The 56,874-nt window shown below is 43.7% G+C and overlaps 1 protein-coding gene across 1 annotated transcript; it reads right to left on the bottom strand.

The window, feature by feature from the left end:
- Window positions 1–8,098: 8,098 nt before the first annotated feature.
- Window positions 8,099–32,196, bottom strand: LOC104544186 (oxysterol-binding protein-related protein 5-like; the record flags this gene model as incomplete). Its single annotated transcript, XM_010188989.1, has 6 exons — window positions 8,099–8,183; window positions 14,331–14,534; window positions 15,564–15,665; window positions 16,333–16,413; window positions 26,027–26,100; window positions 32,040–32,196. Coding segments are annotated over 6 exons (703 nt in total), but the record flags the coding sequence as incomplete, so codon positions are not given.
- Window positions 32,197–56,874: the final 24,678 nt, after the last annotated feature.

Below are 56,874 nucleotides of genomic sequence, written 5' to 3' on the forward strand. Positions count from 1 at the left end.
ATTTGTAAAGGGCGAGTGTCAGGAGCCAGGCTCTTCTCAGTGATGTACGATGACAGGACAAGGGGCAATGGGAGCAAGCTGGAGCATAGGAGGTGCCATGTGGACATGAGGAAGACCTTCTTTACTGTGAGGGTGCCAGAGCACTGAACAGGCTGCCCAGAGAGGCTGTGGAGTCTCCTTCTCTGCAGACATTCAAAACCTCCTGGTCTGGTGATCCTGCTCTGGCAGGGGTTGGACTGGATGATCTTTCGAGATCCCTTCCAACTCCTAATACTCTGTGATTCTGTGAGTTGGGGCTGTTCAGCCTGGAGAAGAGAAGGCTGTGAGGAGACCTTATTGCAGTTTTCCAGTACCTGAAGGGGTCCTACAGGAAAGCCAGGGAGGGATGGTTTACAAGGGCAGGTAGCGATAGGATGAGGGGGAATGGCTTTAAACTGGAACAGGGCAAATTTAGACTGGATATTAGGAAGAAATTCTTTACTGTGAGGGTGGTGAGACACTGGCACAGGTTGCCCAGGGAAGTTGTGGATACCCCCTCCCTGGCAGGGTTCAAGGGCAGGTTGGACCGGGCTTTGGGCAACCTGGTCTGGTGGGAGGTGTCCCTGCCCATGGCAGGGGGGTCGGACTGGATGAGCTTTAAGGTCCCTTCCAACCCAAACCATCCTATGATTCTGTGATTAAGAACCCCAACTCTGATGTGCAAAGGCAAGTCCAGCTAGATCACTCATACTGGGAGCCAGCATAAGGAGGACATTTCACATCACCCATCTTCTGGTGGGTAGGTTGCCCAGACACCTTTGGCTCCCTCCAGGAGCAAAGTGAGAGTCTTTGACAAGGCTGTTCCTAAGGTGCAAGAAGTGGATGCTCCACCAGAGTGCTAGTGCTAGCTTCGGTTCTTGCTCTCTTTTATAGCAGCCTCTCTCCTAGCACTGATCATTGGTCTCAATATCAATTCCCTACATCACCTTAGCAAATGATGATCACAGCATTTGGCATGTGACAGTGTCCCAGGAAAGTGGGATGTCAGAGGAACACATCTGCACATCACTCAGCTGTGCTCACTCCCCACTTCCAGAAAGAAAAGGCAACAGAAGTGTCCCTGTAACTCTTTTTCTCTGTTATATGTAACTCTGTAAGAGTTATATGTTACAGTAAAATTACAACAGTTATCAATGACAATTTGAAAAAGGAAACTCTTTGAGAAATCAGTAAAACACAGCTGGGTTCCCAGCTTCCTTCCTTCTTAAAAGGTCTGGGGGAAGAAAAAAAAAAGCTAATAAAGGACATGTGTTGTCTTGTCTTCACAAAAACAAAGCCAAAAGTGCATCCCACATATGGTTTGAAACCTTCTACAGGCTTTCTTCAGGCCTTTTGGCTCAGCAGGCTGGAAAATCACCTTGTGGTCCTTTGTGATGACTCCCACAATGCAGCTGTGCAACTGGGAGTCACTACAGCTCCTTGCAGGATGCTTCCCGGGTCCACAGGGCACTGCTGGCAACATGTGGAAACCTGGAGGCTGCAAGGCTGAACAGGAGCAGGCATTTACTTGCACCAACTCTTTTTTTTCACAGACAGACGGAACTACTAAAACCAAGTGACAAAAACTATTTTTCTTACTCTTGAAAAAACAACCTGAGCCTGTGAACCTAGGCTCAGCTCAAAGAACAACTTGAGTCTGTCCTAGTCTTTGAACCAATCTAAAATTACAACATCCCACAGAAAAAAATCGAAACAGGCAGTTTTGAAAACACTAAACTATTCAGCTCTGAAATTCTTTACAGTCACCATCACTCACCTAGAACAACTCGTAATTTGACGTGTCAAGTCAATCTGCCACATTTTGGAACAGCTGGTCACAGAGGAGCCAGCCAACGTTCTTTCAGCACTCACCAATAACAAAAACCTGCTTGAGATGGAATCACATCACGGCACACCAAAATCTCAGTCTGGGACTACACTTTTTTGTCATTGCATTCCTGTAACTACAGAACAGCTGGGATGAATCTCTTGCCAATTAAGACCTCAATAGCCTCGCACCCAGTAACCATACATTGCTCCAGAGAGGCATCACTAAGGGAATATTATTATTCTTGAATTATTAAAGTCATCCAGCTTTTGGCCTCGTGCCGCACACTTACAAGATAGATGCTTTTAAAAATCAACCTGAAGTAGACTGTCACCTGGAAACGATGAATTCTTGCTCAAGTGCACACAAATCAGGAATGATGAGGAGGAGGCTGATTTGGTTCAGTCAGTGAACATTAAGGTCATCGTATTCAGCTGACTGCTTATTTTGCTGTACCACTTGGGTGCCTGCATGCCTGATTTCTTACACTTTGGCTGTCAGATGCAAGGATGTGATCTCTCAATTAGCTGCAGGTGCAATTTATGCACCAAGCTAAAGGAAGTCTGGTTGCAAATGCCTGAATTTTAAACTGCTGTGAAATGTCTAAGGAATATGAAAGGCAGACATAAAGCAAAGAAGATAAATTTTATTTTTTCCAGCACTGCCAGGATCCAGTGATATATTTCATTCCGGACTTAGTTTCAAATTGCAATCTTCCTCCTGGTGCATTGCTTCTGTGCGTGACCCTTATTTCAATAATCTAATTTCCTTCCCAGATCACAGCATCAATTCTGGGGGAAGGGCCAGACGCCTAGCAGAGAAACAACAACACTGTAAGCCAGACCATCAGGATTTCCACACAACTCCATCCACATCAGACAATGGAGACTACTCAGAGCACATCTGGAGAGGACAGACATAAGGAATAAAATGTGTGGTTTACAATTAAATATAATTAAAGGTTAAGCCTTTAACCCCTGGTAATCTGCCACTTTGAGTTCCCCTAGTAACCCCTTCAGTTGCAGCCCCCATGCCAAGGTAGAGATCTGCATGAGATTTAAACAGGTGACTCAAAATGCTTAGGAGGCCTGGGGCACTGCTTTTGAGATCTCAGGGGCAGCCCCAGAATGGTCCAGGCAGGAAGCTTGGGACAGGTTTAAACTACTAATTCTAAGCCACTCATCAGCATAAATCTGAAATGCATACACAGTCACCGGTTTGGAAAAAACAGTTTTCTATTCTGAAACTAGTGAGAAAGAAAGACCCTGTGTTTGTATAGGTTGAACCCTGCAGAATGATATGACCTTCCAGATGTCTTTAAAACACATCACGAAGCAGACTGCTGCTGCAGTCCATGAATGTGAAATGTACTGTGGCTTGGAGGTGGTTCTGCAAGCTGTCCAGCAGTCAGGACCTTAAATCCTACCAACAGTCTGTCACAGATGGTACAGCAGAGGAGAAAAAAGGGATTCTGAAATGCTGAGAGAAGTAGTAGGCCAAGTAGCTGCTGATCATGATATAGCTGCCTGGATAGCAGCACTGTACATCTAACATATGCTGCAACTCAATATTCTCCAGCAAGTCAGAGGCCTCCACAAATTACTGTTAAATTTGCCAAATGCTCTGTGGTTCATTTTCCACTACTAACATGGGAGACTGCGTTAAGAAGAATATGGCCAGGACACCTCCTTAGAGATGCTGTGATTCACACAATATTGCATCTACTGAGGAGACATGAACATACTGCAGATACATGCTAACATTATGCAATGCAACAGATTCCACCTGCCCCATTTGTGTCAGCTACCTTAACTCATTTCACCCTGATCTCCTGTCTCTCTTGACTAACTGCATCCTCTATGTCTGTCCAGTGCGTTAAAGAAATGAATCAAACACAGGTACACCCTCTTGGAGATGCCTTTTTACAACAGGTAAAGCTGTAGAACAGTCTACAGCCATTTCAGTAGTGTCTTCTGGGCTTAAAATCAAAGTGTATTAATTGCAAGTACAAGTCTTAATTTGCTGCAGTTCATACAGATTTCTTTAAATATAACAATTTCTATTCCTTGTGTCCTTGTCTGCATATCTGGAGAGCTGCCATGCAGAAAAGGACCTGGGGGTGTTGATGGACAGCAGGATGACCATGAGCCAGCAATGTGCCCTTGCGGCCAAGAAGGCCAATGGCATCCTGGGGTGTATCAGAAGGGCTGTGGTTGTAGGTCAGAGAGGTTCTCCTTCCCCTCTACTCTGCCCTGGTGAGACCGCATCTGCAATATTGTGTTCAGTTCTGGGCCCTCAGTTCAAGAAGGACAGGGAATTGCTTGAAAGAGTCCAGCGCAGAGCCACAAAGATGATGGAGGGAGTGGAGCATCTCCCTTACGAGGAGCGGCTGAGGGAGCTGGGTCTCTTTAGCTTGGAGCAGAGGAGACTGAGGGGAGACCTCATTAATGTTTATAAATTTGTAAAGGGCGAGTGTCAGGAGGAAGGAGCCAGGCTCTTCTCAGTGATGTCCAATGACAGGACAAGTGGCAATGGGAGCAAGCTGGAGCATAGGAGGTGCCATGTGGACATGAGGAAAACCTTCTTTACTGTGAGGGTGCCAGAGCACTGAACAGGCTGCCCAGAGAGGTTGTGGAGTCTCCTTCTCTGCAGACATTCAAAACCCGCCTGGACGTGTTCCTGTGTGACCTGGTCTGGGTGATCCTGCTCTGGCAGGGGTTGGACTGGATGATCTTTCGAGGTCCCTTCCAACTCCAACTTCTGTGATTCTATGGTAAGTTTTACACCATCTACTGATGTTAATAGCGTTTCCAAGTCACTCATCTCTGAGTGTGACATCCTTGTGTTTGGCCATTTGTCAGCACATCTACACCACTCAAGGGAGCAGATACCCCCAGGCAGCCCCCCAGAAGGCTAACTAACAAACAAAAGGAGCAGAGCACAGTCGCCATGCCAGGGCAGGTCTGGTGTCTGGGAAGGAGGTTACCCTAAGTGTATGAGCTGCTCTTCCCTCTTGTCTGCAGATTCACATCCTTCCTTTCCTGAACAAGGTACAGCCACTTCTCACAGCACACTGACCTCAGCTGTGAAGTCAAATACTCTAATTCAGCTGAAAATTACACAGTTTCTCATGCTAGTATTTCTGGTGCAATACTGTATCTTTTTTTTTTTTTTTTGTGAAGTCCAGCACTAAACAGACACATGGCAAAGCTTCACTTCACATCAGCTGTCACACTCGCCTCCTCAGTCTCTCAGGATCTACCAGGCACGATGTGGGCACTCCAAACCTGTGCAGGTCGCTCTATGACATTGCTAATGCTGTTCAAGAGCATATATTATTTAATCCTTAACCACGGTCCCTAGTTATTTTCTACGTACACATCGACAATATTTGAGAGATATCTCAGTACCTCCTCCTTCCTTTGATCACATTAACTTTCCATCTAACCTTAAGGCTCTACTATAGAAAGGCAGCAAAGTAAAGGAAAATAATACTAAATCCTAAAGTAACTCTGCTTTGATCTGCCTGGCTTGTGTGTGCTTCCCAAGAATCTTGGCCAATATCTTGGCTTTAAAACTACATTCCAGTAAATCATTATTTTAGGCTTTTATGATACCAGAGACATGTAATAATTCACTGAGCAGAAAAACTTCCCACAGCCATTTAAATATTGAAAATTCTCATGTACCAGATACAGTCCCTTTTGTGCTTTTTCAGCATGTGGTGTATAACCCAGAGAGAGAGATCACAGCTAGAAAAGCCTTACCTCTGATGATCTTTTGGGAGCTATCACTAACTTGGGAGCCTTTATGGGTAAGGTTAGTTAAAACAAATCTAAAGCTATTCTACTTCACATAACTGGCCTATGGCAGCCACTGTAAAAATAGAGTAGAAGTTCAGCCACAGGTCTCTTTGCCAGGCTGGCTTTAAGATTTAATCATTACGTTTCCACAAGAATGAAAGTTTTCATTTAGAAGATAGCTGAAATGCCAAAAAAAGAAGTACTTTATGAGATAGCAATTTGTCCTGAACACATACAATGACCACTTTGGTCCCTTTGCATATTTTCTCATTCAGTTAATGGAAAGACAAGTTATATATAAGGAAATAATAATTTAGGAAATCTGGATTGACAGTTGTTGAAGCTATTTGGTTGCCTAGGAACTCTGTGGGACTGTTCCGTATATCTATTCTGTGGGCTGTGGGTATAACCAGGGTTTGAAATGACTGTAATTTAGCAGCTCTACCCCAACAACATTTTTGTCCCTAGAGGCTACTGTGTCAATCTATCCCTTTCCAGACAGGCGATACTTGGAGCCACTTTGGAATCCTGTATTCCTTTAGACAAATAAGTTGTACTGTTCCATAAACTACAGAAGCATAATATTCAAAGAAATAGATGTGTTTCTATGGCTCTATACAAGTTCCACCTATTTTCATATCATTTCACTACACTGGCATCTTCAAGCAGCTTTCAGTGTCGAGATGGTATCCCTCATTATGAACAGTAATAGGAAGAACGGCACACAAGCCTGCAATGAAGGTTTCCTCCTACTCTGAGTTCCATGTCAAAGGTGCATTTGGCATTTTCCCATTCCCAGCCTTCAGGAATACATCAAACCTAACCACTGGACCAGAAGGACACTGCTTTCAAAGCCCACTGCACTCCATAAAAAAATCCTTGTGTCTTTAAAAGTTACTTCAGATGAGACCCAAAGCAGCACATGGGCTACATGAGCACCCTTAGTGGGGTAGTGGAAAATATCCATAAAATGAACAGCCTGGGTTAATTTGCTATGGCAAAAATAAATAAATAAATAAATACAGTAGTCTGAAGGTCAAATGGAATGAAAACATGTTTTTAATCTTCTTATCTACTTATAAATCACTGATATTTTAGGTATGTGAAAGTCATTTATAGAGATTTTCACATAGCAAGCTGGCATGCCTGTTATATATTGACCTAAATTTACCTTCCATAATTTTGTGAAATCCCGGAATGGTATTTTATGTGTGGAGTTACCAGCATTTGGGCCTGCTATACTGTAAACCATGGCACAGCAAGTTTACAGGAGAATTCAAGTAGTTGAGAGACATCTGTCAACAGTTCTTCAATATTACTGTCATTTTCCTCCAACAGATCCCTACCTACTATAAGACATAGGCAGGTAACCCACTAAAGTCTCTGCTGAACTGAGGAAACAGTTAAGCCTCACTTCTCGCCCCATTTTTGGGATCAACTCCTTCCATTCTTTAGGACGTAATGACTTAGTGTTTTTCCCTCAGCTACAAGCCTAGGTTCTTATTCCAAACTGTCGTGGTTTAGGGCTAGGCCGGCTACCAAATCCTGGACAGACGCTCTCTATTAACCCGTCTCCCCTCCCCAGAAGGGAAGGGAAAAGAGAATAAGGGAGAGAGACTTTACGGGTTGGAAAATAAAACTAACAGATTCAATGAAACAATAATATTAATACTACAGGATAATATTGTAAATAGGAAAATAATGGAATATATACAAACATGTACAAATACACACAAAACCAATATAAAATCCTTCACCCACCCTCCCTCCAATGACAATGACATCACCAGAGGCTCTGTGGAGCCGGGCACTGGAAAAGTCCCAGACCAAACTCAGCAGCAGTGGGAGCTGATGCAGGACACACAAATCAGTATCAGTGGCAGATGAACCAGCAGCTCAGGCCTCAACCTCTGCAGGACCGAGACGGATGAAAGGGTCTGAGATGGAAGGGCTCCAAGATGGAAGGGGGTAGAAAAGGGTCGAGACCCTCGTGATCCCTCGGTTTTTATATCAAGTATGCCGTATGTGGGATGGAAACCCTCGTTGGTCGGTTTTGGGTCTGCTCCCCCCCCCATAGGCACAGACACAGCACCCATGGTGAGACAACTGACCTTGAGCATATCTTCTAGCAGCGCTGCTCGGGAAAAACATGCTGCCAGTTTTCAGCAAGTTCAGCCACTTAAAAGAGGCTGAGCTGAAAAGTAAAATCGCTAAATAGAGAAAATTAGTTCTATTTAGCTCAAACCAGGACACATACACATGGCCAGAAAGGCGCCTGTTCAGGGAAGAATATGAAATGTGCCTGTAGTCTGCCTGACCTACTCCAAACAGCATGTCAAGCTCGGTGAGCCACCAGTTCTTCCTTCACACGCCTCTTTCTTTTGCATCAACCTATTTTCTTAACTAGCACAGAGTATGCAATCTGGAGAAAGCAAAGACCAAAACTTACCATCTGATTCGGAGGCTGCTCTGAAAATCAAGTAGCTGCTGGGAAGAGGCTGAGTGATCGAACCAACATTTTCTCCCTTTGGGCCCTGGAAATGCACACAGACAAAAAGACGTAAGGCACAGAAGATGCAATGGACCGTTCAGTGTCTTTCTACTCTCCCTGGGCAGAGTGTGTATGTTTGTGATAGGAAAGAAGGAAGCAGCAGATGGAGTAATTTAGAGAGATTTATTAGTAACAACGATAATGCTACTGCAGCTCCAAAGCAGTAATGAGCTCTGACGTAAATGGGGCTTGATCTAACCTATGCTCAGCCCAAAATCTACTGTTTATTCAGATCCTCAGGCATGGAAGAATCTCATTCCTGTTTCTTGGGACAAAACCAGTCAAATATTTACTATGAGTCATCTTTGTGCAACACCCGAATGGACTGTTCCATGCAGTGCACGTCAACTCTGTCTGCAGCCTGACACATTGGCAGTGAACACCCTTTATGTGTCACCATAAAAGTGGCAGAGCTCACATCTTGTGCTGTGAGTTCTTTTAGCAGAGAGGCAATGGCAGCTTTTCTGGAAAGAAACAAAGGGGAAACTCCATCCTCTGAACCTACCTGTGGGAAAGGAAGAGACAGGGAAAACCACAGGCTGAGGACCAAAAGTCTCCCAGCATGGACACGTGCTGCTGAGTTGCAGCCCTTCACCTCTACATCCAGACCCTTTGAGAACCTTCATGCCTTACTGCCTGGGATGATGGCCACTTCAGGCTTTAACAAAAACAGGCTTTGCTTGTTTATGTTCCCTTTAGTTTAGGAGCTATGGCAGAAAAGACTTATCTTGTAAACATCCTGCCACCATCCCTTCAGCATGACATTACAGAAATGATTCTGAGGGAGGCAGAGTCTGTCCTGGATTAAGCACTTCTTTGAGCAGAACCACAGGCACCTAGTTTGATCTTCTTTTTGCCTCCTCTCTTGAGCACCAGAAGCTGCTAAGAAAAAGCTGTTTCCTGTACTTGATGAGCACAGCTTTATACTCTCCATGGTATGGACTTTATGGTTGAAATAAATAGGAGTTCCTCCTCCTTGCTTGCATTTCCAAAGTGACCCAGCCTCTTCCAGTTCCTTTTCTTCCTCACTTTGTAACAAACAACATGAAACAGATCCTTTTTCAAATATGCAGACATCATGTCAGAAATAAATGCAGAGCAGAAAACACCACCAATGTTGAATGACCACTATGCCAACTGCAAGGTGGAACAAGTTGTTTTCTCCAGGATGCTCAAATACAGATTTCCTTGAGTTTCTAGAGAATACCACACAATGCTGAAAATCTCTAGACAAATTTTTGCAGTTTGAATATGACCCTCCTCCTTTACATGGGCCTTTATAGTATCCCATCCTGCTTCTTGAAAGAAGGACTTCTCCCTAGCATTAGTTTGTAAGCAGGGAAACTGTGAGTGCTACTGAGAACTGCTCCTGTATACAAGTGTCTGGTAGTTAAATGGTGGTTTTATCACGATTTTTGTTTTTGAGTTCCACCCAGGAATCCAAAATTTAGAAAGAAAGAAGAGTGCAAGCATAGGACAGCCATCAAATTGTATCTGAGTCTATGACACGGAGATGCAGTGGTGAGAAGACAACAGTCTCCAGTCTAGCTCCTTGTCTTCATATCTGGGGGGGTCTTCTGCTGCCAGGAGAAACTGGTAACCTTGTTACTCACTTCTTTTTCCCGTCCCCTCTTCCACAAAAAAAGGTTCACAAAATTAAGACTGTTCAAAGGCTTAATAGTCAGGACTGGCAAAGTTGAGATTTGATTAGTAAACTAGAGCAGAGCAGCTTAAGATATTACTAGTGACATTAATGCAATCAGGCATCATTCCCAATGGCACTTTTCATTTCAATAGCTTGCAGCTGAGCGGGGTGCTCAGGAACTGTTGATAACACCATTACTTGTGCTTTCAGTGCAGAGGTTGATATTTGCTCTGCTGGAGGAAAAACCCCACAACCAAACAGTACAGATCCAGAGAACTGTTATTTTAAAAAACGGGGAGAAGGGAAGGAGGACACAAGGGGCAGCCAGGTCACTCTGTCAAGGAAATGTATTCAACAGTAAGGCATATGCATACATGGAGGGACCTGTTTCCCACAGAAAGAAGATGAGAAAAAGAAAAGAGGAGGCCATAAAAATAAAGTCAACACCTCCACAGAGTAAATGAGGTTCTGTATCTGCATGGCAGAGATAATGATGCTTTCTGCCTCCCAGCCTTGGAGCATCATGCCTGTTTGGAGTTTAAGACCTTCAAGACAGTGACCGTCTTTCATTAAAATGAGTGTTGTTCCTGCTACACTGGGACCTGGAGCTCAGCTGCAACCTCTAGACTGTACAACCAATAAAGGATCGGCTTTTGAACACTGCTGTTTACTCTTGATTTGAGAACCAGAATCACAGAATCACAGAATCACAGAATCGCTCGGTTGGAAAAGCCCTCTGAGATCATCATGTCCAACTGTTCCTGTCTACCCCCTAAATCATATCCCTAAGTACCTCGTCTACCCGCTCTTTAAATACATCCAGGGATGGTGACTCCACCACCTCCCTGGGCAGCCTGTTCCAGCTTCTGACGACCCTCTCAGTAAAGAACTTCCTCCTCATCTCTAACCTGAACCTCCCTTGGCACAGCTTGGTGCCATTTCCCCTTGTTCTATCAACCAGAAGGCATTATCAAACAGGGGTTGGTTAGGCTTCAACAAATGGAGTGGACTCACACTGTTTCAAACAGTATAACAAGACATCTAGTCTTGGAGAGTCATAAAACAAAGCTTTAAAAATGGGAAAAAATCCCTTCCATTAACAGTACTGTGGATAACTGTAAGGGTGAAGATGAATCTAACTGTGCTATATTATGGAGTAGAACAAACAACTGTAAAAGCAACAGCACAAGCCCATTACTAGAACTTTTTTCTTTAAAGGAATGACTCAAAATTCTTAAAATGAACAAAATTCAAATTGTACGTATTCCCAGATTCAGTGGGTCTGACCTCAACTCATTTAACACTCTAAATATATGTCAGAACAAGCTGCAGTCAATAAAAGCCTTCCCACAACACGCTGTTCAGCTAGCTTCTGAGCAAGCTCAAAGGGAAATAAAAACCGTTCCAGGACATTTTTTGGGGACAGACGGGCAAACCCTGCCAGCTGATAGCCCAACACTCCCTCTGTGAAGCAAGAGGACAGACCCTCACACTAATTACTAGGTTGGCATTCCCCAGTTTTCTGCAGTCATGCACACAAAAAGTCTCTTCCCTGAAGCAGTGTGGGATCATGCTGTCCTCACACAATGGACAAAGTGTCCCTGCAGCAGCATTCAGAGTGCGTGAGGGAAGCTTGTCTTACTTGTGCTGCTGACTGATTTTGAGACCTTAGCAGTTTTGGCCTTGGGTGTACAAAGGCCTGTGCAGAGCAAATAGGTAAAAGGTCTAAAACACTTGCACTGTGAAGGAGTTTCAGGCTAAAACTCTTGAAAAGCCAGGAAAGCAGTGGAGAAAAAAGGACTCTCTCTCCTCAGCAATGTGTTTCTAAGATTGCCCTAGACACCATAGAGCTTTACAGGAAAAATAGTTCCCTGGTGTGTATAATTAGCTTTCAACTATAAGTAACATCTTACATCTTACCTACCTACTATTTGAAAGGCACCCCAAAATTTCATCCTGCTCTAACTGAAGTGCCTGCACATCAAATTTAATTGGCCAGCACAAATACAAATTCCTAGGGCAGTGATTGACCCAGAGATCTGTTCCAGGGCCAACCCCACAGTTAGATCCAAACATCTGCCGAGCAGCCAGGCCAACATGTACCAAGGTGCTCATTAATGACTCTGAGTTAGCTGCAAGTCCACTGATGTGAGTCAAAGCTGGACCATCAGCTCTAGTCTGGAAAATCCTTGAAAATTTCACAGGCCATTTTAGCCCAAAGTGAAAGTTGTGTAGTTAGATCTCATTTCTGGTGTGATGGACAGTAACTTGGGCTTTTTGCTTAAGCTTGGGCTAATTTATATTTCATGAGAAACAGGCTTTCTTTGCACTGTTATACATAACCAATTTCGATTAGTCAATTCTGCTCCCATTGCTTTAAAAGGAGGCCATGAAATGACATAAAATAAAATAGTATTCTTAGCAGTTTCAGCCTTAAACTGTTGTCAGAGTGCAGACAGCTTCTTGGACATCAAGCAGTTCACTGGCGGATTTCTTCTTGATGTGTATTTTGGTGTTCACCTTGTGGCTGAAAGCATCTATCACACATAACAAGCCAGGCTGAACTTAAGTTTCAGGAAATATCCTACTATGCATCTCAAACATAGCTTTCTAAATATCTGTTTCAAGTGACTTGAATATTACTTTGACTTTAAAATCCAAATCTCTGGGACTTCCTCTAGTGCACAAACATTTTCAGAGAAATATTGCCTTCATATTTAATATACTAATTCCTATTTCTGTCACATATTTTATCAGGAGACACAAGAGTTAGATATACATACATAAACACATTTATAAATACTCCTCTTTCTTCTGGACTATTCATATCAAGGGAAGGGCATTTTAGCATAATGCTTTGGAGCTGTCAGTGACACGACTTTTCAGTACCTGACTGCACTTTTAATTCTACTATTTCACTACCTCTCCTGGCTGCGCTTTTCAGAAGAATTCAGCTGACTTGTCAAGCCACAAGGAATTTTTTTGTTGATGGGCAGCAAACAATCAGCAACATTCTTGGGTGCATGCTCTGAACTACAAAAGCATCAAAACTCTCAAAACTGAATAAGAAGCACAGTAGCAATGAAACCTTGGGACTTAAAGCAAAAACAATGCATCTAGGCACAGATCAGAGCTGAGCTACTGTCAGAAATCAGCAGCTCTTACCCTTGGTTGCTGAGGTTGATTTTAATTCTGTCCTCCTACGTTATTAAAAATGGCAAGACTTTTTATAGTGATTGTATAGCTGTGTTTAAAACTGTTCAATTAACTGCAGGGATGAGCAAGAGTGAGCCTGCTTGATCTGCTCCCACAGAGCTTCCCCTTTATTTTGTTAGATCTTCTGAAGCCAGTGACAAATGCCTTCATCGCTCTCACAGGAGTCTTTCCAAGTAGATTTACTCTGCTGACCACTTTGCAGCAAGGCACCAGCTTGTCATGCCTTGCTAACATTGGTGATGTCTCCTAGAGAACTCATATCTGAAATAAATCTGCTGAGTCACTGGTTTTAATGGGGAAATAAGAGTTCAAGAACATTTAAGTTTTGTTTTCAGGGTATCCAACAGCTACTGCTCTCAGTGCCTCTCAGGAGGTACTAGGGTCTTCCTCTTTGCTCATAGGCATTAGACATCTTTCTCTTTTTGCCAATTCCTAAAGGAAGGCAGAAAAAGAAATGCAGCTTTCTAAAATTTGCAGGGAGTTACTTTAAGAAGTGTGAGAAACTATTAAACGTTTGCGTTACAGTGAGACCCAGAGGTCACTGCAGGAAGTACAGGAAGAGACTGCCTGTGAATAACAACAGACTGGAGAACAACTCAGAGCAAAGGGGAGAAAACTTTCTTATTTCCACTTCAAAGAGGAGAAAATTAAGGCCACCTAACCAGAGTCACACTTTTGTGGACAGTCAAGACTTGAACAGACCAATGAGTTCCAAGTGTATCACAAACAAACACAAACCTCAGAGGAATCAGAAAAAAAAAAAAGAAATAAAATCATTAATCTGCTTTGTGTCAGTTTGCCAGCCCTCTTCCAGTGTTGTGGAAACCATTTGGTGCTTTGAGTGTCCTTATTTGTCATTAATCTGCTTTGTGTCAGTTTGCCAGTCCTCTTCCAGTGTTGTAGAAACCATTTGGTGCTTTGAGTGTCCTTATTTTGGGGAAGGCAGTTATTTCGGTCTATTCCTCACCTCTTTTTAAAGATGTAGGTCGTTACTTGATATAGCTTCTAGGCATTGATCTTTTTTCCTGCCTATTCATGCATCTATACACCAAGAATGACACATTTGTATAACTAATACAATGCACCACATTCCTTTGACGTCATATCATGACCAAGCTTCGGCGTCTTTAATCTTTTTATGCAGTCAACTCACCATCACTAACAGCATCTGAATAACTGCAAATCTAGATAATATGAGTGCTAGAAAATACTAGTGCTCAGATGTTTTGGTGACAAAGAAGAGGTTGTTTGACTCATCAGGATTGTTACCTTCACAGCCCAGATTGATTGATCCAAAGGATGAAAAAGTTTAAAACAGAAGCCATCCTTTTTGGAGGGTCTCTCGATCAGCTCACAAGAATGGAGCAAGATTGTTCCAACCCACTGTCCAATCTTTGGCGTCTTATAAATGAGGAGCACTCCTGGTTTCAGAACACACCACAGCTTGGTCCAGCTCTTCAGAGTCCCACGAATCTGGAGGGAAGCAGGAGAGGACAAAAAGCTGCATCAATGTTGTTCCTTAAAAGAAAACCAGCATTTATTCAGTATTTAAACAGTATTTCCAGTACATGTTTCTCCCAAGACCACACTACAATACACTTCCTTAGGAGAATAAACTGCATTATCTGAACAGTCTTAGGGATCTCAGAGAAAAATCCCAGCCCTTGTAAATCTGACTATCAGAATGTGATCTTCGTATTTTTATTACTGGTTTAGTGCTCACAGCTTGCTCAATTTTTTAGGCAACCAGCACTGCTGGCCCATGTTAGAGTGATTTGTTAATAATCATTGTGGACACATCAATTAGAACATTGCATACAAAAACGTTATAGCTAGTCTAACTTGACTTATAAGTCATTTTAATAGAGTTCTGCAAAACAGAGCTATTAATGGATTTTGTCAAATACTCCATTTTAAAAGCACCTTCTCCAGCTGGTTTACTTCTCTGTCAAGCTCAATGCATGCTCTCTCTTACACAGAAGACATTAAATCTGATAGCATGTATTAAAGATAACAGCTTTAAGAATGGGGAAGTGTCTCAGTAAGGTTAGATTTTGCCTAAGGTTCTTCATGTCTTCAAAGTACACAGGCCAAACCTCCAGTCTTATGTCAGTACTCTGTTTTTGTGGCCCAGCATTATTTGTTGCTGAACCAGAAATTCTCGGCCACAGCAAACATGCAACAAGTATTTTGTATTTTAAAAAATCTCAATATTCATCTATCATCAACACTTAACATTATGGAAACATTTTGTTGCAAATCTAATTTCTCAAATAAACCATAAGCCATCTATGGATTGAGTTATGTTAAGATGGAAAGCAAATATTCCCTAGAACTCCACTTTTACAGCAGTCATTTAAGTACAGCTTTACAGCGAACTCAACTCAAAATTACTCGGTCTTCCTTCACTCAAAAAAGTGCTATTGCATAAATCTCAGACACATCAACTACTTCTCACTTAATTTTCCTACAGCCTCGGGAGCAATGGTGTGTACTAAATACCTTCAGCCAGTCTGCTGTGATCACTACACTGGGATCCTTTAGAGCACTGAAGAGTTGTTTGGTAGCTCTTTTCTTCTCCTGTCTGTAATTTTTTTTTTGTACCTGTGTGAGAACAGAGAAAATATAGCAGCTATGATCATGGCCTCTTTTGGGGAGGAAGGAACATAATGCATTAAGGACAGCTATGTATAGCACAGCTAGAACTTGACCCAGCACAGCTTCCCCAGAAATGAGCACAAGGAAGAACAAAAACATAATAAGATAGCAGGTGTTTTCTTTGCTCCTGAAGTTCACCTAAACATAATCTAATTTGGCTTTTCTTTGGGGGGAATGAAAACAGGCTGAACAGCCAGCCCTCCTCACTCCCCAAATTAAAAAGATTAAATCTAATTTCAATCAATCCAAATGATTGATACTTTGGGTTTGGTAGACAAGCAAGAGTACAAGCAATAATTGGCTCAGATTGCCTAGGCATACAGCTTCTAACAAGACCTATGAAGGACTGCAATCCTCTTAAGGTGCCTAATGGCTCTGGAACATAGAAACTGAGTGAAATAATTACACTTACTTGTTTTGTTCGCAGTATATAATCTAATCTTTTATATAAAGCCTGTAAATGCCCTTGGCCTGTAATGACTCCAAGAAGAGTTGGAGGCTTCTCTGGGTCTTGGGAAATGACTCAGAGTAGTTACAAATTATTTGTTTGGAAGGTACTACTTGTTTTGTAAAAGAAAGTCAGCCGATGCTGACGTGGCTGATTTGCACATACCTTCAGTGTTTCCTTCTTCGTGAATTTGGCTGTGGGAGACACACACTCTTTGTCAGACCCATTGCAAAGCTTATATTCGATCTAAAAAAAGAAGTGAGAAGAAACAGGAATGTGTTAACATGAAGATGTTCAAGTTATGCTCTAATGAAGAGTCATTTATATCTTCCAGGAATCTATGAAAGAGCTGATTGCAGACTTCAGCAGCAGAACACTAGGCAGGGGCAGAAAATGCGTATTTGCAGTGCAGTCCAAATTTTCTTCTTATATTCACAGTAAGTTGGAAAATTCCTCATCAATTTTTCTTTGTATTTCTCCCATGCAGACATTAATCTTGGTAAAATAAAACAAAACAAAACAAAAACCCTATTCTTGTTCCTAACTTTGAAAACTGCCCATCTCTCTTCCCATCTGAAAGCATTTCAATTACCGGAAAAAAAATTACAGGGAAGCTGGTATAGATCTTTCAGAACAAGATTTGATATTGGCAATGACTGTTGCCCTAGCTGAAATGTCCAGAAACATGAGTGGGCAAGACATGACCTAATCATGTTACAGATAATAGAGGAAATGATTATCATCTTGGCCTGCGAAGCAAGGCACAAAATACACAGTCACTTCAAATCATGTCTGATAGTGTCAGTGCTGTTTAAATTCATTTTCAGAGGCTGCAGACTGAGCTCATAATTGTGCTGATGGGCTCAAAAAATGCTTTACTTCTGTTAGACATGGTCACAATATTACTGTTCCCAAAATAACGTACGCTTAGAGAGTATAGCCTCTCGAGCCCAACTCACAACAAGGACCCCTATTTGGATAGGTGCTGTCAACAAATTGTCCAAAACCTGGGGATGGTTACTGGCGTGAGAATTATGGCACAGTCTGGACTCTGCTACTTTTTAAGTCACCTGGGGGAAGTTACTTTCTCTCTCTGTACTTCTTTTCCTTCCAACTTTTCATGTGTCTGATGCTTTCAGACTGTGATCTTTTGGGGTCAGGCACTGTCTCTCCTACTTATGCATGACAGTTTTATAAAGAAGCTCAGCCCTTGCCCACCTTGATTTAACGAGTATGACCAAAAAATGAGCCGTACTAAGGAAAAACTATCAAATATAGTCCCCATTTATAAATTCACTACTATGATATGAAACAAACCCACTAGGCTCCTCAGATTCTCTTTCCTTTGTGTCACAAATTGATGTAATCATTTTACAGTGTCTTCAGTTTTGAGAGACCCACTTTCTTTTTCCCTCCCAGTGACACAGAAACCTCTCTGCTATAGCCACAAACCATGCTGAACATTAGTGTGAGCAGGAAAATATTTAATGACAGCCAGATCGGTCCTTTTCACATAATTTAGATAAAAACACTCAAATGTATGACCAGGTTACAACAAACAGGCCGTCAACTATGCTTTGGAGACCGTGGCAGGAGCAAAAATGGGAGATAAGGACACATGCTCCACTGAGCAAAACTCTTCATGCACTATGCAGGGTTAGAAATTAGGGGCAGAAGGTGCGATTTGCAACAGAGCTGGGGTCACTGTAGAACCTATTACTTGTTCTCACATACCCTTATAGTTGTCTTCAACTAAAATCAAAACTACATGTGATATTTAAGAATAAATAGAGAAATGAAAACTCTATGATGGCACATAGTCCCTGGTCTGACTGTCCAGTTTACAAGTCAACTTGACATTGGAGCCACCCAAACAAAATGCCAGCTCTTAGACTTCTGCAAACTATTCAATATTTGTCATTCATTTTTAATAGAAAAGTAACTTGCCTCCTCTACAATGCAGTCTCTGATGCATATTTTGTATTTCTGCGGATGGGACTTCACAGTAAAAACACAAGATTTACGATGGGGACCGCTGCACAGATATGACATCTGAGCAGAGAACTGTGCCCACAGGGTCTTTGGCACATTTCAAAGGGCAGTAGTAGACATTTGGGAGATACGCTATAAGCTTTTCTTTATGAGGAAACCTTTCAACGTGCTTAAATGTCTCTGAGCAATTCTGTCTTTGGAATTATTAAGAGATTCTGCTTTTATGATTGGAGACGTGTGGCCTCTGAAACTGGTCCGAAGAATTCTCCCCTTTCTCCCAGTTAGCAAGGAGAATGTCCTATCCTTGAGATACCACTATGAGCCAACTGTGTATTGGTGATTTCACTCCCTCCAGCCCAAGAGATCAGACGCAGAGGGAAACACTGCGTACGGTCCCTCATTGGTCATCGAGAGAAGCAGAAAAAGCACAGATGTCCCCAAGATTCTAGGAACCCCTGCTCAGGTGTCTGCAAACCATCAGGATATAATGAACACTTTTTGCTTAACTAATTAAAAGAAGCTACAGTCACTTATTGTCTAGAAAATTACATCTTAGCACTTGTATAAAGAAGAAAATTTTGGCCCCTAAGCTCACTTGGCTCAAGGAAATTTACTTGAAGATTAACTCAGGAAGACTTTCAATAACCACCACAAACCATGCACACCCGAGCCCTAAACCCACTGCTTGTGGGGAACCGGCATTAACCCAGAGGCCCTTTCACTGCTCTACTAGCCACACTAGCCTCCTCCTGAGTGTCTCTGGGCCATGCTAAAAACAGAGTTAAGCAGCCAAAAGACTTCAAACCTGGGACACTTACACAGAGCGACATTGAGGAGAGCTGACTTGTAGCTCCATGACCAAGGACACCACACACCTGACGCCAGCCAATACTGCTATGCATGTTACAAAGCCGTGGCACACAACAGCGGATGAAGGGATAATCTCCCCTTATACCACCATAGCCTTTAGGAACTCAGTAAATGCAGTGAAACTTGTCTGAAATCATTACAAACCAGTTTTTCACTTGGTCAAAGCAACTGGATTAACAGCCTTGGAGGCTGCTGCAGTGGGCTCCTGAACTGCTGTGCTGCTTCCTTCAGGCACCACCTCCCCCATGCCTGAGCTATGTCCAGACATGCTGAATTTGCTGACCTTGCCTGTAAAGGGAAACACAACCAAAGGGATGGTGCACACTAAGACAGGTTTAAAAATGAATGAGAAAGAAGCAGTAGTGTAACTCCCTCTCTGCCTACATAAGAATTTCTAGGCATGAGAAAATAAACACCTGTGCTGCTGTGTCCCAAAACCTGCGATGCACCAGCTGAGTGATGAATAGCGCAGCTCCCAGTGATGGTTGTAAAATGATCCAGCTTTTTGAAGACAGAGAAAATGTTACTAAAACCAAGCCAAGGTTTTAACTAGGAGCCATGGACAAACTTTCAGATGTGCCTGACCTGGGACTTCAGTTTTTGGAAACCTGATGATGTTCCCCTGTTACTGCAAGCCAAGGTTTTAACTAGGAGTCATGGACAAACTTTCAGATGTGCCTGATCTGGGACTTCAGATTTTGGAAACCTGATGATGTTCCCCTGTTACTCTTTTAACAAGGCGAACTGTTTGCTTCTCTCTGCCAACTTTGCTTCTTGTTATGCTTATGAGGATGCATCACCACAGATCCTAAATAGTAGTTTGCTTGCAGGTGATCTCCAGGTCTACCGAGTGAAAAGAATTGCATGTCTAGGTGTACAGTTCCTGCCTTTTCACAGGAAAGGTGGGATCTAAGGCCCCAGGACTGCACACCATAGGCCCTCATGCTGCTGATAGCAATGTACAATTACTCCAAGTCTAACCTGCTTGATAAAATGTGATTTCATGCTTTTACATGAATCTGTCTCAATACTTCTGATTGCATGCTGTGACATCATAAGATTCAGTAAATCTGGGCCACCATGTCTAAAGATCCCTAAGACACAGCAGGGCCTTACGTCACTGAGACATGTCAAGAGCATTGAATGACGTCCTTCTATTGCTCTGCCTTTCTCAGCCAAAATTGAGAGAACTGAGAGGACAAAATTAAGAGAATCAAATTTTCATCACAACAAATCTTTCAAGGACACTGGGATAACGCTTGTGCAGGATATTGGATTTTGACCTCTCTCTGCAGCAACACATGAACAACATTAACCAGAGACGAGACTTTGTACCGTGAGGGGTAGGGAATTGGTGTCCTTTTTAAAATTAAAAAAAAAACTAGCTGAAATATTCTAATAAGAAAGCAGTATGTATGTTTTCCATATAATGGTTCTCATAATTATAAGGGGGGGAAGACTGTTAATCACCTGAAAACTTTTACCAGGGAATGCAGCAGCACTTGCAGGGGTAGGAAACTGTTATTCCTTCTTAGCTCTCTCACCAGATCTGCCCTTTCCAGGACTGAATGATGACCTTGCTGGCTGCTGACCGGCCGTGCTGTACTCAGAGATGTACTTTTTATCCCTGTTAAGTTTCTGCTCCCTTTCATCTCAGTCATGTAGCTCTGGAGAACCACTGCTGATTGTTAGCAGTGATCACAATACCCTTACACTCCTGCTAGGCTTTGTGAGGGAGCACACGGAGTCCAAACAATAGTGCTATTCTGATCTAGTGTCTTTTTGGTGACTTCATTTCCAAGAGGAACCAAATAATTTCACAGAAAAACAGTCCATGATCGGCTCTGGTGTGGGGGATGTCAGACCATCAGCATGCTGTGCCTTGGGTAGCAGCAAGAAGAATACCTTGTTGTTTGGTGCAAGCAATCCCTGTCACAAACATCGAAATAAGTCATTCTCAAGCTGTGGTCTGCATGTTCACAGCAGTGACAGCTTACAAGTCCCTCTTTTTACTTGTTTTGCATCCAAGTAAGAGAAAGACAAGCTCAGATGGGAATTTGAAAGCAGAACTAAAGTAAAAAAAGACAAAAAGCAAAAACGTTCATCACATGGGAGACACATCCTTGCTCACGTGTAATTTCTCCATATCTTTTCCACATATAATTGCTACAGATCCGTATCACTGCAGAAATAAAAGAAATTAAACAAAAGCTCCTGAAGCAGTATTAACAATATGGAAAAGGTGGGTTTAACATTAGAAGTGAAGAGCTGCTTATTACTGATGATGAATATTCACGGATATCTCAACTGCATTTAAACCATTTTGTTTTCAATTTACTATAAGCAGTTCTTTTTTTGAACTTTTTTAATGTTATTGTGTACTAACAGCTCATCCAAAGCACAGTGGTCAGTGAAAAGATGCTGACTGACAAACAAGTGTTACACCAGGAAAAATTACCCTTCAGTTAACATGCTACTTTACAGCAAGTCAAATAATTTTCACCTCAAACTTTCTAGTTAAAAAAAAATCCCACTTATCTCAACAATGTTACAAAGAAAAAGCAATTGTGTTTACTACACTGAAATAGCACAGTGATTAGCACAAATTGAAAGCCATATCTGGGGAAAATCATCGCTGAAATTCAGCTATCCAAGCAACTCCAAAGAGCAGGCTATTTTAGTGTTTAGCAGCATGCTTTGCCCGATTGTGTCAGATCATCGTAATTAGCGGAAAAGTCACAGACCTCACGGGATTGCTATGGGATCATTTAAGTGTGCTCTTCGCGGGAACAACGCTATCAAAGTTTAGAATATTTAAAGAACACTTCAGGTGAAATGGGAAGTTGCACACTGAGAAAGATGCTGTTTCACATGGCAGATACAGTTGCAGTGCTAAGCAGAAACCTGAAGCAAAGCTTTGCTTTCCCATCCAGGTACAGCTTTCGTTTCCAGGCTGAGTTTAAACAAACCAAGAAAGTGAGCAATGAAAAACAACCAGACCTTCATCTTAAAATATGCTTTTCTAAATTGTTTAATAAATAATTTCAATTTCAGGACCTTCATTTACACTCAACTCCCTCATCAGAAACACTAAAGAATGTTGTGGATTACCCAAAGTTACCAGCTTTAAGACTTCATTTTGCAAGCAAACAGCTACTACTGCCTACATTCCCCTCTGCAAGGCATCTGGGAGTTTCAGGGTTTGTATGCACCTACCTAAGTTAGAGATGCTCCATGTTTCCTATCTCTCAGTGCAAAATCCCACCCCTCTTCTATGTGATTTTTCCAAGGATACTCCAGGCTACATCTCTGCTCAATTGAAATCAGCTGCAAAACCCTCTGTGGACAACAGTGATTACCCAGAAATGTTGCATGTAGTATTGAAGTAATGTGCCCTTAAAGAAGGGCACAGGAACTGAGTGTAAGTCTTGACAGAGACATAACTGCATCAACAGCATAAAGTATGGTAAAGCTGTGCTTAGAATGTACAGGGGACGTTTCACTCCTGAGCCTCTCTGAGCTGACTCCTGCAACATCTGGATCTTTCTGACAACCAATTTCTCAGTTTGCTGGCTAAGAAAGAGCAGAGGGAAAGGTACCCTCGTAGGTTGCCAGAGACGTGAATTGACCTAGACAGGCTGGAGAGTTGAGCAGGGGAAAATTTAAGGAAATTCACAACAAGGGCAATTGAAGGGTCTTGCATCTGGGGAAGAACAACCCCATGTACCAGGACAGGTTGGAGACAGACCTGCTGGGGAGTAGCACAGCAGAAAAAGACCTGGGGGTGTTGGTGGACAGCAGGATGACCATGAGCCAGCAATGTGCCCTTGTGGCCAAGAAGGCCAATGGCATCCTGGGGTGTATCAGAAGGGCTGTGGTCAGTAGGTCAGAGAGGTTCTCCTCCCCCTCTACTCTGCCCTGGTGAGACCACATCTGCAATATTGTGTTCAGTTCTGGGCCCTCAGTTCAAGGAGGACAGGGAATTGCTTGAAAGAGTCCAGCGCAGAGCCACAAAGATGATGAAGGGAGTGGAGCATCTCCCTTATGAGGAGCGGCTGAGGGAGCTGGGTCTCTTTAGCTTGGAGCAGAGGAGACTGAGGGGAGACCTCATTCATGGTTATCAATTTGTAAAGGGCGAGTGTCAGGAGGAAGGAGCCAGGCTCTTCTCAGTGACAGCCAATGACAGGACAGGGGGCAATGGGAGCAAGCTGGAGGGTGACAGAGCACTGGACCAGGGTGTCCAGAGAGGTTGTGGAGTCTCCTTCTCTGCAGACATTCAAAACCCGCCTGGACGTGTTCCTGTGTGACCTGGTCTGGGTGATCCTGCTCTGGATCCTGCTCCATCTATGAGCTCAAGCACAGAGTAGTGTGGTTACAATTAAATGGCTTCACAGCTCACAAGTTCACAGATGTTTACAGGGTTTTCATTGGATATTCTGCTCGGTGTCTGCAGACCTGGGAAACCTGCAGCTTTCCCCATCATGCAGTGTGGATATGGCCCATGTGAACAAAATGCAGAACTGTTTACACCTCACTGATGAAAATGTGAAGCAGAAATGCAATTAATATGCCTGGGGAAATGCAGAGACTTTAAGTCAGAGCCGGGAAGTCAAGGTCCCCTAAGCCCCATTCCAAGGACCGATTCACTCGACTGGTTTTCCTTTCCTCCTCATTACTGGGTGAAAAGAGTCAATGTGGTGTGGTACCTCAAAATAGCACTGCTGAAGGAACACTGATTTCCAACAAGATTTGTTATATCCACTGTGCCAAAAGAAGGGTAAGTATTCATGGCATGGATCTGTTACCTAGAACATTTACTTCTGAAGTCATTAATTAAACCTGCACGCCTCATATTTTGGTTTCTAAAAATTATTTCCCCCTGCCACCAGGAATCTAAACATGACCCAATTAGCACTCACTCCTTCCCTTGGTTCACATAGATGGAATCGCTATTTATTTTTAAACTGAAATACTGTGACATATCCCTACTTACAGTTCTGGACACCTGACAGCAAAGTTTCATTTGACAGCCTTAGAGATCAGTGGATGTGAAAATTTAAATATTAAGCAAACTGACTACTAGTTTGTCTACATCTTAAAAGTACAATATATTTCACCATAGAGACTCTGTACTGTCACTGACACTGAAGCAAGACAGAAGCAAAGTTATATGGCTGGAGAAGAACAGGGTAGTGTACAACACAGCAAGGTGAAGCAGTGAAGGGAGAATGACAGGCGCTGCAACACAGGTCCAGTGGGGCAGAGTCTCTGAATCCAACATCACGGGTCTAAGCAGAACTTTCAGGCAGGACAGCAGAACCTAGCTCTAGCCTGTTCAGTAGCCAAAGCAATTGCCTGCAACGCTGCAAGCCAGTAGGCAAGTTGAAGTTTGGGGTTTTGAGGTCCTCATACCTGGTTTTGGTCCACTGGTGTTTCAGAACAATTTTGACTACTGTAAAACTGAAGTCTTGGGTTGGTTAAAGCAAAGCTCATGTCCAGGTTCAGACCGCCATTTGATTTGAATCACAAATTTGTTTTGTGCTGTGCATTTTCTCTTATCTTTCCTTAACTACTGCTCCTGATGCTGTCAAGGAGAGACCCAGCAATGCCTCCCAGGTGCACAAAAAGCACGGCAGAAATCTAGCTGGGCAACCACATCTTCCAAGGATGCCTCTCCCTTCAAAAACACACCTGGAGGAGACTAAATAGCAAGGCAGGCCCTGCGGTTGGGAAAACACAGCTGAGCCAGGCTCTCACCCAGATACCTCTGTCAAATACATTCCTACTCTTGCATCCATCCTGCATCTCAGAAAACAAACTCCTTTTCAGACAGCATTTCAGTGCTCTGAGCTGTCCTGTCTAGGAAAAGTCCTTCTTCTTTACATTCCTGAGTCACTGGAAATTTAAAATTCCTCATAAGGTGTGCAAAACATCTGGCTTTAAAACAAAGCCCTGGACACAGTTACCTGGCCCTTGGGCTTCACCACTGACAGGGTAAGAGGGAGGTTGGGTTCTCATGAGGAACCTGCCTGAAAAAGCAAAACCAAGGTTGATTTGCAGCTTGCCAGGTTCCAACAACAGCAGAGGACACCTACACAAGCCCTTGTTGCTTACTTCTAACACTCCTCTCACCACGACCTCCCTGTGCTGACCTCTGCCAGGGCATCCTGGCAGAACAACCTGCAAGCTCCAGGCAAGTGTGGCCAGATGTACTTGGAGATGCAGAACCTATTTTCATGTATTATAAGAAATCACTTGTCTGCAGCTGCTTTTTTCATGTCATATTTTAATTTCAGCTGGTGTCATTTGCATTTTATAGCTTCATACTTGAATAAATTTCGTTAAAAATTTATTAACAGGCCTTGCTTCTATTTCTAGTACCCTCCAGAAACAAGTTAGGGAGCTGCAGCCTAAAAAGCCCATACGCAAATCTCGAAGCCAGATCTAATTTATAAGGTTGACTCCATCTCTACAGGAAATCAAAGCCAGGCACTCCGCAACTCTGGATGTAGAGCCAGTTTTTGAGCACCCAGATCCAGAGGCTTTAGATCCAGTTTTACCTCTCCATAACAGGCTGGATGGAAACACTGTGTTCAGGAAATGGTTAGTTTGTGTTCCTCTCCTGTAACACCAATTCCCAGAGCCCTCTCCCAGGATCTCAACTCACAGTTTTGGATGCTATGCAATACACTAAATATTACAGCTTTCTCTTCCAAAACACTTCAGGTTTATCATTGCCTTGCTGATCAGGAACAGCAGGAGACAATTCTGCGGACAAAATCAACTTTTGAACTGTAATTATTCATTACATTGCCAAATGAGGGCCAAATAAACAAGGTTCTTCTGCAGTTGGTTTTGGTTTTGTTTCAGTGGGGATTTTTTGTTTGGGTTTTTTGTTTGTTTGTTTGCTTTTTTAAAGAGAGAAAGAGAGTAAGAATGATTAGTACCACCCGGAGAAGAAATTAAAGACTAGGGATGGATCCCTATCTCACAGTACCTTACTAATGGAGTTTGGAGTCTGTGGTGTCTCATCTTTCAGTGCCGATGGGCTGTTTCCTTCCACATCTTTTCCTGCAACAAATAAAATTGATTCAGAAACAGAAAAATTTGGTCCAAAACAATGGCTACTATAGCCTTAGAAAAGCTACAGCGAACAGCAAGCAGGAGAAGCTGTCGTAGGCAGGACCAGGCACACCAGGATCACAGAGGAGGATCTTGCAGAGCTTGAAATAGCCTGGACCCACATGCTTGGGCTATGCAACAAGTACTGCTTAAAAGTCAGGTCTGAAAACACTGTGGTAAACCAACATGTTGGTTGCAAAGTCCAGTATATGAAGGCTGGAAAAAACAGAAATAAGGTTGCTTATGCATCCTTAATCAGCTCCCTCCTGTGACTGCATTACAATGCAGTCTTTAATTACATTACCACAGTCTGTTCTCTTCTTATATACCCCATGCCTCATTCAATGCAAATAATAAATGGAATTCAGTTAATAAGCAGCTATTCAATACATCATCCTTCTTGGTTGGTATCTGGCAACTACACACAGATCCACTTGATAAGATGCTTTGTTTGACAAATAATAACTGTGATCATAAAACGTTACAGAAGACAGAACAGCACCTAGACATAATTGGTAAAGCAAAATTTTTAAAAGTTCTTCATTAAAACAAGAAACATTTTACATTCACGAGTAGTATTTATGAACACTATGACATTTTCCAATTGTTATGGATATATATTTCCACTACCCAAATACACTAAACTTGCAGTGCATTATACACATTATGTACTAGCAGGAGTGCGTGTAGTCCTAGCCCAAGCAATGAAACATAATGATAAATTCTGTGCTTTCTGCCAATTGTAATCCTTAGAGTAAAAGAAAGCATAGCACTTCTATTACAAAAAAAGCCAAAGAAAATAACATGTTATGAGACTCGCTTTTTAGTCCCAAGACAGACATTGTTATCCAATTGCAATGTAGTTTTCTTCTCAAAATTGTTAGCAATCAAAGCTTCAGAATACTGGACACAGTAAAGAACCACCGAGACAGTGAAACATAATCCGCTCATAGCACACTGCAAACATGGGAACTGTTACAATTGTTTTTAAATACTGTACAGGCCAGTCTTGGAAACACCAAACACCAAATCCAGAACCAGCAAGGAAAAAATCCCGATTCTCCTGAAGTCAGCAGAAGTTGTCACAGATGTGTCAGAAGCCATAACGTCTGTTGGAGTTTTCAGAGCAGCCATTTAAGAAGCCAAGCACCATTAGAAAAGTCAGCCACAGAAGTTTACTAAAAAATATCCTTGTAGCCAGGTTTGGCACTTCCATCAAGGGACATGTGAGAGAACAAGCACATCCCATTATAACCCGAACTGCAACTGTGCCACAGGGTTTCACTGGTAAAGAGAAAACAAAACCAGACCCTTTTTACAGGCATTACCAGGCAGTTTGGTGTATCAGCTCCTAAATTTAAGGAAAGGCTTTGTGGGACAAGTGTCCCTAGAAGGTGTTCAACTTTCCAGATGGTGACTGAAGGTGGTGGGGGTTTCAGCCGTGTTTCTCACCCTGTGACAGTGCTGCGCTGTGCCCCCCACACACAGTGCGCTGACGCAGGAAGCAGACACTTCTGGGCCTGGGAGAAGAGGGACAGCCCATGCAGAGGAAGGATCTATGCAGTCACATGGGAAGGCAGAGCAACAACAGGGAACCTGTATCTTGACCCAGTTTCTTATCTGTCACTCCTCGCCTTGAAACACCAAGCCCTACATAATGCATCTGGAAACCTAATTTCCATAGGCAGGAGAAAATCCCAAGTGGCTGAGTACGTACAAGTCGCCTTGTGCTACTGTGACAAGTGGGATGGCCATAAGCACTGCTGTGCATGGGTCAGGACCTGTATCTCCATCCTTTTTCTTTCTCTGATGGTGCTTTCCTCTCTATAGCCCCTGCTCTCCCTGGCAGAGGCAGAGAAGGTTGCTATCAACTCACAAAGCCATGTACATGCTGCACTTCTTTCTCATGAAGAGTTTTTTCTGCACATGTATGGGAAAGTAACATATGGTCTGAAAGTTCATGTAAAGTCAATGGGAATCAGCTGCTGCCTGCTCCAAGGGAATGGCATCTATTTGCGTAAGAGAATTCACATCCATTCCTTATTATGTCTCATTTCTTAAAGAAAGCTTAACTCCAAGCTGGTATCCATACAAAAAGCCTGGATGTGAGAGATTCCTCCCTTCTCTCAGTAATACAGTTACAAGGGTTTGCACCTGAACAATGAGATTTTTGCTGTTCCTGAAGTTCTGGACTATCCTGCTCACAGGGTATTATGAAAACTGAGAACATTCAACTCTTCACTCTTACCATATAATGTATAAAATTTCATGAGATATGTCTATGGAGCAGCATATATTGGTTTCTTATACCAAACACGTTAAGCCCATTGACACTTGTGAGGGAAAGGCTGTTTTTCAGAGGAGAGCTATCTTTGCTGTCTGTCTCAAGTAGACTTGCTGCTGCCATGCAGAGGGTGAGAGCCAGCCCTTCTTTGGAAATAAAACTTCATTAAAACCATGTGCAAGTTTCTCAAAGACCCACACAAATAGTGAAGTGCACAGAAAGCCCCAAAGCGAGAGGTCCACCCAGAGCACAACAGACATAGCCATCTTGAGAAACGAAATAGGAAATCACATAAAAACATAAAATAAGCTAAATATTATTTGGTTATAGAAGCTGAAGTTCTTATCAACCTGATGAAGAAAACATAATGCCCACAACAGATACAGACCTCTCCTGACGTAAAGTGCTGGCTGCTAGCAGGGCATGCAAAGAAGGCTCCTCCACAAAGTAGCCCAAAGGTTTTGCACCAGTGAACAATATTTTGGGAAGAGACTCAATAGTGCTTATGGGAACATCCTTCACCACATCATGACGAAAGCTGTCAACACTCCAGCCTTGCAGTCACAGAACTGAATTACCGATACCTTCTTTTAACCCATTGTTGTCATACATAGGAAAAATAAATATTTAGTTCCTTTCCAGAACAGTAACTATTCATTTTCTTTTGCCTTTCCCCTTTACAGAGAATCATACAGAGCAAGCATGACCGATCGATGGTAACCGGAAGAAAAATAACTGGGTTATTGAGGAATGAATGATTAGCTCCACCCAGTATGAATTCCTATTTTACAGGCTTTCTGATAAAGTATCGGGATAGCTACAAGAGGAGATACAGGCTCTGGTGTGTGGCAACACTACTGCAAATAAAACCCATTACTGCTGTAAATATCAGTCACATGGCCCGATGTGTACACCAGACTTAAATTTACTTCCATGTATCTATTACAGTAAAACTCCCATATTCATGAAAGGGCACCTCTGTGGATGCAGACAGGCTAATCTAAATTTGTATCTAAAGCCAATATGTGATCTTGCAGCCTAGTCAAAAAGAGAGATTCTCTACGTTCTTTTAGCTACTCTTTCAACAAATTTCCTACCCTCTGAAAGAGAACAGAAAGAAAGATTGTCTTCCCTTATTGCTACACAAAAGACATGGACAAGGAACATGAATTCACATCTCTTGAGTTTGTGAACTTTCTATAAAGAAAAAATGTCTTCTCAAATTTTTTTAGTTACCATGATCATTAGCATTTTCGTATGCAAGCAAATGGCAAAAAGTCCAAAGTGCTATTTCAGAGAGTGCCCTCCACATTTGCCATATGTTTCCTTTAAAATAAAATTATTCTCACCAAACTGCATCTCCATTGCGTAGCTTGCCTGAGGTGTAAAGTCTGTCACTCCCTTCTCACTGAATTATTTACTTGCACACCTTCATTGCTGAGGGCTAATCCTAGGTGTTGGTGCCATGAGACCTGCAGCTCCGGCCACCCCACAACCCACCAAATTCCTGGCAAGAAACCACTGGGCTTTGGTGCCCACAGCACCCACCCAACACGATCAGTCCACTGCCCTTGTAAAGAAAATCTGCTGGGGTCAGGCAGCAAAACATGGACTACTGGAAAAGCCTCAAGAACCGAAAATTCATGTAAAACAAGAAAGAAAAAATGGGGGACAGAGAAATATTGGATGCAGCTTACAGACTTATCAATGGTGATGGCAGCATCCTTCAAAGGGAAGGGAGAAGGTGGGGGGAAGCACACAAGGCTCAGAGGAAAAGGAGGCAGAAGCAGCAGCAAAGGAGTGAAAGGAGAGCCCACCACAGGAAATGGCAACTGAACGTGAAGAGTAGCAGTTGCTTCTTATGGCAAATGGCAGCGCTGGGGGGACCAGGAAAGAAATGAAAGGAGTAAAAAAAAAGTAAGGATAGACAAAAACCCAGACTCTGCAAGAAATCTTCTGGCTTGAAGCAGTAACTTCTATTTGTTTAAAAGAGACATTCTCTCCTTTACAAACTCTCTGACCTATGCTCTCTTTTTGCACTACAGAGGGTGACTGCCCTCGCTGACGCCAGCGCTGGACGTTACTGAGGAGAACCACGCAGCACAACAAAAGGTCCAGCGTGGCTCAAGGCACTCGTTCTGCCGAGCCCAGCAAAGGCTGTTTGCTCCAGCTCCCAGCAGGCATCACGGAGAATCAAGGTGATGAGAGAAGCTGATGAAGAGACAAACTCTTCCAGCTACCTCCTCCACATTGAAACCCACAACTTTCCCTGGTTTCTGAAATATTACAGCACTGAAATACCTCTGTGAGGAAGTCAGTAACTTTTTTAGCACTGAAAATGCTGGTGAAAACCGAAGAATGGCCAAACCCTAAGCTATGGCTCTCTGTCTCTGTGAAGCAAGGAGAAGTGATTACAGCCTGAAAAATCAGCCCTTCAGCTCCCAAGGATAGCGGAAGTGTAACGGCTATTGACTTCCACACACATTTGTATGGACTGTACTTATGGGCAGCTAGCCATTCGGAAGTCCCTACAGGTTTAAAATGCATGAGATTTTAAATGTCCCATTTTAAGTTATTCTCAGTTTGATTACTGAAAGGTTGTTGAAGCTTCCAGCAACCTCAGTGACAGCCAGGATTAGTCAGTACTGCTGAAAATAGGCTCCCCATTACTTTGAAGCAGACATGAATAGAAATACCTGCGAAATCAGAAGCCCTTGAAACCTTTGCACTGCAAGACAATTAGCTCAGGAAATCCAGACCTGGTTTTGCTCTGCATCTGCAAAGCCCAGAGAGTCTGTTGGGTGTTACATCTATATGAACACTGAAACCTTTTGACAGATGCTATGTTCTTTCTCTAGATATCAGTGTTTTGAGAGCTCACAAAGGTGCTGTGAGGTTTGATTATTCAGCACTGACATGGCAGCTGCAAATGACAGCTCTACGAACTTGTGACTGTTCCCTGAAGCCCTTGTTTACAGACTGGAACGGAAGCATTGTTTGCAGGCTGCAATCAAGGAGACTTGAATGTTTATGGTGAGCAACAAATTCTGAAACAATAAAATGAGCTCTATTTCCTTCAAGAAAGATGCTAGGACATTCAAAGCAAAAAAAGATGTAAAGAGAACGCTTAAAGCCAGTTTGCCATTCACTGTAACCTGTCAAGATTCTGGGTGCTTGTAGATATTTACAGAACATTAACCACAGAAAGTCTGCTCTTGTAATATTTATCCTCAGCTCTAAATCTGAACAGGGAAACCTGCCATTAAACGTCTGCAAACAGGGCCAGTAAATCTTAAACATCAAGTGCCTCAAAGTGGAAGCGCCCAAAAACAGTAGACATTTTTGAAATGTGAGACCATGCAGTGTTGAAACAGTTATGAACCCCAACTCTGGTGCCCCTGTTCCCAGGTAACACCACGGCAATGAAAGACAATAGCATGAAGAAAGCAGCACTGTGTGGGGTTCAGTAATACCTGTGTTGCAACAGCCTTTATCTTTCACATTAACTTGTTTCTTTTTGTTTCCTAGCAGCCTACTGAAGTATCCAGTTGCAGTCAAGCACCTGAGACACATTACTTTTTGCACTGACACAGGAGAAACCAACCTGGGCTGAGTGGGTAGATGTCATTGTCGGTCCCGAAGAACAGATTGCGAGTCAGCTTGCGAGGATCGACCTTTTGAGGGGTGGACGAGGCCGGGCAGAGGGAGAACCTGCGACGAAGAAAGTTCTCCTCCTTCATGGCATGAGCTGTGGGGGTTTTCTGAAAAGGAAAGATAGAAATAACAGTTCATTTCGAGACATGGGAAATCAAAGTTTCATACCCAGATGACTCTCCTGCTTCAAAGCCGCCTAATCCTATGTAGTGTGCCAGACCTTTTTATAGAGTGCAGGAAGGCTATGCAGAAAAAAAACCCAAAAGCAGTATCAGGGTGAAGCTACAATTACTGATTTGCTGACTCTCAGTATTTGCAAACTGCAGGGATGCACGACGCTGCTCCTTGGTGAATCCAGGCAGAATAACACCCTCCTACCTACAAGGATCTGTCTAGGATAACAGCTGCTTACTGGGTCTATTCAGTGCACAGTGGCTAAAATTCTGTTTTTAATTTTTTTTCTTTCTTAGGTTCTGGAGTCTCTTTTATAAATGTAACTTCATTGGTGTCAGCAGTTACACCATCTCCACAAATATCACCATTTAATCCAAGCTGCATGGAGGAAGACCAGCTGCACTGGCTGCAGAGAGCGGCAAGCGGACGTAACGTCAGTGTCACTCCTGTGCTTATTTCCAATTACAGCACTATAAATACTTCTGTTTTGCTTTAAAATGGCATTTAGAACAGTCTTGTTTGATCAATAAGATAAACCTTGCTGCTCTGTGAAGGTAAAGAACAACATCTATCTCCCCAGCAGCCTCCCTGCATCCCTGTACAAATGCCTGGTGGTACTGTGCTCTTTACCACCACTTGGCTAAGGCATTAGACTATCCTGGCTGGAATTAAAGGTTTCTTTTATACCCATCCAACAAGCAGTTCTTTCTTAACCATTACAAACAGATATTATGACTGTCTCCTTCCTGAGCTACAAGCTTTATTCTCCCCCCATGTGCAGCCAGAGGCAGAGCCCTTGCTAGCAGTGACAAGTGTTAACCCAGCCTTTGGGTGGGCATTACAGCCCACAGGATCTGCTGCTTCTCTGATGGACAGTTCCTGCAGTAAGAAAAACCTTTTAGGATAGTTCACGTTTCCTGGAAAGAGCCTCCAAATTTTCTCATCTCTCCTAGGCTACTGTGAAAGCAAAGGGGAAAAAGTTGCTCACAGCTGCGGTGCAGCTGGGGAGGGCAGGACCAGCATGCACATAAGGTGACCTGCGTGACATTAAGTGGGAAGTGGGCTAATTATGGGCTAGAACATCCGACCTTGCCCTTCCTGCTCCCAGTACCACCCTGCTGCTTGTGCTGGCCCAAACACCCCCATTTAATGGAGAACACTCAGTGGCCTCTTGGAGCTCTGCCTTCACAGCTGAGTCACCGCACAAGAGGATGCGATGAACGTGTCCCACTCTGAGAAACTCCCTTCCTGTGTTTTATCTGAGCTCTGTCCCTCCACCTGTCCTGCTAATCCCTGTAGAAGGCAGTCCCAATGTTTCAAGTTTTGCAATCTTTGAAAAATTAATTTACACAGCAGGCTGTGTCAACTTTAGAAACCAGCTGTGATTTTCAAGGTGAGAGAGAATCTGCTCCTTCTTTCTCTCAAGAGATGGCCTCAGCGCTCAAGAAATTTAATCTGATCTAAATCAGTCTGGACTCCAACAACGAGCATGGGTTACCAAAACCACTTTGAGCAGCAAGTCTTTCTGAACCAAGCTCATAGTGTTGCGATGGATGAGCCAACAGATGTGAGGGTCTGTAACATCCAAAAAGGGGCTAATGGCTAGCAGCTGGAACTAGCCCAAAAGCGGGACTCCCCCAGGCCACACAGTTTCGATTTGAAGGGGGTGCATGTCCCCTGCTGGGCCCCATGTCCTCCACGGAGGATGAATTAATGTCTGTGCAGTGCTCTGAGAACACAATGTCCCCTAAAAGCCCTGCACGTTATCACGTTCCCTCCAGCAAAGTGGCTGTAAGACACTACTGATTCACAGCAGCATTTCACCATAACCACCTCATGCAACGCTCCATGAAAGGCTCTGTCTTTGAGCGGCAGGACACAGTGTGCAGGACAGGGCTGCCACGGACCGACCCTTCGCACAGCGCCTCGTGTGAGGCTGTGTCTCAGGCCAACGGCGTGCAATGACAGCCAGGTGAAACGAGGTGGCTGCAGCCCTTTCCACTCACTGCTCCTGTCAATTCAACTGCCCAGAAACCCCCTGCTGCAAACATATGTCCTGGCTCAAAAAGTCCCCAGGTTCCCATTGCAGCCAACCGCACCTCTGAAGCGGCAGGTAGCTTAGATACCTAACATTAAGCCATATAAATAACTTTTTTTTTTTGCATAGATACTCTTGACTGCATACAGCTGGGTGGAGAGATGATGTATAATTAAAGCTAACTTTAAAAAAAGAAAAGAGGGAGAGGAGGAAAATGCAGCTACTTATGTGCCTGAAAGCAAAATATTTAAAAATAATCCAGGTCTAAATAGCTGGGTTTGGAATGCTAACACCGAGCTATTTTCTGCCCTTGTTCCCAGAAAGGCCGTCTCAGCTCTCCACCTCTGGAACTCCTCGTAAGTGCCTTGGAGCAAAAGCAGACCCGTGGGATACTCTCCCCAACAAGCAGTGACTCAGTGAGGCTGAGCCAATCGTGCAGGAAGGTGTTCAGAAACACTGGGTCCATCCAGTGCAAAGCAGCCTGGGGAAGAAGTTACAAACATAAAGCATCTGTCCATCCAGCTCTTACGCCGTGCTCTAGTGCTGGAGACTCGTCGTGACAGGGTAACAAAAAGGCTGCATTCAGCACCATTTTGTCTCAGCAGTCCTGCAAGCCACATCAGTGGAGAGCTGCCAGCCAGCTCACACTGTGTCGGTGCAAAACGTCTCCAGACACTAGAGCAAGAGCAGGCTGTAGACTGGGTCACACATACCTGAATAGAACTTCTTTCAACTGCTGCTATATTTAATATGCAGAGAAACCAATGTTCTGATGCTTCCCTCACCTATTATTTCACACTATTCAACCACAGGGTAATTGACCAAATTATTGGGCTGATGCTCTCTTGTTACCACACTTACTTAAGCCACTGGCTTGATGGCAAGAATGGATGCTTTGTTTAACTGGGAACAGCCACTGGGCAATAACAAAGGAAAAGACTTTTCTCAAGTCCGTAACTTGCTCTGGCTCTTCTCTTACATATCTTAACACAAGCCTGCAGCAGCTCATCTCTTTTTGACCACAATCTGAGTAAGTTCCTCTTAACTGGGCCCTTTTTTGGCAGAAGGCCTCCAGTGCCCAAAGCTCCCTGAGAAGCAGCAGTGATGATGTGTCTGTCACACACAACCACAGCCACACAACACCCCATGCCACCAACATCCCAGCCTGCTTTTCAAAGATCATTCAACATCGCACTGCTCCAGCTCACAGGCACAGACCCTTCCTGCATCTGACCCTTATCCAGACAGGCTCTCATGCCACCCCCATGTTCATGGGCTTCACTCCAACTGGAAGCTGAAAGCAGTAGAGTCAGTGTGTTATATGGTGTGCATGCAGTCCAACTTACTTCTCCTTCATTTTGGGTAAACGAGAAGAATTGTTGGCCTGCAGTTCACTCCCTGAGATTGCACCATCTTACATTGCCATAACACTTCTTCAGAGAAAGGCTGAGATGGACAGACTTGGTCTACGAGATTTTAACTCATTATGCAGTGCAAAGTGCAGCACAAAATAATAGAAAATGATGTTTTTATATAATCTGGGGTTTTTTTTAATACATCAGACACTTTTTTCCTTGGTGGGAGAAAATGTATTAAGATTCACTCACTATTAAGATTCTATAATACACTTGAAATATTTGGCTTGGTTTCTCAAAGTTATCTCTGTATGCACCCACATCTGTATCTATCCTGTTTTGTTCTCCTTCCCTCCCTATGCCTTTTGTACCATCAGCAAAAGTCAAGGAAAACCAGCAGGTGTTAGAAAACTTGAAAATTTCAGCTTTTAAAAGTTATGTGAAAATCAATGGCTAAAGAAAGGAGGGAAACTATATTGTTGGGCTCTGAAAGGAGGTCAGTACTACGAACCCAGACATCACCAAATGTCAGGAAATCCAACATAAGCCACAAATTCCTAAGAAAGTGAGGCTTCATCAGCTCACTTACTCTGAGAGCTACTTGTTCTATCTGTCCGTAAGAGTCTGCCTGCTCAAGCTGGCTTCAAATGACGTAAAGCGTGAGGTTTGTCAGGGATGCTCAACAGTAGACACCAGGGGCAACTTTCCAAAGGGACGTAACAGAAAGGTGGGAAGCGTGTTCAGTGTTTTTCACAACAGGGCCCTTTCGACACCTAAATAACCCAGCCTCTGCTCATAATCACCTGCGTGACACAGAAGGGTGTGAAGGGTGCCAAGAATGTAGCCTTTTACTAAATCTACTTGTATATTCTCAATGCATGATTATCTAGAAAACATACAGAAATTCACTGATGATAAAGTATCTGGTAAGCAATAAGCAACCATAGAAGACACACTTCTAGACATGAGTGGCTTTGAGTCTCAAATCTCACTGCTCCTGCGCTCCTGTCAAATCTGGCAGATGAGACAGAAAATTGTCTAAGAAAGGCTCATGTCTTGATTTGAAGACATCAACTGACGCAGAACCCAGAAGCTCTCTCAGGTAGCTAACCTCATTGAGAAAAGTCTTCAGTGTAGCTCTTGCATTAATTTATCCGGTTGTTAGTCCTGGAAGATTAAAGCACTCTGAAGTTTGTAGCTCAGGTCATTTCTGGCCTTCTACTCTGTGCTCCTGATCATAATAATGAAGGAAACCTAATACAGAGGGTACTGACAGAGCCAATAAAACACAGTATTTTTCAGGATTGCTCCTTTTGCGTTGACAGCTCTCTAAGCAGTAATGCGTTATTAAACGTGGGCTGTTCACTGGAGCTTACATAGGAATAAATAATTGAGCAGCAAGAAATGAAGTTTTTGCTAACCCTGTCTTTGAGACCACTTTTTCTTTTAGAAACTAGAAATACAGCAGATGAAAAGTCTGTGTCAAACCCCATGAAACAATGGGACAACGAAAGTGGGGAACTTAGCAGGGTGAAATTACCTAACAGGACTTACACTCCCAAGTGGCTTCAGGAAGAGCCAAGGAAAGAGCAACGGGGCAACAATAGTGATTTTATCAGCAAGCCTTGTGGCTGCCATTAAAGCAAATGGGAGTTGCCAGCACTCTCCTCTTCTGGCACCAGACCCACTTTGGGTGAAGGCAGCGACTAATACATTTACAGATGATCAGTACAGGTGCAGAGATGCCTTTCACATGGCTGCACGGGGCTCCAGGCTTCTGGGGATGGAATTTTCCTGGCTCCATCTTCAAATTTCCTAAGTTTCTAATATATAATTACCACACAGCTAAATGTTATGCAGACATTATGCTGTCCCTACCCTCTGCAAACTGGTGGGTAGGTTGGTTTGCTTACTCTCATTTCCAGTATTTTAAAATAGATTGAAAATATGCACATCTCTATGAATAGTTAATTAGGGGGTTAATACACTCCAGAAAGCTGTGCTAGTTAGGGGGCTCTTAATTTATTCAAGTCTCATTTCAAACAACCTTCTCTTTTTTCTGGTCACTACATATTTCCCAGAAACCAAATTAAAACATATTTTGTATTCACAGCAGTCATTCACTCCAGAATCTACATCAATAAGGAAAATTAAATCTAAAGGTACTGACATTCCCTGATTCAATTAACCCTGAGGACGTAAAAATTTCATTAATGAAAAGAGAAGGCAAATTGTTAGCAGACACATTTCTAGAGATTACGGTCCTGAGTATTCACAAGGAAAAACTGCAACACAGATCCTCAACAAGGGTAAGTTGTTATTTCAGTGGTGCGCTGGTGATTTCCAACAGCTGAAGAACTACAGTCAATTCAAAAATACTGTGAAATCTGTTTTGGGAAGCGATGCCTAAACTAGCTATTTATAAGCTTGGTAATTGGACAACCAATCTCCTACTAACAGTTAAATAAAACCCGATACAGTGAAAAATGCCTGCACAGGCAATTTTTTTCTCTACCTAATCCATGTTTTTTGGTTAGGGATATGGCAAAACAGACGTACTACAGCTGGCACTGAATGTTCTGGGCTGCCATGCTGTTATCTGGAACCTGAAGCAAGGCAGCTTCACAGTAAGTGTCAGCTATTCCTCAATTATTTGGGTCAGCTGTTTCTCTGTGGAGCTGGCAAGGGGACCTTTCCTCACCAGTGGTGAACTCCCTGCTCTACAGGATCCCAGACCAGCCCCGGCAGCTTGATGGAGCCCCACTCCTTCAATCCTCCATGTGCTCCAGATGAACGCACGGAAATGCCGGTATTGCAGGAGCGCTCCAATGAGAAGGGCTGCCATACTCTCTGCTGTATGCCACACCACTCAGCTTCACAATCTGTCCAGGCTGGAAAATAAAACAATGCTGAAGACATCGATCTACAACAAAGAAACCAAGTCACGGAAAGCTAAAGCTACAGGCGGCTTTATTAAGATTATATGCAACAGAAAGGATTTCTCTCAGCTTCTTCGGCAATCTCAGGAGTGCAGCCAGTTCATCCCTACAGCCCGACTCAAAGTTCATATGCTCTGCAGAGTCTTTAAAGCTGTCTTCTGTGCTGTTTCTGTGCAAGATGCCTACCATAACCACCCCCAGCAATCTGCTCTTGCTCTCTTCAGCAACAGAAGAACAACCTCTTTCTATCACCTTCTGCTTCTCTGCCTGCTTTTTCCTGCACTGGGCAGTGAAAGTTATGTAGTAATCAGGAGACAAAACAATTTCCTCCCTTAAATCTAAATAAGATGTCTTGATTTATGTTTCCTTTGTATACACCAGAACATTTGCAGCTTTCGGCCCACTAGCAGCACTTACACGTATAAACTTCTCACAACTAATCTCTCTCTATGGTGACTACTATGTACAAAGGCCAGAAACAGTACAACTACAGGCAAAACCAGGCACTGAATGCCTACACTGAGGAAAAAACCATCCCAGATCATTCGCTTCAGGGATCCCTGTTTAACTCAGGACTAAGAAATTTAAAGGTAGGGTCACAAAAGGCAAAACATTTTTCTTTGACATGTAGGAAAACCTGATCTTCACAATCATAAACATCTCCTGTGAGCAAACACCAGCCTACCACTAAAGTCATGTTGTGTTTGGGAAAGGGGTTTCTAAACTTATGGCTTAGAAACGGCCACTGCAATAAGTATTAAATACGCAACCTCACGTGGTTCTTTTGTCTTAAAACACTTGCAATTTACTCTGTAAACATTATGCTAGAGATTTCTTCTGACTAAGAATATCGAGTGGGTCACTGAAGTGAATGCTTAATGATTTCTACATCCACCTCCTCTGCCCTTTAAACTGTAAATTAATTGCTATGCAGAAGGCTATTAATTTACCAAAGCATATTAAGTTTTCCACTAGCACCAAGCGGCTTCTCCTGACTTAGCAGTTTCACTGGTCTTTCCCCTTGCTTACTGCAGAGATCATACTTCACTTGCTATAATTACAACTAGAACATCAACATTATTTTCCCGATAATGGCAGGGGCATGCAGAATGGAATCCCGTACTACCAGAGGGATGAGAAAGTCCCCAGCACTCAACGGGACAGGAGCCAGCACCTTTCCTGCAGACTTCTGTCTTAGTCCTGCACTTTATTTTCAGTAAACCATACTTTGTATAATCTCCTTTAGGCCCCGATTTCTGAAGTCATCTCTGCTGAATAAAGCTCATGCAAAGGTATTTTCTTGAAGCACCAATGTATGCAGGAAGCTAAGGTGCTTGCTTTGAATCCTCTTCAGCCCTTTAATCCCATGTTCCAGTATAATCAACTGAAGATGACCAAAAGGTAAATGACAGCATACATCAAGCACCTGAATGCTTACACATCCTACTTAATTTTTATTTAAAGTTTACCATTATTTGTTACTGACATCTCTAGTCAGCACTCTTTTAAGCAGGAAAACAAAGTCAAAATGCAGATTAGCAAGGTCTCCCCACCTAAACATAATGTACAACTAAGCACATGTGCAACATGGAGTAAGAAACATGCCATCACAGATCACAACTGATCTCCTGATGCCATTTTCGTAACACACTAGCCAAGAAATTCCAGTAAGGGTCTACTTTGAAACAAACTCAGGAACCAGATTTGTGTCTTTAAATTTCTGTTTATCTAGAAATATTTGCATCCTTTTTAAATTAAAGTTTTGTAAAGACGACACAAGGATTCAAGTCGGTATTGCAGCTGCTTCTCAGCAGTGAACTCAAGAGGCTGTTGGAGACATATTTACATCAAAATTAAGGTATGAGAGCAATTCAGGCACACAACATAAATTACCTTTGAGCTAGCTAGCTGGAGTAGGGCTAACAGCATGGCCACACTAGTAAGGGATGCAAGGCAGGCTAGAAATTATATCTGAGAGATAAGGAAAACACCACATGGCCAGATCATTCTGAAATCAGCTTTTTAATAACCTGGCTTTTCTAGTGGTATCCTGGGACTACAGACCCCAGACTGCTCTAAGAGTTGTCCTGATGGAGCTACCATGACCGGCCTTGGGCAGAGGGAGCCTGGCCCTACACTGCATGTGCTGTCCTCGCTGTCAGCAGGAGTGCTCTGATGAGGATGGCCTTTTGCAGGGGGTGACTGGATTTGGGATAGGCCCAGGGCCATGAGGAAAATATGGTTGGTATCAGGTACACAGAAATGTAAATGAGAAATTAATTTAATTGCTTTAGCTAAAGCTCTCAGACATTTAAAGCCATGACAAGAAGACATCACTTTGGGCGTGCGTGCAGTTACGTCATTTGCAAGCAGGCCACATCTTCAAGGTCAGTTCTTGCCTTGATATTTTTCTTCAGAAAGAGCATACTAAAGAGCATCATTAGAGCCTCATACCACTATCTAAATCACATAATGAGATCACATTCGCTTTTAGTGGAAGGATCCTACATCAGGCATTAATGACATTTTAAAAAAACCAGACTACTGCAAGCCTCACTGATGCCTTTCTATGATATCCACCTCTGCCTTTATATAATTAAATCTAGAAAAGATTGTGCCTTGGGGCTCCACTCCCACCACACAATTACCAGGAAATACCAAGCTAATTTTAAGACCTGCTTTCATGCTTGATAGTGTCCTTCTGACATAACTCCCTTGTTTGTGAAATATTGCCCCCTTGTAACAGAGTAAAACAACACCAGACTTACATCTCCAGTCCTGTTGAGCTGTTTTCAGACTCAGGCTCCAAAGGGAACTTCAGCATGGCAGTAAGGCAATGGTAATGGCAGGAAAGGATGTTCACAAACCAACTCAGAGAGGAAACAAGGGCTTTTCAATTTCACAAAGATTTCCCAAGATCAGTTCCAGATTATTTATACCATGAGCATCCACTGCCCCAAACGTATGCTCACAAAGAATGAAATGGACAACCCTAAATGCCAGGAGTTTTAGACCAGAAGTGTATTTCTACCCTGACATCCTGTATAAGCACAAACTATATTTCCACCCAATGTCTTAGATGCCAAGCCCACTATGAAGCCCTGAAGAACAGCTAACCAATGGAGAAATGACCACCTTCCATGGCACGGTGCTCTGATTATGCTGAATTTGCTGCTTCTCTACTTGTCAGATTCAAAAGGGCTCTGTAAACCTCAGGGACCTTCACAAGGAGGGCTGAATAAACAAGACCAAATAAATTTTACGGAAGTGCATCTATTTTTTAGAAGATTCTTATCTGCCCCTGTTTAGCTTTTCAGACTTTTGGACGCTGTAGTATACCAAGATGTGCTGTGCAGTCATTTAAATTTAGCAACCACCTATAGTTCTTCTGATACAGCCACTCTCCCTGAAATTCTACAGGAAATTAATATACTATGTATTTTTACATAAACTTCACTGTTCATCAGACATGAGACCATCAAGGTCTTTCTTCAACGATAGTTAAAAGATGGCACTGCAGTTATTTTGGTCCTAGATTTTTAATTAAAAATCTCTGTGGGAGGAAGAGAACTAGACAACCCACAAAGAGCATTTAGGGTGGAATTTATGCTGTGCTAAATGAGCCCAAAGGACTCAAACCGTGCACAGGCTGATGCAGCACGCACAGTGAAACCCGCTCACAGCCCCAGTTCTCAAGCTGAAAACCTTTCTGGCACTCTCCTCAGCCCTTCATTCTCGCCCAGTTTATGTGACTTCTCCAGTGAAAACAAGCAGACAGGATAAACCCTTTGCACCAGCGCTTTCCTTTGATTCAGTGGGAGGGAGCTCTAACCATGCAGGTGAATGAACATGGCCACACGATACAAATTTAGCCATGCAACTGTCTTTGCTCATCTCTTCCTACCTGTTCAAATAATACTGCCCCAATATTTTTGCTGGCAACTAAGCTGGTACTTGTACAATTATTCCACTACCAGATGTAGCCTTGTGTGTGCTGGGCATAAGACAGGCAGAAACTTTCTGTGAGTTATCAGCCATAAACTAAAGTCCTGCAGAACCCCACAAAGAAAGCAGTTATGATGGAGTGTGCATTTTGCCTCTGAATTGATTTCAATGAAAAAGGAAGATCCTCAAGTGACTTAAATGTGGTTTGTAGTGATTTCAAGTTTCCTTTTTAAAAGCATCTAACACATTTCAACAGTAATTAGTTTTAAACACCTGATACCAAAGACCTGACTCACCTTTCCCTCATATTGCTTTTATACTGAAATAGTACCCATGGTGGAGGTGAAATTCCTCTTTGCTGATGCCAGCGTAAGCCAAGGCAGGATCCATCTCCTGATCTGGCAGGCAGGAAACCTCATCTCTTGACAAAAGACAACAAATCTGAAAGCTATGAAATTCAGAAAGAGCACTCCTCATCACTTGAAATCTAACCTATACTGACACCAGCTTTTTTGTCACTGAATGGAAAGATACAAGCAAAAAACCCCAAACTGAAACAAAACATTACTGCTCAGCTACAAACCCTCCTTGCTACAAGCACTGACAACTAGAAATACAAGGAGGGTCAAAACCACCTCTCTCTGGAGAGCTGGGGGCTCCCCGTTGGGGCGGGTAAGGAAAACACCGACCACGCAGCACAACACCAGCACAATGATGTCTGCACCAGCTCCAGCCTTGCCACAAGGGAGCAAAGGAGGATACAGAGAACAAGGGGCACTTGCAGACCCCCATCTGTAGATCTATGGATCACACTGACGTTCAACAGCCCCATGTCAAGTGTAAAGGTGGCTTTAAACAAACAAACAGAAGTCTCTGCCTCCCACACAAACAGGAGCTGAGGCCTGGCACAGAAGGAAGATCAGGTCCTTCGTGGCCAGACGGGCCCTGGCTGAAAGGAAGCCAAACACAATGCAGCCAATTCACATCATTTTCTTTATCGCAGCGCTAAGAGCAGCCAGACAATGCTTTCCAATACAGACCACAGAAATTTATCACAGAGAGACAGGAGTTAGCAGGAAACACTCCCATTATCTCTGCTAAGAAAAGGAAGCAGCAAGGAGAACGGCTAAAAGGTGACAGTCTGATTTTATGAGGCCAGACTGCATCCCTGCTCAGGGCTGACCAGCTCATCTTTTCCATACCAGAGAAAAAGTGATAGGCTTCAGCTGTGCGGGTCTTACAAAACAGGACTTAGAGCTGCTGCACGATGACTTTTCATGAGAAACAAACCAAGACAAATTAAAATATTCCAATAGCAACTGTACTGTGCCAGATCCCCAGGCTGTGTTAACCAGGGAAGTCTTGTGGCTTCCTTCGCAGGCAGATGCGGACTTACGGCGGTGAGCACAATGCTGGGCACCCGACAGGCAGAGGGAAGGCAATCTCAGAGAGACCTGCAATGACATAAGGAGGTGGTGGAGGAGAACGAGAGCCCGTGGTGCTTTCTGCCAACTATTTTGTCTGTAATACAAAAGTAGGCTTCAAAGCGGTCGCTGTCTACAAGCTCCAAACACAGATGAGTTTATAAACACAAGAACCCAGATGGAAAAGACTTGAAAGGTTTGGGAGGGTAACAAAGGAAGGAATAAACAAATATCTCTGAAATGAAGTAAGGAAGCACTCAAAATGGCAGGAGGCTAGATGGTCTGTACAGACTTCATGGTGCCCCTAAAAGGTACAAAACCTTTAACACCCCATGGCTGTGCGCACATACCAAACTCCCCTACAGAGCATAAACACAGACTACTATTACCAGCTGCAGTAATAAATACTATTGCCCAACCATTAGCAATCAGTTGGCACAGCAAACAACAGTGCCAGGAGCTGTACAAACGTAATAAATAATTGCCCCTGCCTCAAAAAGCATATTGGGTTTCTAATCATATCAAGCAGCGCTTGGACTGAAACATATTTGCAGAAGAGCAACAGAGCACACCAGCTAACATCCGAATGAAGCAGGGAAAACTAAAGAGCGTAACATTTTAATGTCTTCCCCTTGATCAGGTCAGCTCCTTCAGCTTCTTTCCCAGCAAAACTCATCTTCCACTGCAGTCATCTCTTCATCTTGAGGGAAATGTATAAACACAGGTATTAATGACTTCTCTCCTGTGCAGCTCACAACGTATCGCCGCAGACATCAGTGATGCAACTGCTGTAAGGACGATTGGGTGTTTTATAATGAACAGTTTCACAGCTGGTTAAAAGTGGAGGTGACAACGATAAAAAGGAGCTTCTCAAAACCGCTCACCAATGGATTCTGCAGATGCCTGTGGGAGCGAGGCTGAGCTGATGCCGCTTCTGTCTGTCAATCTCACATAAACTGTCCCGACTGCAAGCTTCACTGCCAAGAACTGCAGGCAAAGACCTGTCTGATGCCTCTGCTTCACCTTCCAGGGCTGCCAACATTGCAGGACTCTTTAAGGAGAAAGATCTGCTGTTGACAGCCTGTGGCTTCCACCCGATGCAAACAGAGCAGGCAAAACCCATGAGTCAGCCCAGGCAGGGAAAGATGAACTTTAAACCAGAAAAAGGATCACCACAGACCACTTTCCTCCTAGAAAGAAGCAGCAAAGGCCAGGGCGAGCTGGACATCAGGCTGGGTCAACGTCAGCTGCTTGCTTTTGACGACTGTATGCCAGTTTTGCCAACTGCTGCCAGCCTGTGCCACCCTGAAAGCCCCAGAACCACCCAGCCGCAGCCCCAGCCTGCAGGCAAGAGCCCCAGCCCACTCATGGGAGCCACCTCGGCCACCATGCTGGGAGCCACAGAGAGTCAATGAGCTTGGAGAAAAAACAGCACGGAAGTTTTCCTCCCTGCTCTGAAAGCTGTTTCTGAAGCAGAGCTCGGTCTGGAGGTAATGAAGTCATGGAACGCAGCATTGAAATGGCACTCACAATAAGCAAAGGTGGGAATTAAATGAGACAGAGGTGACACTAACTCACAGGAGGAAACTATTAAGTTCTGGGAACATTTATTTCCCTCAACAGCCCAGCAAGGTAACTGCACACAAGCAGCACAACAAAGCACTTCCCTCCCAGCAAAGCTTTGCAGTCCCCTAATGGCACCAGCTTCTCCCCACAGGCTCCAAATCATCATTACCTGCCTTAAAATAACCTCTTACATCACAGAAGAAAAGGGTTATATCGGTTTATTTAATCTATGGTAGAAGAAAACCTAGAATTTTTAGTTAGGTCCCATGTTTCCGCCTAGAAACAGGTGCCTACCTGTCTGTCATATGCAGGGAAGACAGAAGACAGTTCCTCTCCAGAAGACCCTGGTCTGGTGGTGGCATTGCCTTCCCCCCATTTACAATGAATATTAAGTGTTTCCCACACCAGATGTATTTCTCCTTTGCCTGAAAACACCAAGAGCCTTTCCTACATGGTTCTTGCTATAAGGCACATACCGATCATCTAGACCAGCAGCAGTACTGGGAAAAATCCACCAATAAAACAGGATACTTGGGATTCTAGTATCTGACTGGGATTTTTGAAGTTTCTCTCTGCACCTGCTGCTCATTGATCTCTGAACTGCCCTGCCCAGCCAGTGACTGAGGCAGATGACCGCAGATACGAATGCCAAGTATTTCACAGCCACCAGGCACGTACTTCTTGCCGCTACAAGTGGCTTTTCAGGACCCAGATTTTCAGCGTTGCTAGAACACCTCTGTATTGCCCTGCCAGCTCAAAGGCACTTCCAAGTAAGCATTACTGGAATCTGCATCTCTGTCACGGTCCTCTTACATTGCCAGTATGCTGCAAATAAAAACAAAGGTCAGCAACCAGCCTGAAAGTGAATAAAGTCTTACGTGCCTTATTTAAAAATAAATACAGCCATAACTCATGTGACTCACAATCATGACTTTATAGCCAACACACTGACCAGTTCTTAGTTTCTTAATTGCGAATACATAATGATGGTAACACTAAATCTTTTCACTGTACCTCCAGTCACAAAGACAAGATTATAAATACACAGCATATTCAAAACTCGCTTGTTAAGGAGTTACTGAGGCAGTCAGCAGACCAAGACTTGTTCTAGACATGATTTTGCACCAGTTCATCCACGCTAAATCACAAGTATTGTTTTCTAGTACATTTCTGCCAATACAACTGAAGTGTGGATGTAGCCAGAGCCAAATAAAAGTGCTCTATACTGGAATAGCTTGTTTTCCTTTCCCACAGGGGAACAAGCTATGCTGGTATAAGCATGTTCATACTGGCACACCTGGATTCTCACTAGGGTAGGGTTATGTCAGTGTTACAGAATGCCGGTTAAAAGTAGTGCAACTTGTTTACATAGCCAAGACCTAATTTTGTAGAGGATTTGCTCCTGATCTTGAAATCGCCACTAAAACTCCTAATTCCACACACAACCAAGACACAAAGCAGAACTGGGTTGATCGGGGTTTTAGCTGAATAAAACATACCACAGATCAATACAGACTGCTGAATAATAATCATAACCACAAGATATGGAGGATGCAGACTCTCATGTGGGCTGTCACTAGTAAAGCCAGTTATATCTATGGGACTCCATTCCTTTAGGTAGATGAGAAGTTACCCAAGTTGTTTAACAGCAAAGGGCAGTAAAATGGCCAGCCTCATTATATCAGACCAAATTCCTGAAAATGTCAATTGATAAAGCAAATCACAGGATGCCGCTGCCACAGCTGCTTCTAGCAGAAATCAAACCTTAAGGGAGCTGAGCGCTGGCTTCTTGAGCTGACAGGCAGAAATGCAAATAGTGTGTTCAGGTACTTCTAAATCCATTATCCACAATTTCTGCCAGCCAACAGTTCCCAAAGCATAAAGCTACAAATGCTCAGAGAACCCACTGGATTTGCATGAGACTGCATCCAGTCTCAGGTCACGGGGATGGAAACAAAGAAAGAAGGGGAGACAGAAAGGAGGAGAAGGAGAGAGGAGCGGAGAAGAGAAGGGCAAGTCAAAAAAGGGGAGATGGAAAGGAGGAAAGACCCTACAGGAGGGGAGATTTTAAAGAGCTATAGGAAAGTAGCAAGGCTGGGATCAGTCTCCGGGAGGGAGGAGGGAAGGACACTCACCGCAGCACTCACTGTCTCAGATGGCAATCGCTCTCCTTTCCCACACCTCACCTGCCTTCAGAGCCACCGACCCTACCCAGATCCTCGCTGCCCGCTATGTGCACAGGAGGTTTCTGCTCCTTCCTGGACGCTCTGCTCCTCCAAGCTGCAGATCAGCACAGAGAAGACACCCGCACGCAGAGCCTCTGCTCCAGGGGCACATGGCAATGAAACACACCTCCCACACGCTGCCAGCGCGCTGTCTATGGTCCCAGCTCTCGCTTGAAAAGCCAGAGCAACTCCCTAACCACAGTGATTGTGCGAGAAAATCCCGAAAAGAAGCACAGCGTGATTCAACCCAGCGACGTGTCCTAAGAAAGCCTGAAACAATAGCCCTGACGGCTGCGATCTACCACTATTTATCAAGGGAAGGTCAAACTGCAGTGCCCATCCACAATAATTTAATTGTCAGCACTGTTAACAGTTTCAGTCCTGATCAAAGCAGCTGGGCAGCACCAAGACAATTAAAGCCAGTTGCAGCCACTTATCAAAGTGCACCAGCAATAAATAATCTGCAAGTCTGTGATAGACTCTATTCCTGTCACACAAAATATCTTCCACTCTCTTTTTTAGTGGCTTCTTGGCACACAGAATCACTGTGCAATCAGAAAAAAAACAAACCAAACCAAACATCAGTTCACTCTTTTCTTTAATTCATCTGCAAGGAATAAAGCAAATCTTCGCAATAGTGGGCTGGTAGTGGTAGAAATCACTCAGTGCATTCTGCACAGGGCTCTGATACACCCGAGTTTGACAGAGATTTCTCAGCTGATGCAGCTAAGCACAGTAAAAGCACCATCTCCTAAGCTGCACAGAACCTAACCCTGCCACGCAGAGGCAGGTTTGCCAAGCACAGGCACAGACATCAGGCACGCTAGCACAGTTATTACTGCTTTAGCTTTTAAAATAGTCCTATAGATGTTGCTAGTTACAGTATCCCATAGTGATTGTACACATATTTCAGTAGGCAAGCATGCTTAATTCCAGCCCTGTTTCTTCCTGCATCATTCTGCATCTGGAACATATCCAAATGTTCTTCCTTTGTGGGTTTTCCCGATATTGCTAAATTAAGTGCTAAGCACAAAACACACAGCCAGAGCTCGCTCCCAAGGCTATTTGTGATGCTGCTGTTATCCGCAGCATGTGCTCTTCCCTAGCCCTCATGTTCTCACAGCAAAGAAAGAATTTTGCAAATAACATCTATATCTGCTGGTGTCACCAGCTGCAGAGTATCAGCCTGTGCCTTTTTATACACAGTTTTACAGTGACTTGTCTGGGTTTGTGTCAGATCAGATTCCTCCAAGACATCTGGCGTGCTGTGATTGAAAACAATGCGAACTAAAAAGCTTTGGAAGAACTCCCACTTGTTGCACTGATTTCTCATGAACAACTGATATTCAAAATGATGGAAAATTAAGATAACAGTGATAATAGTAACAATAAGAATCCAGCACTTCCAAGGTATTTTGCACCTAAAAAATACTGTGCAAAGAAAGACTGAAAATGTATGCTTAAACACCACCTTCCACACTTGACAGTCCATAGTTTGCTGAAGCTGCAGCATCTGCTGAGACATGAAGATCTTTTATTAGATCAGAAATTTCAGCTATCAGAGACACTGTTGCTGTGGGGAACCACTGAAATCCTCATGGGAGGCAATGCTCATGTGTCAGGCAGCACGAACACCACTGGGATCCTAACACCACTGCCTCGGGAGGAAGCGATGCACCCCAGCAGGGCCCCGTCCGAGAAGTGATGCTGAAGCCAGGGGTTCACATCCCCTGTCTCACGAGGGGCTGAGAGAACCAGGGCACCCAGAGACACTGCTTATGTGTCTTGGGGTAACCAAGCAGTACAGTAACCATGCGGCGTGCACGCCGTGCACAGAAAAAAAATCCAGCCTCATTAAGAGGGCAGAGAAATCCTGCAGTAAGTTCTGGCAGTAAATGACACAAAGAGAGGAAAGTAACTTTTTTTACTGTGTATACTAGAGTTGGTCTGAGCAGGGGGCACAGTAAATCCACCTAGCGCATCTGGGGTCTGGGAGTCAGTGTTCAGACAAGACTGTTTCTCCTGCTTTCAGACAATTATTGATGGAGTGTCTGTGGTTGGGCATTATGAACTGAGAGAAAAAAATGGGATGAATTTGAAAAGAAAGGCTCACAAGCAACTGGCAATGCAAGGGGTCTGAGGTCCCCATCGAGATGAGGGGATGCAGGCGGGCTCCTGGCTGGGAAGGACACTCTGAGACCATGCCACTTGTGAAGGCACTTGAGAATTTTCAACGGCACATGAGACAAGGAGCTGCCAGGAACAGTTTTGTCCAAGAAAAATATTTTATGGTCCTTCAAACCTATGTTTCCTTTGGTTCGTAACTCTCCCATTTTCACTGCCCAGCACTGCAAAGATAAGTAGGTCTCTCAGCACTTGCTCAGGCTGTTTGGCACTTGCAGCAACGCCAGCAAATCCACCAGTGTCACGGCCAGTCGCCTTTAAGAGACGGTGGGGAATTTTGTAGAGGTAGATGCAGAGGTAGCTCTAAGTAACCCCTGCTGTGTATTGAACCACTACAGCTCACAGCAACCTGGAGGCTCCCCACAAATCGTTTTGGACTGTGGTCTGCCCTTGGCAGTCACAAGAGTCACCGGCTCCATGCAAGGCTTGACAATCTGGAGAGGGGAACTGCCACTGCATTGGTTGTGAGCAATGGCACACGTAGCTCCACCATCCCAGGCATTCCAAAACAAGAGGAAATCCTCACATTTCTCCCCAGAAGGAAGCTATTGTACCCCCTCTCTAAAGTGTCCTGCTTCTTCCTTGCACAGCCCAGTTCAGGATTAATGGCATAACAAAGCTCGCTCCTGCATACTGGTATGTGCTTGCTTTCTTGCTAGCTCGTACTGCCCGGCTGGACTTGGGTCAGTGGTGACTTGCTCAAGGTCAGTGCGGACAGGATCAGTCTTAATGCTTCTTGATCTTAAAGAGACTTGCTTGAAAGTTGCTTTCCACGTGCCTGGTAAACACATTCCCACTGTTTCTTTCTTTGTTTATGCTCCATTTCTGCCAAGCAACAGCTTCCTTCCTGTACTTGGAAAAGCATGTCTGGATCCCCAAGCTTATACCAGGTGATTTTTTTTACAAGTTTGGCTGAACTGTTTGCCTTCCTAAAAACCAGGCAAAACATCTCGATTTTCAAAAAAGGGAACAGTCAAAATGTCAACTATTAAATGCAGTTAGAAAAAGGGCAAGTAGCACACGCAGCTTTGTGTTGCTAAATTAACAATGTAAAACCAGATCTTAGAGCAGATCTCCACACTTAAAATCCCTATAAATTCTGATGCTTGCAACAAATCAATGGCCTGGAAAACAACAGAGCTGGCGGCTGGATTATGCAAGCAGGTTCAGCTCTCACGCAGCACCTCATGGTCCAGCAGTGAAGCTGCTTTCAAAGACACTACAAATTGTTGCCTGCAGCTTGCTAACCTGTTTAGGAAAATCTCAACATGCTCTGGCCTCGAAGTCTACACTAGCCTTTTTCCTCTGGGCATGACTTACTTGGCCAAAGACAATGCCCAAATAACATAAAACACAGCTTCTTCCTATGATTGAAGTAGCAAAGGCCCAAAGGCATCTCCCTTTGTGTCTTCTAATTTCCTGGAAAAAAAAGGCACACCTTTTTCCTTCAAATGCCTCTGAATCACAGAGCAGACTGGCAGCTCTTAACCGCCTCCTGGCCAGGCAGTGGGATGCTGGCATTGCCAGGGGATATTCCCTACATCCCTGCTCAGCCCTCCAGCCCAAGAAGCATTTGGCCATCTCAACCCCAGTCCGGTGCAGAGACACCATAAGGCCTTCATCAGCAACACTGGCAGGGAGGACTTTGTGCAACTGAACCTATGAGGCCTTCCCCTGATTGTACAGTCTCCATGGTGTATTTCTAGTACTAAAAAAACCCACAAAACACCAAACCAACCAACCAACCAGAAACAACTTCTTTTACTTTCCCATTTTAGATCTGGGATCCTCTTGAAAAATGACTGAGGTCAAAGAAATTTGGGGTTTGCATTTTTCTGTGGTCGCAAAGTGCAAAGACATGCATATTGATGCAAAAGAAACATGCTGGGCTCTACAGTGCTGCTTTTTCATGAGGCAAAATGAGGAGGTGACAGAGGCAGAATTGCTTTCTGGTGTACGCCTGGCCATGCCTTCTCACTGCGTATTTTGGAATGACACAGGCAAGCTCTTGGTTTCGATTAAAACATTTTATATCCAGAATTTTGATAAAGAAAAGCCTTTTGGTTCTATATAGCTGCTCTCAAACATTCTTACAATGTCTTTTATGCTGCACTTTTCTCATGCTATTTTCAAACTAAAGCTATATTTTAAACAAACAGGTACAAAGCAGAAGCCATAGAAATAAACTTTTGACAAGAACTTCAGCAGTAACAGCGTTTCACACAAGAAGTATCACTTCTCCCAGATCTCTCATTCAGCCCTATTTCTCTCAGTGGTGCGTGGTAACGGCCTGCTTCTGTGACGACACTGAAGTCACTCCTGATTTACACCAGTGACAAGGAAACCAGCGTGCAGCCGTGGCAGCACAGCCTCACGCTGCCGGCTGCTCCAAGCCCCAGCTGGGAGAAGGAGCTCCTCTGGGAAGGGTCTGCACTCTCACACCAAAACCTTCACAGCTTCGCTTTTGAGGCAGCCCTGGGTCAGAGGGAGCAGGCTGGAGATACGCCAACCCTCCTTTATTATGCTAACAGTCCTACATGCTAGAGAGAGTCTTTTGCCTAAATATCACCCTTTTTTGTCTGCAAATTAATAGAGACACAGGAAGAAGGTTATTGACAGTACTGAGGCGTGCTTGCTGCTTTATGCATCACACAGCTTTGATGGGATGCTGCTTTTCACCAGCAATGCTGCCGCTGCCATCAATTTAGCTCGTGTAAAGAAAGTAACCTTTCTAAATAACAGTACTTTCATTCCTGAAGTACAATAGAATTGGTAACAGCACTGATCCCGTAATCAGGTCTGAAAAGGTGACTGCAGGCTTTTTTGTGAACGCAGTCCCCTGAAAGAATGCAAATTCAGACCTTGTAGCATTAATGTCTATTATACCACGGGAACTTCCCTGCCACCAACACTATCAATGCATATGATGCTTTGCTATTTCTCTACAGAGAGTTCAGAAGAGCCCTCTTTTCCTGCCTTCACAGGGACTCCACTGTACCTAAGCAGTCAAACACTGTAGTATCAGGGTAGAAAAGTGAAAAATGCAAGGCGTTATGCACTAGCCACAAAGAAAGGATCAGATTAGAGAGGTATCATTTTGGAGATTCATAGACAGACACGAGAAGATATCTTTTTTTAAAGAAAGAGAGAATAAAAGAATTACAGCCAGTATCTCTTGCAGTTCAAAGGATCCAGGGTCCCAGGAAAGAGAGATGTGCGAGGACAGCTAGCCAGAAAAGCATCTGAAAACAAAAGCTATTAGAAAATAATAGAGAAGCCTCAAATGGCAGCAGTGGGGAAGAACTAAGAGCAGCAAGAACATGTTCACCACCCGTCCCTCTAGGCACATTACTCTTCTCAGGATGTTTCTGGCTAACAGGCTCATCTTGGAAATACCTTTTTTACATCTCTGTGCCTGTTTCTGGGAACACAGCTATGAGAAATAAGCCTTCTAGAAAGCACGGGTAGGTCTGGGCCTTTGGGCTGTAGATTAGGGGTATTTTTCCAAATACGTGATTAGGTCTTGCAATCTAGTAAGATGCCAGAAGACAGCTAATGTGTGTTTATAAATCTTGCCACATCTGATGGCTGCTTCCAAACTTCCCATTAACAACTTGGTGAGTGTCCAGTAGCAGGAGGGTTTCCAGGGCTAGGACACTGAGGAAATACCGCTGTGTGAAACACGCGCTATTGTAACAATATTCCCAAATGACATGATGTAGCTGCCCCCCAGTCAGCTGGAATCACTGGTTAGCCAGACTGAGAACCAGAGGAAAACGGCCATGGCTGGGCAAGTTCAGCGAGCCATGGGCACACAGGTCACTAAGCCAGGCAAACCAGGTGCTCGGTCAGTTGAAAATCAGGACAGAGGCTACTGGGGCCTGTTTCAGAACCCACTGCTCCCCAGCACAGGGTGAAGGAAGAACAAGGGTGGTGCTCGCCCACCCAAGCGCCCTCCTCTGCCTCTGGGAGTGATAGAGCACAACAGGATGCTTAGATTGAAAAACTCCATATGGTGAAACATGTGCAGGCTGTTACAAGGCAAAGTAAACTTCCTAAACACCCTGAGCTGTCATTATCATGGGCAATCCTGAGTTGTTTGCTGTAACTTTAGTTACTAAAACAGGTAGGAAAAAATATCACCCTTTAGTTTTACACACACTGTGAGAAAAAGCCAGCAAAGGGGACAAAGAGGAAATTGTTTTCCTTGTTGCCTAACATGCAAGAGTTGAACTCTTAATTGCAGAAGTCAGTTAGGAGAACGTAAAAGTTTGTTAAATCATGACCGTGCCCTCTCAGCACTGTCAGCCTGCTCTCATGAAACAGCACATCTCCCCGCCTTCAGAAGGGTTTTGTTCCAAATCCAATCACTCATTTGCAGAAACTGTAACTGCACCACAGCTTTGGTCCATTTTCAGATTCACACTTAGTGCTTGGTGCCAACAGGTTGTGTCCTAAGTACTTCTTCTTTACAGTAGCATACCACAGAGGACTCCTGTAAGAAACTGGGCCACTGAGGATGAAATGGCACAAACAAAGGCTTTTCTTGGTAAGATTTATTCAGATTTAACAAATTCCAGCAAAAGACAAATTTATCCAAACCTTCAGAAACTCAGCTTTCACATGTTCAAAAGCTTGTGGTTTTGTATCAAAGAACTTGGTAAACTAAAGTAATTTTGATGCCTCCTAACATGACTTTGATATTACTTTACACAGTAAAAACTACATATATCAGACTATACCAAAGACTTGTTCAGTGGTCAGTTTTTTCAGCACAGACAGTGCTAACTGGTTGAATGCATTGGGCACTTAAACTTCCCATTAGGCTTACTTTGCATTAACTGTAACCGCTTAAAGATGAGTTCATTGTCTGGAGCTGCATAAGCATACAGTGTTTCATTAAATTAGGAAGGAAGAAACACCCATAAAAAGTAAATAACTTTACTTCTTCCAACACTCTTGTTTTCAATTATGGCCTTTTTACACAAACATTGTGTATTGTAGCTTAAAATTAAGCCAGAACCATGGGACTGCTTATGAGGTGACCAATGTGTCAGCTTCTTTTGAATCCAGCCATAAGCAACCAGAGTCAGAAACAGCCTGTTCTGCTCCCTGTTCATGAACTCTTTTGCTTTAATGCTTTCAGATCTACAAGGCTTTGCTTTTAAAACAGCTCCCAGAAAGAAAAAGATGTTATAGCCATGGTAAGAAAGCCAATAATGGAGCCAGATGCCATGAGAAACGAGAGAGAAAATAAAAAACCTCAGTGAAGGTCACTTCAAATACCATTATCTCTGCTGGTAAAGAACATACCAGACATGTGGAGCCAGATCCACAGCTGGTGAGCTGCCTTTGATGCAAGTGTGGTTACTTACATGATGTCTTTTTATGTTTAGAAGAGAGCAGGATCTGTTCGAAAGGACAACCGTGAGGCTCCAGGCTGTCTTTGAAGAGCTAACATACCATTTCATGCTACAGATAGCTGGGTATCACACGTTTCATTGGCTTCTGCTTTTCAACCTCGCTCCCACAGTTAAGCAGTGGCTGCACGGTGAGGAGGGAATGCCTGGCAACCCAAGAGAACTGCCGGGGCCTGCACTCCAGACCAGAGAGTGCTGTACATGCCAGAGGCCCAGGAGTCCAAAATGTGGCAGCCAACTCTGACAGCGCAAAGACAGTCAGGCCTGAGCGCTGTGATTCAGAAAACAGCCTTTTCCCCACAAGGGCGGATGCCCAGCCCCAAGCCTGCTCTCCACATCAAAGGGCACATTTTTAAATCCAAAGCAAGTGAGAGCGCTCAGAAGAAGTGTTTCTGACAGAACATGCCATTTTAAAAATGGCAATGTAACACGTTTGCCAAAGGATTTTTTTCCCTAAAACCATGCCTGTTATAGTCTCTACTGCCAAGAAAATCCTTTTCTGCAGCTGTGCCATCAGTGACTCAGAGATTCCCTGGTTCCGAGTCTCCACACTTGTCCCCTAGTGGCCTAGTGGCAACATGGGTAAGAAGGGGCGATCAGCTCAAGAGGGCAGGGAACCAGGACTGACACATCTAAGCCAGGAGTATTCCCTGCCAGTAGATTCCCTGATTCCGAGTCTCCACACTTGTCCCCTCAGTGGCCTAGTGGCAACATGGGCAAGAAGGGGCGATCAGCTCAAGAGGGCAGGGAACCAGGACTGACACATCTAAGCCAGGAGTATTCCCTGCCAGTATTTATATTCTGGAGTATTTGTTCTTGTATTAAACAGAGTGAATACATCAGTGAATGTAAAAACAGATTGGATAGCTGGAACACAGCAATGTAGGAAGGGCAACACAAACAATCTTTCTCTGCAGCTCCCTGTGCTGATCAGCAGGTGACCACAACAAGCAGAAGACAAGACCTGTGAAGCCCTCATGTCTGCTGTCCCTGGTCTGGCATTTTACAGATTTTCCAAGTCGACTGAGTTCACAGACTGCCATCATTCAGTTTAGGGTCTGGCAACAGGAGAAACAGTGCAAGCAAAGCGCTTTCCTGCGGTGACAGGTAAGAAGGCAGCTCACCGGGGACCTGCTGGTGGAAATCAATCCAGAAATAAAACAAGCCAAGTGTACATTTAATCCCTTGAAATCTGGTTTCAAATCTTGAGTTCACAGCACGTGAATCCCAGGTCAGGATTTTCAGGGGTGTTAAATAGGCCTGGGATAGCTAAACGTGGCTTAGGAAGGCCACATCCAGATTACAAACTTAAGACCAGAGCATGACAATTGCTGCTTTGCAGGACCATGGCATTGAGGCAGTGCTTGGGGAAAGCCAAACCTGCAAAAAGCACCAGTGAATGTGGCTGAAATGTGTTTAGTGTCATCTGTGCCCAACCCACCCAGCTCTGCATGCAGGACCAGTTGGGCTCACCCCATCACTATTATTATCTCCTTTTATGACAAGGTGACCTGC

The sequence above is a fragment of the Mesitornis unicolor genome, unplaced genomic scaffold, assembly GCF_000695765.1.
Source record: "Mesitornis unicolor isolate BGI_N332 unplaced genomic scaffold, ASM69576v1 scaffold4960, whole genome shotgun sequence".
Lineage (NCBI taxonomy): Eukaryota > Metazoa > Chordata > Aves > Mesitornithiformes > Mesitornithidae > Mesitornis > Mesitornis unicolor.